This window comes from Pseudophryne corroboree, chromosome 4 (genome assembly GCF_028390025.1).
Source record: "Pseudophryne corroboree isolate aPseCor3 chromosome 4, aPseCor3.hap2, whole genome shotgun sequence".
Lineage (NCBI taxonomy): Eukaryota > Metazoa > Chordata > Amphibia > Anura > Myobatrachidae > Pseudophryne > Pseudophryne corroboree.
In genome coordinates, this window is record NC_086447.1 from 80,476,487 (window position 1) to 80,548,575 (window position 72,089).

The 72,089-nt window shown below is 45.6% G+C and overlaps 2 long non-coding RNA genes across 2 annotated transcripts; both read left to right on the forward strand.

The window, feature by feature from the left end:
- Nucleotides 1-1,708: 1,708 nt before the first annotated feature.
- LOC134911124 (uncharacterized) lies at nucleotides 1,709-15,400 on the forward strand. Its single transcript, XR_010176333.1, has 2 exons — nucleotides 1,709-1,846; nucleotides 15,123-15,400. It is a non-coding gene; the product is annotated as an uncharacterized LOC134911124 (long non-coding RNA).
- Nucleotides 15,401-22,886: 7,486 nt separating this feature from the next.
- On the forward strand, nucleotides 22,887-39,925 carry LOC134911125 (uncharacterized). The gene is made up of 2 exons (XR_010176334.1): nucleotides 22,887-23,024; nucleotides 39,648-39,925. It is a non-coding gene; the product is annotated as an uncharacterized LOC134911125 (long non-coding RNA).
- The last annotated feature ends 32,164 nt before the right edge of the window (nucleotides 39,926-72,089 follow it).

Genomic DNA, 72,089 nt, shown 5'->3' on the forward strand with positions numbered 1-72,089 from the left:
GTTCCAGCTGTTGACTAGTAGTCAGGACTCCTGTGTATTTGTGCAGTTCTACAGCTGCAACCTGTTAATCATTAAGGGGGCTGGTCTGCCTGGCGCTCTGCTATTGGTCTATACTCCTGATATTAGGCAGCCACCCTGCACAGCCTTGCCAGTGATAGTTCCTGAGTGCATGAGTCTAGTCTCTACTTCTCAGAGTCTAGTTTGGAAGTCATGCCAACCAGTTTTTGAACACTACCCTACCCTGCCTTGCCTTGTCATGTACCTAAAATCTCTTTCAACTAACTGACTGTGTGATAATACTTTTTATTTGGTACTTTAGTATTTGCTCTGTATTTGTGCATGTACTTTAACTGTGGCTCTCACATGTGCCTGCTGGCATTCCTGGCTACTACTCACTGCAACCTCATATTGGATTGCTGAGTAAACTCTGCATAAACTCTGTAAATCCACTTTCTGCATGGATTTCAACTCTGAGTTTATGTGTTATACTTAATTATTATACTGCCTGAATCAAGTACTCAGCATATCATCATTACTGTGGTTGTTCTGGTTCAGGTTCTGGTTCAGACCTGCATTCAGGTTCTTGTTCAGATCTGTGTACTCACCCATTAGTTGCTTTCAACCTGGACAAAAGTATTGTGCTCCACTCAAGTCCTCACTTTACTCTCTTATCCACAGTTTATCATGACGCTGAGTGTTCCCTGCCACCCCTTACTCCAGTATCCTGAACACTTCTAGTACTCCACAGTCAATCTCCTGTTAACTGTTTCTGTGCCATTCTGCATTTGCCTGCAGTTACCACTCCATACAATAATCCTGCTGTCTACAGCCAACTGCTTAAACCCCTTACTGCTTGAGGTTTAAGTCCTGGTGGCCACCGAATTACCGGTGTGTACATCAAACACTAAAAAAAGAGAGCCACAGGTGGCTATTATAGACAGAAGACCCTTTCATGGGCTATAGGGGTTCTTACACAATTGAGCTGCTGTTCTATAACACCAGGGTTGAGACTGAGAACAACATTTCCAGACTCTTATATTAATAGGCAATGATAATTCAGATAACATATTTAGCGTCATTTTAGAATAATGTACAGAACAGATTAATGGCATTGCAATTTACGAGTGATTACATTTGAAAACAGAGTACATGCATAATGTAATGTAAGACTGTGAAAAACACCAAGGAATACGTTTTAGTTTGCTTAGGTATTAAGGTATTTTATTCTTCATTGCTAATTTCATCTACGTGTTTGTTTAAACAACCATTCAATAAACATGTTTTCTTTACTACTATTGGGAAATATTGTGTTACTTTGGACAAACATTAACACATATTTGGTACATCTACCAAGGCTAAAAATACAGAAATTTAGTAGAAAGTATTACTATGGGTGGGAGATTATTCAGGATAAAAAAAAAAAAAGTGAAATATATTAATATAAGATGTATATAAGGTCAGGGACATCAGACACTTGCGCTAAAGATAAATCAGTATTTTTTGGTAGTTAAATGGGCAGACTAGGTAGACAAAGGGGGTGTTATCAGAAGTCAAACATTTTGTTTCTATGTAGAATTTTTAAAAGTTTGCACCATGCATTAAAAACATACAATGTTGTTAACAATATAATCACTGAATCCAACACACTTTAATTATTCTGACATAAGTACAGTATACCACATTCAACTGTTATTACTTCTTCAGGGGACACAGGTAATCCCACTGCTGACGTCAGTGCTGTATGACAAGAATCACTTTAAAAAACCAAAAGAGTTTTACCCGGAACATTTTCTGGATGCTGGTGGCAATTTTGTGAAGAATGAAGCGTTCATGCCTTTCTCAGCTGGTGAGTTACATCTGACATTCTGCCTTAATGTAGTTACATAGAAGGAATAATTCCCAAGGTTTGGAGAGAAGATGAGGAGTAAGTAGCAATATCAGTATGGGTTGGGTATGAATTCCCGGCAGTGACAATCCCGATGGTCAGAATGCAGACAGCGGCATCCTGACAGTCAACATCCAGTTCAATCCCAGTAAGTATTTAAACCCTACTTCTATCCCTAACCCACTCCTCCTTCAGACTAACCCTAACCGTTCACTCCAACAACCTAACCCTAACTATTCCCTCCCGTAATACTAACCACCCCCAGCAGCCTAACCTTAACCTACTCAACCCCTGCGGTCTAACCCTAACCCTCCCCCAATGCGTAACTTAACACTAATCCCCCGCACTAACTAGTGGGATTCTGACCGTTGGGATCCCAATGTTAGTATTCCGACAGCATCCCATCAATATAATGTGTTAGGGTAATCTTCAGTTTTTAGATTTCCACAGTAATAAAAGTTAAACTAGACAGAACTAATGGGGGTCATTCTGAGTTGATCGCACGTAGCAACTTTTTGCTGCTCGTGTGATCAACCTGACGCCGCCTATGGGGGAGTGTATTTTAGCGTAGCAGGGCTGCGATCACTTGTGCAGCCCTGCTATGCTAAAAAAGTTTCAAGCAAAACAAGACCAGAGCTGCAGTTACTCACCCAGTGCGATGGATCCAGTGATGAAGGTCCTGGTCCTGACGTCAGACATTCGCCCTCCAAACGCCTGGATCCACTTGCGTTGGACTCACCATGCCTGGAAAACGGTGCGTATCCACCCAGGAACGCCTCCCGCCTGTCCGTCTTCTTGCAATCGCCGCTGCGATCACATTTCTCATTGGTGTCGCGCATTTCCATCCTGTTCGCACTGCAGCGAAGAACCGCTGCGTGCGAATGGGTCGGAATGACCCCCAATGTACAGTACAGGAGATATAGGGGAGTATTCAATTAGTGCCGTTTTTATTCTACCAGTCTAAAAAACTACACTTTTCGCCCATTTTTAGGTTGAATTTCCATTCGACCTTTTCAAAGCCCATTATATTTTTTCGAGTGGTCGAAAAATCCTGCACTGGCGAAAACCACGTGTGTTGTCAAATTCTCCTCTGATACATATATTTTGGTGAATTTGCAGGCATTTTTGGCGCAATTTTCTGCTATTACATACCCTCTGCCAATCAGAAGCCGCCGGTCCGCGAGCTCCGATTGGCTCACGAACCGGCGGCTGGTTTGAAGTCCGCTATACGCCGCCGCGCCAGACACAGCCGCGCTGGCAGGCGCTCTTCTCTCCTGACAGCTGAGACACGCTGCTGCCCGACTGAGCGGCAGCGTGTATCAGTGAGCGCTGGACCGGCCCACGTGGCCATCGTCCCGTCTGGCATTTGCCAGATGGCCAGTCCGGCCCTGTTTGGTGCTATACCATCAAAACCAGTATTCATCTACCACACTCAGGGGGATATGTACTAAGGGTTATATTCAATTGAAGTCGAAAGCTGCCGTCTGTCGAAAAGACGGCAGTTTTCGACTTTTTTAGGTCGGAGGGGGTTCCGACCTATACAATCTAACCTCAAATTATTCGACAGGTCGAGGAATTTGACTTGTCAAAAAACATGCGGATCGGCTGAATAGCTGCCGATCCGCGTGCTTGTGTCGAAAACGGAGCCAAAACTGACAAGTTTGAGCCCCCTTTTCAACCATCTCAATTCGACTTTGAAAAAAGACGAATTGAGATGCGGGAGCAGAGACGGGGGAGAGCAGCGGGCAGACTGGGGAGCGCAGCGCCGGAGGATGTATCACAGCCTCCACTCACAGCAGCGTCCACCCGGCTTCAGCAAGCGAGACCTCGCTTGCTGGAGTCGGGTGGACACTGCCGTAAGCTGTGGCTGTGATGCGGGAGCAGAGACGGGGGAGAGCCGCGGGCAGACGGTGGAGAGCAGCGCTACAGCAGTGGGAGCATAGCCGGAGTATGTGTCACAGCCACCGCCCATAGCAGCGTCCATCTGGCTCCAGCAAGTGATGTTTCGCTTGCTGGAGCTGGGTGGACGCTGCTGTGAGCGGCGGCTGTGATACATCCACTGGCTACGCTGCTGTAGCGCTGCTCTTCCCCGTCTGCCCGCGGCTTTCCCCCGTCTCTGCTCCCGCATCTCAATCTGACTTTTTTTAAAGTCGAATTGAATTGAGATGGCATTGAATTGACTTCGTCAAATGAATGTCGGAATGGATCCGACTTCAATTGAATATACCCCTAAGTCTTGGAGAGTGATGAAGTGGAAAGAGATAAAGTAAACACCAATCAGCTCTTAACCGCCATGTTACAGGATGCGTTTGATAAAAGCAGTTAGGAACTGATTAGTTGGTAGATTATCTCTCTACACTTTACCGCTCTCAAAGGCTTAGTACATCTGCCCCTCAATGGTGGTCATTCCAAGTTGTTCGCTCGTTGACGTTTTTCGCAACGGAGCGATTAGGTGGAAAATGCGCGTGCACATGGTAAGCAGCGCACATGCGTTAAGTAATTTAACACAAAACTTTGGAGATTTACACAAGGTCGAGCGACGTTTTTTCAAAGCTCGAGTGATCGTAGTGTGATTAACAGGAAGTGGGTGTTTCTGGGCGGAAACTGACCCTTTTCATGGAGTGTGCTAAAAAACGCAGGCGTGCCAGGTAAAAACGCAGGAGTGTCTGGAGAAACAGGGGAGTGGCTAGCCGAACGCAGGGCGTGTTTGTGACGTCAAACTAGGAACTAAACGGACCGAGCTGATCGCAATCTAGGAGTAGATCTGGAGCTACTCACAAACTGCAAGGAATTATTTAGTAGCAGTTCTGCTAATCTTTCGTTCGCTATTCTGCTAAACTAAGATACACTCCCAGAGGGCGGCATCCTAGCGTGTGCAATGCTGCTAAAAGCAGCTAGCGAGCAAACAACTACTCGGAATGAGGCCCAATGTGCACACCATTACTTGTTTTATCATTTTCATAATTTAAAAATATTGAGAGATCACTTATTTCCCTCCATGATTAGTCCAGGATCTATAAAGTTCTGTAAAGACTGAAGGGAAGTGTATTAAGCATTGGAGAAAGATAAAGTGGAGAAGCAACCAATTAGCCCGGAACTGTCATTTCATAGACTGTGCTAGATAAATGACAGCTAGAAACCTATTGGTTGCTTTTGGAAATGTAGCCACTTTATCACTCTCTAAGGCCTGATACATCTCCCCCTATAACATATACATTGCAGTTATCGCTGTGACAGTCCTTCTCATACAATGTGGAATGCAATTTACCAGACACACCAGGTTCTGTTTCCTATTTCAAGCAATTCTCATGTTAGTTTATCAATACGGTGATTTTTTTCATTTGGTTTAATGTAAGCTAGCCAGTGGCATCACATATTCTTAAACAGCAGTGCCACCGGGACAATACCACTGGGTGAGACTGGACAGTAACTGCCACTAAAGGCTGGAGACTTTGCATCCCCTAAGAGGCTGATCATTTTCTGGTATGTTGGTGTATTCTCAACTCTGTGTTATTATAGATATTCACTATCAATTGTAGTACTGTAGTGATAGTTAATGGTTTTCCCTCTGCAATAAAGGAAATGTTATAACATACTCTACTTCTTACCTGTATGATCGCCGAGCTCAAGGCATCCGGGAATACCTAGGGACCATGAGTCTAACACCCACCATCCTCACAGTGGGTTTAGTATGATTTCCCGATGGGCAATTAGAATGCCAACAGCAGTATACCATCCATCAGAATCCCAACAGCCCCCTCTAAAGTACCCTGACCCTCCCCTGCCCCCTACCCTAACCCTCCCTTGTAGGTGTCTAAATCTAACCCTCTCCGGTGGTGCCTAAACCTAACCCTCCTGGGTGGTGCCTAACCCTAATCCCCCTTCCTTGCTGCCTAAACCTAACCCTCCCCGCTTGGTGCCTAACCCTAACCTCCCCTTCTATGTGCCTAAACCTAACTCACCCTTCCCGGTCCTTAACCCTAACCTTCCCGAACCCTGCACCCTAACCCTAAACCCCCTTCTCATGCCTAAACCTAAACTCCCCCCCCCCCCTGCGTGGCAGGATGCCAGCGTATTCCGCTGGATGGGCATTCTGGATTTTTGCCATTGGTATTGTGCCTCTAGTATACTAAGCGGCATTGCTATTTAGACGCCGGGATTGTGGCGTCTTTTGGGATCCTGGCGTCGGTATATCTACACAGGTATAGTATCCCATATCCAAAATGCTTGGGACCAGAAGTATTTTGGATATCGGATTTTCCGTATTTTGGAATAATTGCATACCATAATTAGAGATGAGCGCCTGAAATTTTTCGGGTTTTGTGTTTTGGTTTTGGGTTCGGTTCCGCGGCCGTGTTTTGGGTTCGAACGCGTTTTGGCAAAACCTCACCGAATTTTTTTTGTCGGATTCGGGTGTGTTTTGGATTCGGGTGTTTTTTTCAAAAAACACTAAAAAACAGCTTAAATCATAGAATTTGGGGGTCATTTTGATCCCAAAGTATTATTAACCTCAAAAACCATAATTTACACTCATTTTCAGTCTATTCTGAATACCTCACACCTCACAATATTATTTTTAGTCCTAAAATTTGCACCGAGGTCGCTGTGTGAGTAAGATAAGCGACCCTAGTGGCCGACACAAACACCGGGCCCATCTAGGAGTGGCACTGCAGTGTCACGCAGGATGTCCCTTCCAAAAAACCCTCCCCAAACAGCACATGACGCAAAGAAAAAAAGAGGCGCAATGAGGTAGCTGTGTGAGTAAGATTAGCGACCCTAGTGGCCGACACAAACACCGGGCCCATCTAGGAGTGGCACTGCAGTGTCACGCAGGATGGCCCTTCCAAAAAACCCTCCCCAAACAGCACATGACGCAAAGAAAAAAAGAGGCGCAATGAGGTAGCTGTGTGAGTAAGATTAGCGACCCTAGTGGCCGACACAAACACCGGGCCCATCTAGGAGTGGCACTGCAGTGTCACGCAGGGTGTCCCTTCCAAAAAACCCACCCCAATCAGCACATGATGCAAAGAAAAAGAAAAGAAAAAAGAGGTGCAAGATGGAATTATCCTTGGGCCCTCCCACCCACCCTTATGTTGTATAAACAAAACAGGACATGCACACTTTAACCAACCCATCATTTCAGTGACAGGGTCTGCCACACGACTGTGACTGATATGACGGGTTGGTTTGGACCCCCCCCAAAAAAGAAGCAATTAATCTCTCCTTGCACAAACTGGCTCTACAGAGGCAAGATGTCCACCTCATCTTCACCCTCCGATATATCACCGTGTACATCCCCCTCCTCACAGATTATCAATTCGTCCCCACTGGAATCCACCATCTCAGCTCCCTGTGTACTTTGTGGAGGCAATTGCTGCTGGTCAATGTCTCCGCGGAGGAATTGATTATAATTCATTTTAATGAACATCATCTTCTCCACATTTTCTGGATGTAACCTCGTACGCCGATTGCTGACAAGGTGAGCGGCGGCACTAAACACTCTTTCGGAGTACACACTTGTGGGAGGGCAACTTAGGTAGAATAAAGCCAGTTTGTGCAAGGGCCTCCAAATTGCCTCTTTTTCCTGCCAGTATAAGTACGGACTGTGTGACGTGCCTACTTGGATGCGGTCACTCATATAATCCTCCACCATTCTATCAATGTTGAGAGAATCATATGCAGTGACAGTAGACGACATGTCCGTAATCGTTGTCAGGTCCTTCAGTCCGGACCAGATGTCAGCATCAGCAGTCGCTCCAGACTGCCCTGCATCACCGCCAGCGGGTGGGCTCGGAATTCTGAGCCTTTTCCTCGCACCCCCAGTTGCGGGAGAATGTGAAGGAGGAGATGTTGACAGGTCGCGTTCCGCTTGACTTGACAATTTTGTCACCAGCAGGTCTTTCAACCCCAGCAGACCTGTGTCTGCCGGAAAGAGAGATCCAAGGTAGGCTTTAAATCTAGGATCGAGCACGGTGGCCAAAATGTAGTGCTCTGATTTCAACAGATTGACCACCCGTGAATCCTTGTTAAGCGAATTAAGGGCTGCATCCACAAGTCCCACATGCCTAGCGGAATCGCTCCGTGTTAGCTCCTCCTTCAATGCCTCCAGCTTCTTCTGCAAAAGCCTGATGAGGGGAATGACCTGACTCAGGCTGGCAGTGTCTGAACTGACTTCACGTGTGGCAAGTTCAAAGGGCATCAGAACCTTGCACAACGTTGAAATCATTCTCCACTGCACTTGAGACAGGTGCATTCCACCTACTATATCGTGCTCAATTGTATAGGCTTGAATGGCCTTTTGCTGCTCCTCCAACCTCTGAAGCATATAGAGGGTTGAATTCCACCTCGTTACCACTTCTTGCTTCAGATGATGGCAGGGCAGGTTCAGTAGTTTTTGGTGGTGCTCCAGTTTTCTGTACGTGGTGCCTGTACGCCGAAAGTGTCCCGCAATTCTTCTGGCCACCGACAGCATCTCTTGCACGGCCCTGTCGTTTTTTAAAAAATTCTGCACCACCAAATTCAAGGTATGTGCAAAACATGGGACGTGCTGGAATTGGCCCAGATTTAATGCACACACAATATTGCTGGCGTTGTCCGATGCCACAAATCCACAGGAGAGTCCAATTGGGGTAAGCCATTCCGCGATGATCTTCCTCAGTTGCCGTAAGAGGTTTTCAGCTGTGTGCGTATTCTGGAAAGCGGTGATACAAAGCGTAGCCTGCCTAGGAAAGAGTTGGCGTTTGCGAGATGCTGCTACTGGTGCCGCCGCTGCTGTTCTTGCGGCGGGAGTCCATACATCTACCCAGTGGGCTGTCACAGTCATATAGTCCTGACCCTGCCCTGCTCCACTTGTCCACATGTCCGTGGTTAAGTGGACATTGGGTACAGCTGCATTTTTTAGGACACTGGTGACTCTTTTTCTGAGGTCTGTGTACATTTTCGGTATCGCCTGCCTAGAGAAATGGAACCTAGATGGTATTTGGTACCGGGGACACAGTACCTCCAACAAGTCTCTAGTTGGCTCTGCAGTAATGATGGATACCGGAACCACGTTTCTCACCACCCAGGATGCCAAGGCCTCAGTTATCCGCTTTGCAGTAGGATGACTGCTGTGATATTTCATCTTCCTCGCAAAGGACTGTTGAACAGTCAATTGCTTACTGGAAGTAGTACAAGTGGGCTTACGACTTCCCCTCTGGGATGACCATCGACTCCCAGCGGCAACAACAGCAGCGCCAGCAGCAGTAGGCGTTACACGCAAGGATGCATCGGAGGAATCCCAGGCAGGAGAGGACTCGTCAGACTTGCCAGTGACATGGCCTGCAGGACTATTGGCATTCCTGGGGAAGGAGGAAATTGACACTGAGGGAGTTGGTGGGGTGGTTTGCGTGAGCTTGGTTACAAGAGGAAGGGATTTACTGGTCAGTGGACTGCTTCCGCTGTCACCCAAAGTTTTTGAACTTGTCACTGACTTATTATGAATGCGCTGCAGGTGACGTATAAGGGAGGATGTTCCGAGGTGGTTAACGTCCTTACCCCTACTTATTACAGCTTGACAAAGGGAACACACGGCTTGACACCTGTTGTCCGCATTTGTGGTGAAATACCTCCACACCGAAGAGCTGATTTTTTTGGTATTTTCACCTGGCATGTCAACGGCCATATTCCTCCCACGGACAACAGGTGTCTCCCCGGGTGCCTGACTTAAACAAACCACCTCACCATCAGAATCCTCCTGGTCAATTTCCTCCCCAGCGCCAGCAACACCCATATCCTCCTCATCCTGGTGTACTTCAACACTGACATCTTCAATCTGACTATCAGGAACTGGACTGCGGGTGCTCCTTCCAGCACTTGCAGGGGGCATGCAAATAGTGGAAGGCGCATGCTCTTCACGTCCAGTGTTGGGAAGGTCAGGCATCGCAAACGACACAATTGGACTCTCCTTGTGGATTTGGGATTTCAAAGAACGCACAGTTCTTTGCGGTGCTTTTGCCAGCTTGAGTCTTTTCAGTTTTCTAGCGAGAGGCTGAGTGCTTCCATCCTCATGTGAAGCTGAACCACTAGCCATGAACATAGGCCAGGGCCTCAGCCGTTCCTTGCCACTCCGTGTGGTAAATGGCATATTGGCAAGTTTACGCTTCTCCTCCGACAATTTTATTTTAGGTTTTGGAGTCCTTTTTTTTCTGATATTTGGTGTTTTGGATTTGACATGCTCTGTACTATGACATTGGGCATCGGCCTTGGCAGACGACGTTGCTGGCATTTCATCGTCTCGGCCATGACTAGTGGCAGCAGCTTCAGCACGAGGTGGAAGTGGATCTTGATCTTTCCCTAATTTTGGAACCTCAACTTTTTTGTTCTCCATATTTTATAGGCAGAACTAAAAGGCACCTCAGGTAAACAATGGAGATGGATGGATTGGATACTAGTATACAATTATGGACGGACTGCCACGGTTAGGTGGTATAAAAAAACCACGGTTAGGTGGTATATATTATAATAATAATACAATTATGGATGGACGGACTGCCTGCCGACTGCCGACACAGAGGTAGCCACAGCCGTGAACTACCGCACTGTACACTGGTTGATAAAGAGATAGTAGTATACTCGTAACAATTAGGATGACACTATGACGGTATAAAGAATGAAAAAAAAACCACGGTTAGGTGGTAGGTATATAATAATAAATAATACAATTCTGGTCGGACGGACTGCCTGCCGTGTGCCGACACAGAGGTAGCCACAGCCGTGAACTACCGCACTGTACACTGGTTGATAAAGAGATAGTAGTATACTCGTAACAATTAGGATGACACTATGACGGTATAAAGAATGAAAAAAAAAACCACGGTTAGGTGGTAGGTATATAATAATAAATAATACAATTCTGGTCGGACGGACTGCCTGCCGTGTGCCGACACAGAGGTAGCCACAGCCGTGAACTACCGCACTGTACACTGGTTGATAAAGAGATAGTAGTATACTCGTAACAATTAGGATGACACTATGACGGTATAAAGAATGAAAAAAAAAACCACGGTTAGGTGGTAGGTATATAATAATAAATAATACAATTCTGGTCGGACGGACTGCCTGCCGTGTGCCGACACAGAGGTAGCCACAGCCGTGAACTACCGCACTGTACACTGGTTGATAAAGAGATAGTAGTATACTCGTAACAATTAGGATGACACTATGACGGTATAAAGAATGAAAAAAAAACCACGGTTAGGTGGTAGGTATATAATAATAAATAATACAATTCTGGTCGGACGGACTGCCTGCCGTGTGCCGACACAGAGGTAGCCACAGCCGTGAACTACCGCACTGTACACTGGTTGATAAAGAGATAGTAGTATACTCGTAACAATTAGGATGACACTATGACGGTATAAAGAATGAAAAAAAAACCACGGTTAGGTGGTAGGTATATAATAATAAATAATACAATTCTGGTCGGACGGACTGCCTGCCGTGTGCCGACACAGAGGTAGCCACAGCCGTGAACTACCGCACTGTACACTGGTTGATAAAGAGATAGTAGTATACTCGTAACAATTAGGATGACACTATGACGGTATAAAGAATGAAAAAAAAACCACGGTTAGGTGGTAGGTATATAATAATAAATAATACAATTCTGGTCGGACGGACTGCCTGCCGTGTGCCGACACAGAGGTAGCCACAGCCGTGAACTACCGCACTGTACACTGGTTGATAAAGAGATAGTAGTATACTCGTAACAATTAGGATGACACTATGACGGTATAAAGAATGAAAAAAAAAACCACGGTTAGGTGGTAGGTATATAATAATAAATAATACAATTCTGGTCGGACGGACTGCCTGCCGTGTGCCGACACAGAGGTAGCCACAGCCGTGAACTACCGCACTGTACACTGGTTGATAAAGAGATAGTAGTATACTCGTAACAATTAGGATGACACTATGACGGTATAAAGAATGAAAAAAAAAACCACGGTTAGGTGGTAGGTATATAATAATAAATAATACAATTCTGGTCGGACGGACTGCCTGCCGTGTGCCGACACAGAGGTAGCCACAGCCGTGAACTACCGCACTGTACACTGGTTGATAAAGAGATAGTAGTATACTCGTAACAATTAGGATGACACTATGACGGTATAAAGAATGAAAAAAAAAACCACGGTTAGGTGGTAGGTATATAATAATAAATAATACAATTCTGGTCGGACGGACTGCCTGCCGTGTGCCGACACAGAGGTAGCCACAGCCGTGAACTACCGCACTGTACACTGGTTGATAAAGAGATAGTAGTATACTCGTAACAATTAGGATGACACTATGACGGTATAAAGAATGAAAAAAAAACCACGGTTAGGTGGTAGGTATATAATAATAAATAATACAATTCTGGTCGGACGGACTGCCTGCCGTGTGCCGACACAGAGGTAGCCACAGCCGTGAACTACCGCACTGTACACTGGTTGATAAAGAGATAGTAGTATACTCGTAACAATTAGGATGACACTATGACGGTATAAAGAATGAAAAAAAAACCACGGTTAGGTGGTAGGTATATAATAATAAATAATACAATTCTGGTCGGACGGACTGCCTGCCGTGTGCCGACACAGAGGTAGCCACAGCCGTGAACTACCGCACTGTACTGTGTCTGCTGCTAATATAGACTGGTTGATATTTAAAGAGATATTAGTAGTATACAACAATACTATACTGGTGGTCAGGCACTGGTCACCACTCCTGCAGCAAAAGTGTGCACTGTTAATTAATATAATTGTACTCCTGGCTCCTGCTAACAACCTGCAGTGCTCCCCAGTCTCCCCCACAATTAATTATAAGCTTTTAATTTATACATTGATGACTGTGCAGCACACTGGGCTGAGCTGAGTGCACACAGACTGAGTCACACTGTGTGACTGACTGTGCTGTGTATCGTTTTTTTTTTCAGGCAGAGAACGGATATAGCAGAGAGAAGTGAACGGATATATTATATTAAATAAAAGTTAACTAGCAACTGCACTAGTCACTGACTGTGGTAAACTAACTCTGTCTGCGACTCTGCACAATCTCTCTCTCTCTATCTAATCTATCTCTATTCTAATGGAGAGGACGCCAGACACGTCCTCTCCCTATCAATCTCAATGCACGAGTGAAAATGGCGGCGACGCGCGGCTCCTTATATAGAATCCGAGTCTCGCGATAGAATCCGAGCCTCGCGAGAATCCGACAGCGTCATGATGACGTTCGGGCGCGCTCGGGTTAACCGAGCAAGGCGGGAAGATCCGAGTCGCTCGGACCCGTGAAAAAAAACATGAAGTTCGGGCGGGTTCGGATTCCGAGGAACCGAACCCGCTCATCTCTAACCATAATGAGAAATCATTGCGATGGGACCCAAGTCTAAGCACAGAATGCATTTATGTTTCATAAACACCTTATATACACATAGCCTGAAGGTCATTTTTGCCAATGTTTTTAATAACTTTGTGCATTAAACAAAATTTGTGTACATACACGTAATTCATTTATGTTTCATATACACCTTATACACACAGCCTGAAGGTTATTTGATACAATATTTTTAATAACTTTATATATTAGACAAAGTTTGTGTACATTGAGCCATCAGAAAACAAAGGTGTCACTATCTCAATCTCACTCAAAAAATTCTGTATTTCTGAATATTTGGATATGGGATACTCAACCTGTATATCCCGTCGGAAACCTAACCGCATCTCCTCACTGTCACCAAAGAAGATTTCACTCCCTACCATTAGCTAAATAAGCATCCTTGCATGGGGGAAGGTAGTGATCTTAGCGTTTGCTGATTTGTTCAAACACAAGCAGCAAATCTGAGTAAAGTACAGCTCCTCACAGAACCAAATCTATGATATACTATTCCAGATGTTTCAAAGACGCAAAAAGGCATTATAGACAAAGATGGCCAATCTCTTTAAAAGCAATTGTTCCGCGCCTCACCAGTCTTGAACATGCATAATTGAAAGTTAATTCTCTGAAAGCCAGCGTTCCAGGTTGATATATAACCAAGGTAGTCAATCTACATTACATGTCAAAAAACTAATACTTTTAAATGGTCAAGAACTCAAGACGGAAGTGGTCTACTCTAGAAAGAGACTCTCTAGAAAGGAGATATTATGAAGTGCCAAGTATCAGGAAGCAGTAGCCCAATATGTTTGAGACCTCCTTTGCGAATGTAAAGCTCTAGAAACCAACTGGAGGACATAAAAAATGAGAGCAACTACTACATAAGAATAAAAGCATTCAAGAGTCCACAGGGCCTTAAGATTTGTCAATTTCTACCAAAAGTTCTATTAATTATGTTTACAATTTAAAGATCTAAATGTGTACAGGGTTATTCTACCTCTCTGCCCTAAGGCTTCAAATTATCATCCCCAAGAAACACAGAGGGAGATGTATTATAGCATCACCTCTTCCTGATTCTCCGCTTATTGAGGAAAACAGAAAGAAATGATCCTGGGATGTGATCACATCTCGGTTTCTGCTGGAGTGGGGGAGAAAAATTCTTCCCTTTAGTGATCCCTACAAGTCCCACAGCACATCAGACTAGAGTCTTGCCTCTTGGCTCTCATCATATCATAGGTCCATCCCTATGGCTGGCATTGTGGTCTCTGCCATAGGACACACAGCCCAGCCGTCATTTTGGGTTTATCGGTCTTGTGACTGATGCGATATGTAAATTAAAGCTTCCAATATTAGGAGGGCGTAGAGTTTTGTGCTCCACATCTAGTCTCCAGCCTTCCTGTGTATTCATTTTCTTGATCTATGCACATGTCCCAGATTAATTTCTGACTCCTTAGCCTACTTCTGTGTATCTCATTTTGTCCCCAGCTAGTTATCATCCATATATCTCATCCTTTAGTTTTTGGCATGTTACTACTGTAGTCCTGGCTTGCTGACAATGCTAGGATTCAACTCAGAGGGCCACAAGAAGCCACTTCTTAGTAAATATACCCAATTTTTTTTTGATCTTTTTAATTATAGTTTTAAACCTACCCAACTCAGTGTTTCTACAGGTAAGGTGCCTCTAATATATTATTACAATATGCACAAGTTTTGGGAGGTAAAGAGTATTGCATAGAGAATTGATCAATGCAGATAATTAAAAATTACTGTGCTGAATTGTACAGTATATAATAACCGATATATAATAATATTATATTCTCTGACACATGTTTCTGTATTCTAGGTAAGAGAAGTTGTGCCGGTGAGAACTTGGCCAAAATGGAGCTCTTCATGTTCTTTGTGAAGCTGCTGCAGAACTTCACCATCCAGGCTCCTCCGGGGGCCACACTGGACTTGGCCCCTGCAGTTGGTTTTACATGTTGTCCTATGAGCTATATGATGTGTGCTGTTTCTCGTACATAAAATTGGATTGCACCAAGCACTAAAAATAAAGGATTACATTTTTTTCCTAGCTGGGTTTATGTAGACATAATAAAGAATATACCTATTTTTCAAACCTCATTTTGTAAGTACTGTATGTCTGGGCTGTTTGCGCTTTGAGATGGGATTAATTTATTACCCTCTTTCAATCTTCTATAAAATGTCAACATGGTTAAAAGGTTAATCTGGAAATGGTCAAAACAAAAAGGTTTACACAAGTTTGTTTGTTTTTTGGAGAAAATGTTGCCTTTTCACAGTTTGTGTGTGTAGTAGTGCAAACTTAGAACCTTCGGGACTCACTTCACTTGCCATGCACTCACCACAGGTTGTTATTCTCAGTCATAGTCCATGTGGATGGTAATGAAATATTTTTAAAAACTTGTACCAATTTGTACCTGTCAACCATAAGCACAATCGGCCTTTTACCTGCTGACCATTTGACCGTATCAACCTATTTCATGTCGACCATATGGGGTTGACCTATTGACTCTCTTACTTGACATTGTCTATCTGTACATTGGAACCTTTGTAGGTGCTGCTTTCTTCTAAACAAGGGGTTCTCAAATACAGTCGTCAAGTACCACCAACAGCTCATGTTTTATAGATCAGGGTCAGTAATTATGCCACCTGCAGAAATCCTGAAAATGTGACCAGCTGTTATGAACCTCCACTGTGGTCCATCATTGTAGCGGGTCCCGGCCGTTGCTAGGTGACCAGGACAAACCATCACATCGGCCATGGGGGTTTGCTGGCCGCTCTGTTTCCTGGTCCTAGCTGTTGCCTAGCAGCAATGATGCATGTGTGTTTGTGCAGCTCTACAGCTGCAACCTGTTAATCATTAAGGGGACTGATCTGCCTGGCACTCTGCTATTGGTCCCTTTTCCTGATAATAGGCAGACAGCCCTGCACAGCCTTGCTGGTGATAGTTTCTGAGTGACTGATTACAGTGTCTAGTTCGTAGAGTCTAGTTTGGAAGCCTTGTCAGCTAGTCCTTGTACACTACCCTACCCTACCTTGCCTTGTTATGTACCTAAAGACTCTCAGCTAAGTGACTGTGTAATAATACTATATTATTTTCTCTTTGTGCAGTTACTTTAACTGTGGAGCTAACCTGTATTTGCTGGCTATTCCTGGCCATTATTCACTGCAACTTTATATTAGATTTCTGAGTAAACTGCATACCCTGTGTTAGGATTTCAACTGTGATTTCCTGTGTTAAACTTTATTACTCTGCTGCCTGAATAAAGTACTGAACATATCTTCATTACTGTAGATGTTCATTAGTAACAATAGTAGTCTTTGTGCTACATTCTTCTACTGCATTCAAGTTCTGGTTCAGATCTGTGCACTCAACCATCAGCTGCTTTCCACCTGTTCAAATGTATTGTGCTGCACTACAGACCTCACTTTACTCTCTTATGGTAAAGTCCACAGTCCGCTTATCACTATGCTGAGAGTTCCCTGCAACACTTTCCTCCAATATCTCAAACACTTCTAGTACTTCACAGTCAATATCCTGTTAACTGTTTCCATGCCATTCTGCATTTGTCTGCAGTTACCACTACAAACAATAATCCTACGGTCTCTTGCCAAATGAGTAAGAACCTTATGCTAGAGGTTGATCTCCTGGTGACCACCTAAGTACCGGTGTGCACATCAAACACTAAGATAACATTGAGTGGCTGTTATAGGCAGATGACTCTCTCGTGGGCTCTTACACAATTGAGCTGGAGCTCCCTAACATTATTACCCGCTCTACACTACTGGAGTGTATGCTCAACATGGATTCCATCTTGCCAAGTCCTGTCCAAGTCTCATCCATTCTGACTCAAGCCATGAATCCAGTTATGGGTCTTGTGGGCAAGCTGCAGAAGTTTGAGAACATACAAACACTGCTGTTACAGGCCTTACCAGGAATGTAATCATATGTGGGTGTGGTGCAGCAGCAGTTAACTGACACCTCTCAAAAAACTTTGGGCTCAGTTAACCCTTGCTGTAGTCGGTCGAGTTAGAAAAATTTGAATGTCGCCTCCTCTTCCAATGGTTTTAAATCCTCTCAGTCTCACAGTATGGCGAATCCTAAATGACTGAAGGTATTTCACCTGAAGATTGTAGTGTTGCAAAAACTAATAACTGGTATTAAACAATTAATGGCAGAAATTCTTGGAAGTATTGTGGACACTATAAAAGCTTCCTCCCAAGCTCAAGAGACCAAGAACTACAGACTTTGACTGTCCTACAGTTGAGGCCTCTTTGTCTGAGCAAGTCAGGTACCAGAGTTTTCCACAACCCAGGCTCTGCGAAGTGAAGTGAAGTGGCAGAGGCACAAAGAAAAAAGTCTCTGTATTTACTGTGGAAATGCTGATCACTTTATAAAAGACTGTTCTCTATGCAAGTCTAGAAATGGTGACAAGCTTCCATGTCCCAGGGTTCAGGCCAACAAACCACCCTGTGTAACATTTACTGTCCTTGACTCCATCACTCCCAATAGAGTTGCCATGGTTGCCCAAGAAGAGACTTGTATATATGATTGGGATAAGGTGACAAGAGGACCTAACCACGGTTATGGAAACCAGTAAAGAATATTAATATCTCTTATTACCAGGGAGTTATCTGACTCTGCAGCCTCAGGAGGGGCATTTTATTTGCAAACCTCAGGAGGGGTATCTCAGCCAATGGTTTGACCCCAGGAGGTATAGCCAATGCCGTGACCTCAAGTCAGATATCGAAAGTCCTAGCCAATAGCTGGATGACAGTAGTGTTAGCCAATGTCTTGATTCCATAAGAGGCATCTGATGTACTGACTCCAGAAAGGGAGGTTGATGTTTTGATTCAAGAAAGGGTAATCGATGTCCAGACTTCAGAAGGGGTATCCAATGTGCAGGCTCAAGAGGGGGTATTCAATATTCAGACTCCATGAGGAGTGTCTGATGCACCAACCCCAGGAGAAATGTCCAATGTACTGACCCCAGGATGGATGTCCAATGTACCAACTCCAGGAGGGGAGTCTGATGTACTAACCCCAGGTGTGGGGTAGGATAACTGGTCCCCAGAAGGAGCATCCAAGTCTCTGGTTCTAAGACCCAGAAGGAGCATCCAAGTCTCTGGTTCTAGAAGTGATGTCAGATCTGTCAACCCCATATGGGGCAACTGATTCTGAAGCTCTAGAAAGGGCATCTGCCTCTGCAGCCTTTGAGGTGCCCCTGACTCTGCAGCCCTTGATGGGACATCTGATTCTGCAGTACAAGGAGGGGCTTCTGATTCCATAGCCCCAGAACAGGTATCTGACTTCTCAGGTTCAAACATGAAATGTGGTGTCTTACAGTTAATTAACAGTTTAAACACAGCTTTCCCAGCTTTAACCCCAAATTCCTACAAGCACAATCCGATTTATTCTGTCAGTTCCAGTTCCAGTAGAAATCTCCAGTTTGTCCTTCCAGTACCTATTCTCTTTGAAGGAGATCTAGCTCAATTCTGTGCCATGGCTTGGAAGTATCTCACTGACATTGAAACAGATTATCTATCGGTAAACTCCTGCCAATGCAGTTAAATATTTTCTTCATGCCTTCAGAGCCTTGGACTGAGCTAAGCCTTTCCTCAAGTCCAAGGATCCATTACTAAATGATCTCTCTGCCTTCATTAAAGCAGTACAAAAATAATTCACCCCAAAATCAGCCTATTTGACACCGTCTGAAAATGCAGATTCAGTGATGTCAAGTTCTAGTCAAAATCTGCCTGCTTGGTTTCCGAACATAATCTGATTGTTCCTGTCTGTCTGATTAGGGGACTTGTGTCTGTCAAGTCTGTAAAGAAACACAAGTCTGCTATATAGGCAGAATATTATCAATCTGTTGTTTTGGACCAGGACTCTGACTCTGTCGTATTCAGGGTCAGACTGGCACACAGTGGTACCAGGGAAACCACTGGTAGGCCCCACTGCCTGAGGGCCCACTCCTTCTTCTGGGGATCAGGTTCCAGACTGTGCACTTGTATTATACATGGTAGATATGTTGCATTACACTGCACTAAACTATTGTCTATTTCAAGCCTCTGTGGATGCTGGCCACACCCCCTTTGTAGGCTGGCCACACCCCTAAGTATGGGCCCCTATAACTGCATTCCCCCGATGGACCCTTCATGTCCCAGTCCGACACTGGTTGTATTCTATGGAAAACTAGACCAGTTTTGTGATCTGATGCTTCAGTGTCAAGATGTAGCACCACGTCTCTCCTTTCCATTCGAAATAATATTATACTTGCTCATTTCCTTGAAAGGGGAGGCTTTTGGATGGTCTAATCCACTCATTCAACCCAACAATCATATTATTCAAGATTTAGAAGCCTTCAGTAATTTTTTATGAAAATATGTGTTGGTCCTCTGATAGTTCTTTTGGGGTCTCCTGGAAATCCTGCCATGTTTTCCAAAGAACCGCCTATTACTGAGGTCAGAAAACATTTGATAAACCAATGCAGCAACAATTCTAAATCTTCACAAAAGCCACCAACCTGGTGCATAACTGGTCACTGTGTTTCATTATCTTCTCCATATTATGTCTTTCATGAAAATTCTGGTACTTTAAATCCATTGTCCACCCAGCTTGTCAAGAATGCTGTGATTCTTCTATTGGACATAGACTCAAATTCAGATTATGACTCTGCAACTCGATAAGCCTATTGCTTGAAGCTCTTGTAAACTCTAACAATATCTTTTCACTTCCGTTGGTTAGTCCCAGACAGTCTCAGAGAAAAAAGGAGCATCACTGAAGGCCTTGAACTTGCTTGTTTTCAGTAATTTTATATCAAGTCTTTAAGTTCCCCTCAGTTCTGTTTGGATGTCTATGTCCACTCTTAAGGGGAGGAAACTGTTATGAGCTGCCACTGCAGCTCAACATTGTAGCATGTTCCGGTCTGTTATGCACACCAGTGCCAGCAGGAATGTACTGGTGTCTGAACGGAGAGGGATGCAAAACAAATGAACTGACAGACAGACTGGGGAATATGACATTACATACACAGAAGGTGAAAGGGTAACAAAATAAACACAAAGTGAACAGAGAAGCCCAAAGGCTAAGAACCTGGGTGTCTCCCTAGTATTAGGAATGCTCAGATGGAAAGAAGCGAGATGTTGTGATTTAATACGTAGAGAACCCGAAATGCTGTTGCTAAGGGCAACAGCAAAACCCTAAAGGGTTACCAATGGGTGTGGCAGTAAACTCCTTGGTCAGAGATGGAATAATAGACACAAGGAGAGTCTCCACAATCCTAGTCCTCACTTGCAGTGCACCGGTTCAGCTTACTGCCACTAAACTGACACCTGGACACCTTGCACAGTGAGAAAGGATTTTGGCAGGCAAGTCTGAGAATACAGCCGCAAACTTGCTAGGTTCACAGAGTAGCTAAAGAACCCCAGCAGGTTAAATGACTGACTCCAGTCTTACTGCTAGGTCTGGATTGGCAGACTGTAGTACCAAATCCCAAGGCCTATTTGCAGTAAGCAACAAGCAAATACAAAGTTACACAGTACTAGCTAACTCTCAGGAACTGACTAACCAACAAAGATTCAGCAGCATCTGCCTAACCTGAGAAGAGGGTTTATATAGCAGGTGCTGTCCACGCCCCACTCAGACCTCACAGACTGTGAGCACAAAAACCAGCACCGGATCCCCTGCCGTGCACAGAGCCTGTAAGCACTGCACAGCAAAAGACCCGAACCGGAGTGTCAGCTACGCTCAGGTTACTCGGCTAGAACTTGCCTCCCGGTTGCCATGACGACGTGGCAGCACAGGGCAGGAGACCCTAACACGGTCATTGGTAGGTGATCGGGAAAGCACCTCACATCAGAGTGGGGGTTGCTGGTTCCAGCTGTTGACTAGTAGTCAGGACTCCTGTGTATTTGTGCAGTTCTACAGCTGCAACCTGTTAATCATTAAGGGGGCTGGTCTGCCTGGCGCTCTGCTATTGGTCTATACTCCTGATATTAGGCAGCCACCCTGCACAGCCTTGCCAGTGATAGTTCCTGAGTGCATGAGTCTAGTCTCTACTTCTCAGAGTCTAGTTTGGAAGTCATGCCAACCAGTTTTTGAACACTACCCTACCCTGCCTTGCCTTGTCATGTACCTAAAGTCTCTTTCAACTAACTGACTGTGTGATAATACTTTTTATTTGGTACTTTAGTATTTGCTCTGTATTTGTGCATGTACTTTAACTGTGGCTCTCACATGTGCCTGCTGGCATTCCTTGCTACTACTCACTGCAACCTCATATTGGATTGCTGAGTAAACTCTGCATAAACTCTGTAAATCCACTTTCTGCATGGATTTCAACTCTGAGTTTATGTGTTATACTTTATTATTATACTGCCTGAATCAAGTACTCAGCATATCATCATTACTGTGGTTGTTCTGGTTCAGGTTCTGGTTCAGACCTGCATTCAGGTTCTGGTTCAGATCTGTGTACTCACCCATTAGTTGCTTTCAACCTGGACAAAAGTATTGTGCTCCACTCAAGTCCTCACTTTACTCTCTTATCCACAGTTTATCATGACGCTGAGAGTTCCCTGCCACCCCTTACTCCAGTATCCTGAACACTTCTAGTACTCCACAGTCAATCTCCTGTTAACTGTTTCTGTGCCATTCTGCATTTGCCTGCAGTTACCTCTCCATACAATACTCCTGCGGTCTACAGCCAACTGCTTAAACCCCTTACTGCTTGAGGTTTAAGTCCTGGTGGCCACCTAATTACCGGTGTGTGCATCAAACACTAAAAAAAAGAGAGCCACAGGTGGCTATTATAGACAGAAGACCCTTTCATGGGCTATAGGGGTTCTTACACAATTGAGCTGCTGTTCTATAACACCAGGGTTGAGACTGAGAACAACATTTCCAAACTCTTATATTAATAGGCAATGATAATTCAGATAACATATTTAGCGTCATTTTAGAATAATTTACACAACAGATTAATGGCATTGCAATTTAAGAGCGATTACATTTGAAAACAGAGTACATGCATAATGTAATGTTAGACACTGTGAAAAACACCAAGGAATACGTTTTAGTTTGCTTAGGTATTAAGGTATTTTATTCTTCATTGCCAATTTCATCTACGTGTTTGTTTAAACAACCATTCAATAAACATGTTTTCTTTACTACTATTGGGAAATATTGTGTTACTTTGGACAAACATTAACACATATTTGGTACATCTACCAAGGCTAAAAATACAGAAATTTAGTAGAAAGTATTACTATGGGTGGGAGATTATTCAGGATAAAAAAAAAAAAAAGTGAAATATATTAATATAAGATGTATACAAGGTCAGGGACATCAGACACTTGCGCTAAAGATCAATCAGTATTTTTTGGTAGTTAAATGGGCAGACTAGGTAGACAAAGGGGGTGTTATCAGACGTCAAACATTTTGTTTCTATGTAGAATTTTTAAAAGTTTGCACCATGCATTAAAAACATACAATGTTGTTAACAATATAATCACTGAATCCAACACACTTTAATTATTCTGACCATAAGTACAGTATACCACATTCAACTGTTATTACTTCTTCAGGGGACACAGGTAATCCCACTGCTGACGTCAGTGCTGTATGACAAGAATCACTTTAAAAAACCAAAAGAGTTTTACCCGGAACAATTTCTGGATGCTGGTGGCAATTTTGTGAAGAATGAAGCGTTCATGCCTTTCTCAGCTGGTGAGTTACATATGACATTCTGCCTTAGTGTAGTTACATAGAAGGAATAATTCCCAAGGTTTGGAGAGAAGATGAGGAGTAAGTAGCAATATCAGTATGGGTTGGGTATGAATTCCCGGCAGTGACAATCCCGATGGTCAGAATGCAGACAGCGGCATCCTGACAGTCAACATCCAGTTCAATCCCAGTAAGTATTTAAACCCTACTTCTATCCCTAACCCACTCCTCCTTCAGACTAACCCTAACCGTTCACTCCAACAACCTAACCCTAACTATTCCCTCCTGTAAAACTAACCACCCCCAGCAGCCTAACCTTAACCTACTCAACCCCTGCGGTCTAACCCTAACCCTCCCCCAATGCGTAACTTAACACATCCCCCGCACTAACTAGTGGGATTCTGACCGTTGGGATCCCAATGTTAGTATTCCGACAGCATCCCATCAATATAATGTGTTAGGGTAATCTTCAGTTTTTAGATTTCCACAGTAATAAAAGTTAAACTAGACAGAACAATGGGGGTCATTCTGAGTTAATCGCACGTAGCAACTTTTTGCTGCTCGTGTGATCAACCTGACGCCGCCTATGGGGGAGTGTATTTTAGCATAGCAGGGCTGCGATCACTTGTGCAGCCCTGCTATGCTAAAAAAGTTTCAAGCAAAACAAGACCAGAGCTGCAGTTACTCACCCAGTGCGATGGATCCAGTGATGAAGGTCCTGGTCCTGACGTCAGACATCCGCCCTCCAAATGCCTGGATCCACTTGCGTTGGACTCACCATGCCTGGAAAACGGTGCGTATCCACCCAGGAACGCCTCCCGCCTGTCCGTCTTCTTGCGATCGCCGCTGCGATCACATTTCTCATTGGCGTCGCGCATTTCCATCCTGTTCGCACCGCAGCGAAGAACCGCTGCGTGCGAACGGGTCAGAATGACCCCCAATGTACAGTACAGGAGATATAGGGGAGTATTCAATTAGTGCCGTTTTTATTCTACCAGTCTAAAAAACTACACTTTTCGCCCATTTTTAGGTTGAATTTCCATTCGACCTTTTCAAAGCCCATTATATTTTTTCGAGTGGTCGAAAAATCCTGCACTGGCGAAAACCACGTGTGTTGTCAAATTCTCCTCTGATACATATATTTTGGTGAATTTGCAGGCATTTTTGGCGCAATTTTCTGCCATTACATACCCTCTGCCAATCAGAAGCCGCCGGTCCGCGAGCTCTGATTGGCTCACGAACCGGCGGCTGGTTTGAAGTCCGCTATACGCCGCCACGCCAAACACAGCCGCGCTGGCGGGCGCTCTTCTCTCCTGACAGCTGATACACGCTGCTGCCCGACTGAGCGGCAGCGTGTATCAGTGAGCGCTGGACCGGCCCACGTGGCCATTGTCCCGTCTGGCATTTGCCAGATGGCCAGTCCGGCCCTGTTTGGTGCTATACCATCAAAACCAGTATTCATCTACCACACTCAGGGGGATATGTACTAAGGGTTATATTCAATTGAAGTCGAAAGCTGCCGTCTGTCGAAAAGACGGCAGTTTTCGACTTTTTTAGGTCGGAGGGGGTTCCGACCTATACAATCTAGCCTCAAATTATTCGACAGGTCGAGGAATTTGACTTGTCAAAAAACACGCGGATCGGCGGAATAGCTGCCGATCCGCGTGCTTGTGTCGAAAACGGAGCCAAAACTGACAAGTTTGAGCCCCCTTTTCAACCATCTCAATTCGACTTTGAAAAAAGACGAATTGAGATGCGGGAGCAGAGACGGGGGAGAGCAGCGGGCAGACTGGGGAGAGCAGCGCCGGAGGATGTATTACAGCCTCCACTCACAGCAGCGTCCACCCGGCTTCAGCAAGCGAGACCTCGCTTGCTGGAGTCGGGTGGACGCTGCCGTAAGCTGTGGCTGTGATGCGGGAGCAGAGACGGGGGAGAGCCGCGGGTAGACGGTGGAGAGCAGCGCTACAGCAGCGGGAGCATAGCCGGAGGATGTGTCACAGCCACCGCCCATAGCAGCGTCCATCTGGCTCCAGCAAGTGATGTTTCGCTTGCTGGAGCTGGGTGGACGCTGCTGTGAGCGGCGGCTGTGATACATCCACTGGCTACGCTGCTGTAGCGCTGCTCTTCCCCGTCTGCCCGCGTCTCTCCCCCGTCTCTGCTCCCGCATCTCAATCTGACTTTTTTTAAAGTCGAATTGAATTGAGATGGCATTGAATTGACTTCGTCAAATGAATGTCGGAATGGATCCGACTTCAATTGAATATACCCCTAAGTCTTGGAGAGTGATGAAGTGGAAAGAGATAAAGTAAACACCAATCAGCTCTTAACCGCCATGTTACAGGATGCGTTTGATAAAAGCAGTTAGGAACTGATTAGTTGGTAGATTATCTCTCTACACTTTACCGCTCTCAAAGGCTTAGTACATCTGCCCCTCAATGGTGGTCATTCCAAGTTGTTCGCTCGTTGACGTTTTTCGCAACGGAGCGATTAGGTGGAAAATGCGCATGCACATGGTAAGCAGCGCACATGCGTTAAGTAATTTAACACAAAACTTTGGAGATTTACACAAGGTCGAGCGACGTTTTTTCAAAGCTCGAGTGATCGTAGTGTGATTAACAGGAAGTGGGTGTTTCTGGGCGGAAACTGACCCTTTTCATGGAGTGTGCTAAAAAACGCAGGCATGCCAGGTAAAAACGCAGGAGTGTCTGGAGAAACAGGGGAGTGGCTGGCCGAACGCAGGGCGTGTTTGTGACGTCAAACTAGGAACTAAACGGACCGAGCTGATCGCAATCTAGGAGTAGATCTGGAGCTACTCACAAACTGCAAGGAATTATTTAGTAGCAGTTCTGCTAATCTTTCGTTCGCTATTCTGCTAAACTAAGATACACTCCCAGAGGGCGGCATCCTAGCGTGTGCAATGCTGCTAAAAGCAGCTAGCGAGCAAACAACTACTCGGAATGAGGGCCAATGTGCACACAATTACTTGTTTTATCATTTTCATAATTTAAAAATATTGAGAGATCACTTATTTCCCTCCATGATTAGTCCAGGATCTATAAAGTTCTGTAAAGACTGAAGGGAAGTGTATTAAGCATTGGAGAAAGATAAAGTGGAGAAGCAACCAATTAGCCCGGAACTGTCATTTCATAGACTGTGCTAGATAAATGACAGCTAGAAACCTATTGGTTGCTTTTGGAAATGTAGCCACTTTATCACTCTCTAAGGCCTGATACATCTCCCCCTATAACATATACATTGCAGTTATCGCTGTGACAGTCCTTCTCATACAATGTGGAATGCAATTTACCAGACACACCAGGTTCTGTTTCCTATTTCAAGCAATTCTCATGTTAGTTTATCAATACGGTGATTTTTTTCATTTGGTTTAATGTAAGCTAGCCAGTGGCATCACATATTCTTAAACGGCAGTGCCACCGGGACAATACCACTGGGTGAGACTGGACAGTAACTGCCACTAAAGGCTGGAGACTTTGCATCCCCTAAGAGGCTGATCATTTTCTGGTATGTTGGTGTATTCTCAACTCTGTGTTATTATAGATATTCACTATCAATTGTAGTACTGTAGTGATATTTAATGGTTTTCCCTCTGCAATAAAGGAAATGTTATAACATACTCTACTTCTTACCTGTATGATCGCCGAGCTCAAGGCATCCGGGAATACCTAGGGACCATGAGTCTAACACCCACCATCCTCACAGTGGGTTTAGTATGATTTCCCGATGGGCAATTAGAATGCCAACAGCAGTATACCATCCATCAGAATCCCAACAGCCCCCTCTAAAGTACCCTGACCCTCCCCTGCCCCCTACCCTAACCCTCCCTTGTAGGTGTCTAAATCTAACCCTCTCCGGTGGTGCCTAAACCTAACCCTCCTGGGTGGTGCCTAACCCTAATCCCCCTTCCTTGCTGCCTAAACCTAACCCTCCCCGCTTGGTGCCTAACCCTAACCTCCCCTTCTATGTGCCTAAACCTAACTCACCCTTCCCGGTCCTTAACCCTAACCTTCCCGAACCCTGCACCCTAACCCTAAACCCCCTTCTCCTGCCTAAACCTAAACTCCCCCCCACCCCCTGCGTGGCAGGATGCCAGCGTATTCCGCTGGATGGGCATTCTGGATTTTTGCCATTGGTATTGTGCCTCTAGTATACTAAGCGGCATTGCTATTTAGACGCCGGGATTGTGGCGTCTTTTGGGATCCTGGCGTCGGTATATCTACACAGGTATAGTATCCCATATCCAAAATGCTTGGGACCAGAAGTATTTTGGATATCGGATTTTCCGTATTTTGGAATAATTGCATACCATAATGAGAAATCATTGCGATGGGACCCAAGTCTAAGCACAGAATGCATTTATGTTTCATAAACACCTTATATACACATAGCCTGAAGGTCATTTTTGCCAATGTTTTTAATAACTTTGTGCATTAAACAAAATTTGTGTACATACACGTAATTCATTTATGTTTCATATACACCTTATACACACAGCCTGAAGGTTATTTGATACAATATTTTTAATAACTTTATATATTAGACAAAGTTTGTGTACATTGAGCCATCAGAAAACAAAGGTGTCACTATCTCAATCTCACTCAAAAAATTCTGTATTTCTGAATATTTGGATATGGGATACTCAACCTGTATACCCCGTCGGAAACCTAACCGCATCTCCTCACAGTCACCAAAGAAGATTTCACTCCCTACCATTAGCTAAATAAGCATCCTTGCATGGGGGAAGGTAGTGATCTTAGCGTTTGCTGATTTGTTCAAACACAAGCAGCAAATCTGAGTAAAGTACAGCTCCTCACAGAACCAAATCTATGATATACTATTCCAGATGTTTCAAAGACGCAAAAAGGCATTATAGACAAAGATGGCCAATCTCTTTAAAAGCAATTGTTCCGTGCCTCACCAGTCTTGAACATGCATAATTGAAAGTTAATTCTCTGAAAGCCAGCGTTCCAGGTTGATATATAACCAAGGTAGTCAATCTACATTACATGTCAAAAAACTAATACTTTTAAATGGTCAAGAACTCAAGACGGAAGTGGTCTACTCTAGAAAGAGACTCTCTAGAAAGGAGATATTATGAAGTGCCAAGTATCTGGAAGCAGTAGCCCAATATGTTTGAGACCTCCTTTGCGAATGTAAAGCTCTAGAAACCAACTGGAGGACATAAAAAATGAGAGCAACTACTACATAAGAATAAAAGCATTCAAGAGTCCACAGGGCCTTAAGATTTGTCAATTTCTACCAAAAGTTCTATTAATTATGTTTACAATTTAAAGATCTAAGGGGTATATGCAATTGTGGTCGAATTCCCGAAATTGGCGAATTTCGGGTCATTTTCGACCAAAAAAAAAAATTCGCCTATGCAATGCAGTGCTTTCCGACCAAAAAACGGACTTTCAAAATTCGACTTTTTGAAATTCGACTTTTTGCAAATTCGACTTTTCTGCAATGATACAAGTGCTGCAATTCGACCAAAGCATATTCAATTCAAGTTTGGAAATTCGACAGCAGTGCTTTTAGACAGCAAATTCGTCATTTTCAATCCGCCACACTTTGGAGGGTGAAAACAAATAAAAAAAATTTAAACATGTTTTTTTTGGTGTTTTTTTTTTGGGGAATAGCAGATCTATTTATATTAGAATGGATTAGGTACTTTTTTTTTTGGGGGGGGGAGGCACAAATATTATTTATATATTTTTTAAAATATTATTTTTTTTTTTTTTTTTTTTTTTATTGCTGGAACGGTAAAATCAGAAAAAAAAAATGGCGTGGGGTCCCCCCTCCAAAGCATAACCAGCCTCGGGCTCATTGAGCTGGTCCTGGTTCTAAAAATGCGGGGGAAAAATTGACAGGGGATCCCCCGTATTTTTAAAACCAGCACCGGGCTCTGCGCCTGGTGCTGGTGCCAAAAATACGGGGGACAAAAAGAGTAGGGGTCCCCCGTATTTTTAACACCAGCATCGGGCTCCACTAGCTGGACAGATAATGCCACAGCCGGGGGTCACTTTTATGCCGTGCCCTGCGGCCGTGGCATCAAATATCCAACTAGTCACCCCTGGCCGGGGTACCCTGGGGGAGTGGGGACCCCTTCAATCAAGGGGTCCCCCCCCCCAGCCACCCAAGGGCCAGGGGTGAAGCCCGAGGCTGTCCCCCCCCATCCAATGGGCTGCGGATGGGGGGGCTGATAGCCTTTGTGATAAAAAAAAGATATTGCTTTTTCCATTAGTACTACAAGTCCCAGCAAGCCTCCCCCGCAAGCTGGTACTTGGAGAACCACAAGTACCAGCATGCGGGAGAAAAGCGGGCCCGCTGGTACCTGTAGTACTACTGGGAAAAAAATACCCAAATAAAAACAGGACACACACACCGTCGACAGTAAAACTTTATTTCACACTACCGACACACACATACTTACCTATGTTCACACGCCGACATCGGTCCTCTTCTCCATGTAGAATCCACGGATACCTGAAAAGCAAAGTTCAATATACTCACCTCAGGGTCCAGAGATAAATCCACGTACTTGGCAAAAAAAGAAAACGCAAATACCCGCTCCAGAACGGACTGAAAGGGGTCCCATGCTGACACATGGGACACCTTTCCACGATTGAGACCTGTCAGTGACAGCTGTCACTGACAGGTCTCTAAGCCAATCAGGAAGCGCAACTTCGTTGCGCTCACCTGATTGGCTGATCGCTGTGACAGCGCATCGCACAGCTCCCTCCATTATATTCAATGGTGGGAACTTAGCGGCTAGCGGTGAGGTCACCCGCCGGTCAGCGGCTGACCGGCGGGTGACCCCACCGCTAGCCGCAAAGTTCCCACCATTGAAAGTAATGGAGCGGCTTTGCGAGGCGCTGTCAGAGTACAGACGGCGTCCAGCCAATCAGGTGAGCGCCACGGCAGTAGCGCTTCCTGATTGGCTGAAGGGACATCAGTGACAGGAGTCACGTGATGTCCCGGCATTCGGGGAAAGGAGTCTAATGTGAAAACATTGGACCCCTTTCATTAGTCCGGTGGATCGTGTTCGGTTTGTTTTTTTACAAAGTACGTGGATTTACCTCTGGACCTGGACCTCTGGACGCTGGAAGGTGAGTATAATTTTTTGACAGGTACCCTCGGATCGTCGGAGATCGTTGCAGTCGGCGTGTCAACACAGGTAAGTATGTGTGTGTCGGCGTATGAAATAAAGTTTTACTATCAAGGTGTGTGTGTCCTGTTTTTATTTGGGTATTTTTTTCCCAGTAGTACTACAGGTACCAGCGGGCCCGTTTTTCTCCCGCATGCTGGTACTTGTGGTTCTCCAAGTACCAGCTTGCGGGCAGGGCCGGATTAACAATGGGGCGGATGGAGCTTCAGCTCCAGGCCCCCCATCAGAATAGGCCCAAAGCATATCCTGTGCTGCTGCTGTAGGCAGAAATAAATGCTTTCCTGCTACAGCAGCCTGCAATGGCCAGCCGAGGTCTCCCCGCCCTTCGGCAGTAGCCGTAAGCCTGTAGCAAACCCCCCCCCCCCCCCTTCCCCTGTGACATCGGCGGTACAAAGTCTACAAACCCCACCGCAGCGCAGACAGGATCTTTATACAAATGACGGCGCAGTAGAAGGCTTCACTAGCCTGATATGCGCCGCACACGCGATGACGCGGCACCTCCTCCAAGCCGCGTGATGTCACAAAGTACCGCCCCACCACCACCGCGACAGGAGGGAAGCATTGGCAGCGAGCACAGTAGGCGCTCCGTGAAGGCGGCCCGGGTCTCAGGCTGACTGATCATCCTGAGGTGAGCTGTCAGCCCTGCTGGCTGCTGCATGCCTTATATAATAATTATAAATAAGGCACTGACATGCGATATAGATATATATATATATATATAAATATATATATATATATAATATGTGTCCAAAGCGACACTGCGCAAAATGTGATAAGCTAAATCTTAAAAAATGCGCTAGCACGATGCCCTCCAAAATGCTTCATGTACTGTTCAGCGTAATTCACCATGTTCTAACGGCAGCACTTGAAATGACAACACCAGGCAGTTATATGACATCAGGGTTATATACCCTGACGAAAATGCATATAATGGAGCATTGAAACATTGGTAACCATACTGCCTGGTGTTGTCATTTCGAGTGCCACTGTTAGATTATATATATATATATTTTTTTTTTGTGTGAAAATACAGTACTACTTGTGCATAAAAGTTGGACTCACAGAGGCCTCTAAAAATATTCAACACATAAAAGCAAAAGACGCACACGTACTAATTATATATTGGAAATGTATATATGTGCAATATATACTATAGATATCTATGTGTATATATTAAAAATACATAGAGCATGTATGACTTTTATTATATATATGCTGCTTTTATATATATATATATATATATATATAAGCAGCAGACGGTGCAGCACTCCAGTGATTTACACTTGAGACTGAGATAAGTTACAACGTTTCAATGCCCGTTTTAATAATGTGGCATTTTCGTCAGGTAATGATTACCTGACGAAAATGCCACATTATTAAAACGGGCATTGAAACGTTGTAACTTATCTCAGTCTCAAGTGTAAATCATTGGAGTGTCGCACTGTCTTTGCTGCTTCTGTATCCATTTGTGAGGGCACCCAATATAATCTTGCTATAAGTGGCTATACATACATACATACATATCTTTTGTGCTGCCTGACGACGGGCGTTAAACTCCCAAAACATTGCATACCTCCGGTTTGTAGATGTGATTTATTGACATTACCAAGATCACAGAGTGCCAAATTTCGTCTCATTATGTGTGTGTGTATATATATATATATATATATATATATATATATATATGGGTGGTATTCATGTGACCGGCGGTCAGCAGACCGACAGTCACATGACCTCCTCCACCTTCCCGACCGCTCACTATCCCGATGGTCGGCATGCCCATCCACGACATCCATAGAGTGGGAATAGAACCCGTGGTGACCGCAGCGAGCCCGCAAGGGGCTTGCTGCACTCACCCCTCCCCGCTGCTGGGATCCCGGCGTCGGTAAGCTGACTGGCGGTCTCCTGACCGCTGGTCAGCCGTACTACACCCATATATATATATATATATATATTACACACACACAAGCTGTTCTACCCGTTCTTCGCACGGGTGTTTCTAATTTTCTCGATTGTGAATATAGACGAGTGTTAAAAATCTGGAAAATATGTAGAGCTGTAAATTTGAAACGTCGTAATGTAAGTTAATATTAATCCATGGTTCTTGCCATTTCCCAAGGAGCACCCGTAGCAGATACGGTAAAAAGTGACAGGACCATTTCTATGAAATTCTACACACTGTAAGTGCAATCCAAATTTTTATCCAATTGTCCGTTTGGGCGTTATTGTTCACACAACACAAGTCACGCATCGGTAATTACGTCATTACCCCTTTTCATTCCCTTAGGGGAGGTTTATAAAAAATCTAATTGCATAGTTTTCCAATTTCCCACCTGAAGAACTAAGAGAATTAGTGATGAGTGAGTGAGTGAGTGAGTGAGTGAGTGAGTGAGTGAGTGAGTGAGTGAGTGAGTGAGTGAGGGCTTTTTCATATTAGATTAGATAGATATACATATACACACAGGGGCGTATCTACAGGGGAGGGGACCCGTGTGCAGTCTCTGGGTGTGGACCCCTCCACTCCCATCCCATAGCCGGCAGCAGCGCTGTTAGCGCTCTGTGTGAGCACTAGAGACTCTGGCACAGTGCTAGAGTCTACAGCGTATGCACAAGTCTCAGAAAAAATGGTGCTGCGGCCATGTTTTCAAAGACCTGCGCATGCACTGTAGACTCTAGCACTGTGCCAGAGTCTCTAGTGCTCACACAGAGCGCTTACAGTGCTGCTGCCGGCTACGGGACTCGGGAGAGGAGGGGACCCACACCCAGACACCAGAAAGATAAGTATATAGAAGAAATGGGTGTAGTGTGTGCACCCATTATAGATACGCCACTGTATGCACACACTTACACATACATACATACATACATACATACATACATACATACATACATACTTACATATATATTTTGGATAAGATTTACTGTGTCATTGGACATAGGAAGGGGAATCCAATTGTTTCTTGCATGCCCATAAGTAATGGCAGCCCGACAGCTATTCAATTGTAATGCAAATGGAAGTGGCACATATTGCTTATCACGGCCAAAAGCACTGGGTTTAACTGCGTAAAGTGCCTAAATCTGTCTAAAACTATTGGGCATGCTGCCAAAACAACAGTTTGGGTGTTCCAACAGCCAATTTTTCACAGATTTCTGCTCACCACCTCAAGTGGCTGTGAGCAGAAATCATGCAGTCATTGCAATACAACTGAATAGTTCCGTCAGGTGCCTGTGGGAAAAAATTCCCCCCAGTGACTCTTTCCATTTTATCTCCTTCTCTCTCTCTCTCAATTGCTAGATAGATAGATAGATAGATAGATAGATAGATAGATAGATAGATAGATAGATAGATAGATAGATAGATGTAGAGAGATATAGATTTATAGATAGATTTTTCTATTTTCCAAACACGCATACACACAAGTATATATATATATATATATATATATACTGGTCACGCACCCATATTAGTAGCCCCCGTCACACCGCCATACCCCCTGCGGAAGCACACAATAGGCCCTTTGAAAATTTCAGCTCCAGGCCCATGAGGACTTTAATCTGGCACTGCTTGCGGGGGAGGCTTGCTGGGACTTGTAGTACTAATGGAAAAAACAATATCTTTTTTTTTATCACAAAGGCTATCAGCCCCCCCATCCGCAGCCCATTGGATGGGGGGGGACAGCCTCGGGCTTCACCCCTGGCCCTTGGGTGGCTGGGGGGGGGGACCCCTTGATTGAAGGGGTCCCCACTCCCCCAGGGTACCCCGGCCAGGGGTGACTAGTTGGATATTTGATGCCACGGCCGCAGGGCACGGCATAAAAGTGACCCCCGGCTGTGGCATTATCTGTCCAGCTAGTGGAGCCCGATGCTGGTGTTAAAAATACGGGGGACCCCTACTCTTTTTGTCCCCCGTATTTTTGGCACCAGCATCAGGCGCAGAGCCCGGTGCTGGTTTTAAAAATACGGGGGATCCCTGGCCGATTTTTCCCCTGCATTTTTAGAACCAGGACCAGCTCGATGAGCCCGAGGCTGGTTATGCTTTGGAGGGGGGACCCCACGCCATTTTTTTTTCGGGTTTTTCCCCGTTTTTTCCCGTTTTTTAAAATCGCGGCAAAATCCGCCAAATCGGCCGATTTTCGCCCGCGACTCTGGCGAATCCGTTTTTCATTGCATATGGTGAATTCCGGAAGCCACCTTCCGGAATTCACCTGGCGAATTTGGTCGAATTGAAAAAACGGCGATAATTGCCGCGAATTCGCCCGCTATTGCATATACCCCTAAATGTGTACAGGGTTATTCTACCTCTCTGCCCTAAGGCTTCAAATTATCATCCCCAAGAAACACAGAGGGAGATGTATTATAGCATCACCTCTTCCTGATTCTCCGCTTATTGAGGAAAACAGAAAGAAATGATCCTGGGATGTGATCACATCTCGGTTTCTGCTGGAGTGGGGGAGAAAAATTCTTCCCTTTAGTGATCCCTACAAGTCCCACAGCACATCAGACTAGAGTCTTGCCTCTTGGCTCTCATCATATCATAGGTCCATCCCTATGGCTGGCATTGTGGTCTCTGCCATAGGACACACAGCCCAGCCGTCATTTTGGGTTTATCGGTCTTGTGACTGATGCGATATGTAAATTAAAGCTTCCAATATTAGGAGGGCGTAGAGTTTTGTGCTCCACATCTAGTCTCCAGCCTTCCTGTGTATTCATTTTCTTGATCTATGCACATCAGTGGCGTAAGTTCGTCCTAGACGCCCGGAGGCAATATAAATACAGGTGCCCCCCTATATAGAGGCAAAAAAATTTTTTTTATATATATATATATATATATATATATATATATATATATATATATATATACATACACACCACACCAATATTGATCCTGCAGGCTATATATATATTTATATATATATATATATCCTGCCATTCTTTGCAAGCATAATGGCGTATGCATGAAGAAATTTCCAAAGGACAGCTCTTGCGGTGAGAGCTATTCTTTGCCATGATACAGTAGAACTTCCCGGTGTATGATCCGGAGTCCTATCTGTGCATGCGTGGGCTGATGCGCCCCACTAGGGGGTGCTGGGAGGGGTCCAATGGGTAATGTGATAGAAGCCCATCTAAAGATGGTGTTGCCCACCGCATCCAAGCCCTGGGGTCTAGGCTTGGTGGATAAGTAGTAAGCCGCCAAACCTCTGAAAACTGCATTTTTGGAGGTTTGGCTGCATTTTTAACCTTGTGCCAATGATACATCCCTGCAGACCAGTGCCAGTTTGGGGTCCACATGGGCCTGGAGCTGAAAGTGAGTCTATTATGTGACCGATACTGCGGGAGGGGAGGCAATCATTTTGCTGGCTGTCGGGATTCCTAGCGGTCAGGATACCGACACCAGAATACCGTCTCACAGGTCTTATTCCCATTCGTGGGTGTCCACAACACCAATAGAGTGGGATGGGAACCACCGAGACCACTGCGTTGCGAGCGCAACAAGCAAGGGCCTTCATTGCGCACGCCCCCTGCCAGAATTCTGACGGACGGGATGCTGCTGTCAGGATGCTGACAGACGGCATCCCGTCTGTCGGTAAAACATATGTATTCCCTGCGGGAGGACAATTAATTATGGGAGGAAGATGGGGAGGGATGGTCGCGGGCGGGCAGAAGGACTTGGCAAATGGGGGGGGGGGGGGGGGGGGCCGATGGAGTAACAGAGGTCTGGAGGACGGGATGAGGCAGAATGGGGGTCATTGTATATATGACAAAAATGCAGATTCATTAAACGGGCATTGAAACGTTGCACTACTTCAATTGGTGTCAGTGTGCAAATCATTGGAGTGCCGCACCACCTCTATTTTGCTAAACTACTTTGCTGTGAGGGCACCCAATGTATTAGTCTATTATGTGGCTGTGCCAGACCCCTACCTCAATCTATATATACAAACATACATACAGTATACTGGCAGTGCACTTATGCAGGGAGAAAGGGAGCATAGATGGATACCTTGTGTAGTGAAAGAAGGCTCTTCTCTCCTCCCCAATTACCAGAGGCAGAGCGCAATAAGAAGTGTAATCCAAGGCAAGCGTGGTACCAGCTCTTAAACACCGCCTCGCACGTGTGTCCATCCATCCCGTCCCCCCCTTCCCCACAGCAGCGGGGCAACGGTAGCAGCAGCTCCTCTCCTACCTCCCACAGCAGGCGCGCACCAGCGTACTCTCCTGGGGTTTGCGCTGTAGTGGCGGCTTACAGGAATGAGTCAGTTCAGTGACGTAACTAGAAATTTTTCTCCCCCAAGCCAAAAAATTATTCGCCCCCCCCCCCCCCCCCTCCATAATTGGCAGTATAGAGTGTGTGGCTTCATTGGGATGGGCATGGCTTACCATAAAGGGGTGTAACATTGCAGGAAAAGACTGCGTTATACCCCAGTTTTCCAACCTGCACGCCCAGGCGGGAAAGAAAATTAATCCTGATTCATGCCCCTTACATTATTTGTAATTTTTCCTCCTTATAGTAATGCCCAGTATACATTATGCCACATACTGCAGTGGCCCTTAGACATTATGCCACACACAATAATGCACATGACACAATATGAACACACCATAATGCCCCCGACACATTATGCCACACACCGTAATGCCCCCGACACATTATGACAGGAATCGTAATGCCCGTTATACATTATGCTACACACTGCAATGCCCCTGATACATTATACCACACACCGTAATGCCTGTGACACATTATGACAGGAATCACAATGCCCGTTATACATTATGCTACACACTGCAATGCCCTTGATACATTATAGCACATACAATGTCTTTGACACAGTATAACACACACCACAATGAGCCTGAGACATTATACCACATATCACAATGCCCGCGATATAGTATACCATACACCGTAATGCCCGACACATTATGACACACACCGCAATGTCCGTGATACATTATGCCACACACCGTAATGCCCATTATACATTAAGTTCTACAGTAAGGCTTCTAATTACTTTTAAATTACCTGCTCGTTGCCAGGGGTTTCATGCTCTTGGTTCCATGCACGGTGCCAGGGGTTTTCATGCTCAGGTTGTCATGCTCGTTGCCAGGGGTTTCATGCACTGGGTGTCATGTTCGTTGCCAGCGGTTTCATGCTCTTGGTTCCATGCACGGTGCCAGGGGTTTTCATGCTCAGGGTGTCATGCTCGTTGCCAGGGGTTTCATGCACTGGGTGTCATGCTCGTTGCCAGCGGTTCCATGCACGGTGCCAGGGGTTTCATGCTCAGGGTGTCATGCTCGTTGCCAGGGGGTTCATGCACTGGGTGTCATGCTCATTGCTAGGGGGTAGTGCGTGTTGCTAGGGCCGTGCTCCCAGTGCCACATATGCCCTCAGTGCCAGATATTCCCCCACAGTGCCAGGTATATGCACCCAGTGCCAGATATTCCCCCACAGTGTCAGGTATATGCCTCCAGTGCCAGGTACATGCCCCCAGTGCCAAATATACCCCCCCAGTGCCACATATGCCCCCTCAGTGCCTGCTCCCCCACAGTGCCAAATATTCCACCACAGTGCCACCTATGCCCCCTCAGTGCCAGCTATATGCCCCCAGTGCCAGATATTTCTCCACAGTGCCAGGCATATGCCCCCAATGCCAGATATTCCCCCACAGGGCCAGGTATATGCCCCCAGTGCCAGATATTCCCCCACAGTGCCAGGTGTATGCCCCCAGTGCCAGATATTCCCCCCACAGTGCCGGGTATATGCCCCCAGTGCCAGATATTCCCCCACAGGGCCAGGTATATGCGCCCAGTGCCAGGTATATGCCCCCAGTGCCAGATATTCCCCCACAGGGCCAGGTATATGCCCCCAGTGCCAGATATTCCCCCACAGGGCCAGGTATATGCGCCCAGTGCCAGGTATATGCCCCCAGTGCCAGATCTTCCCCCATATGCCCCCAGTGCCAGATCTTCCCCCACTGTGCCAGGTATATGCCCCCAGTGCCAAATATACCCCCCTCCCCAGTGCCACATATGCCCCCCGCCCCAGTGCCAGGTCTCCCCCCCCAGTGCCAGGTATATGCCCCCCAGTGCCAGGTCTTCCCCCACAGTGCCAGGTATATGCCCCCAGTGCCAAATATACCCCCCTCCCCAGTGCCACATATGCCCCCCGTCCCAGTGCCAGGTCTTCCCCCCCAGTGCCAGGTATATGCCCCCCAGTGCCAGGTATATGCCCCACAGTGCCAGGTATATGCCCCCCAGTGCCAGGTCTTCCCCCCCAGTGCCAGGTATATGCCCCCCAGTGCCAGGTCTTCCCCCACAGTGCCATGTATATGCCCCCCAGTGCCAGGTCTCCCCCCCCCCAGTGCCAGGTATATGCCCCCCAGTGCCAGGTATATGCCCCCCAATGCCAGGTATATGCCCCCCAGTGCCAGGTCTTCCCCCCCCAGTGCCAGGTATATGCCCCACAGTGCCAGGTATATACCCCACAGTGCCAGGTATATACCCCACAGTGCCAGGTATATGCCCCCCAGTGCCAGGTCTTCCCCCCCAGTGCCAGGTATATGCCCCCCAGTGCCATGTATATGCCCCCCAGTGCCAGGTCTCCTCCCCCCCCCCCAGTGCCAGGTATATGCCCCCCAGTACCAGGTATATGCCCCCAGTGCCTGCTCCCCCCTTGTGTTGGAGGGACATGGAGCGCATCGCGCGTCTCCTGTGTCCCTCCCTGGCTCTCTCCCCCGGCCGGTCTAATACAGGAAGTGCCGGTTCGTGAGCCAATCAGAGCTCACGAATGGCACTTCCTTAGACCGGCCGGGAGAGAGCCAGGGAGGGACACAGGAGACGCGCGATGCGCTCCATGTCCCTCCAACACAGCAGGGAGGGAGACATCAGATTGACATGCGGGTGCTCGTCCGCATGTCAATCTGTGTAATGTCAGAGGCGCCACTGCGAGGCGCCCTCTGCGGGTCAGGAGCCCGGCGGCAGCCGACTCCGCTGCCTCCCGGACTTCCGCCCCTGATGCACATGTCCCAGATTAATTTCTGACTCCTTAGCCTACTTCTGTGTATCTCATTTTGTCCCCAGCTAGTTATCATCCATATATCTCATCCTTTAGTCTTTGGCATGTTACTACTGTAGTCCTGGCTTGCTGACAATGCTAGGATTCAACTCAGAGGGCCACAAGAAGCCACTTCTTAGTAAATATACCCAATTTTTTTAATGATCTTTTTAATTATAGTTTTAAACCTACCCAACTCAGTGTTTCTACAGGTAAGGTGCCTCTAATATATTATTACAATATGCACAAGTTTTGGGAGGTAAAGAGTATTGCATAGAGAATTGATCAATGCAGATAATCAAAAATTACTGTGCTGAATTGTACAGTATATAATAACCGATATATAATAATATTATATTCTCTGACACATGTTTCTGTATTCTAGGTAAGAGAAGTTGTGCCGGTGAGAACTTGGCCAAAATGGAGCTCTTCATGTTCTTTGTGAAGCTGCTGCAGAACTTCACCATCCAGGCTCCTCCAGGGGCCACACTGGACTTGGCCCCTGCAGTTGGTTTTACATGTTGTCCTATGAGCTATATGATGTGTGCTGTTTCTCGTACATAAAATAGGATTGCACCAAGCACTAAAAATAAAGGATTACATTTTTTTCCTAGCTGGGTTTATGTAGACATAATAAAGAATATACCTATTTTTCAAACCTCATTTTGTAAGTACTGTATGTCTGGGCTGTTTGCGCTTTGAGATGGGATTCATTTATTACCCTCTTTCAATCTTCTATAAAATGTCAACATGGTTAAAAGGTTAATCTGGAAATGGTCAAAACAAAAAGGTTTACACAAGTTTGTTTGTTTTTTGGAGAAAATGTTGCCTTTTCACAGTTTGTGTGTGTAGTAGTGCAAACTTAGAACCTCCGGGACTCACTTCACTTGCCATGCACTCACCACAGGTTGTTATTCTCAGTCATAGTCCATGTGGATGGTAATGAAATATTTTTAAAAACTTGTACCAATTTGTACCTGTCAACCATAAGCACAATCGGCCTTTTACCTGCTGACCATTTGACCGTATCAACCTATTTCATGTCGACCATATGGGGTTGACCTATTGACTCTCTTACTTGACATTGTCTATCTGTACATTGGAACCTTTGTAGGTGCTGCTTTCTTCTAAACAAGGGGTTCTCAAATACAGTCGTCAAGTACCACCAACAGCTCATGTTTTATAGATCAGGGTCAGTAATTATGCCACCTGCAGAAATCCTGAAAATGTGACCAGCTGTTATGAACCTCCACTGTGGTCCATCATTGTAGCGGGTCCCGGCCGTTGCTAGGTGACCAGGACAAACCATCACATCGGCCATGGGGGTTTGCTGGCCGCTCTGTTTTCTGGTCCTAGCTGTTGCCTAGCAGCAATGATGCATGTGTGTTTGTGCAGCTCTACAACTGCAACCTGTTAATCATTAAGGGGACTGATCTGCCTGGCACTCTGCTATTGGTCCCTTTTCCTGATAATAGGCAGACAGCCCTGCACAGCCTTGCTGGTGATAGTTTCTGAGTGACTGATTACAGTGTCTAATTCGTAGAGTCTAGTTTGGAAGCCTTGTCAGCTAGTCCTTGTACACTACCCTACCCTACCTTGCCTTGTTATGTACCTAAAGACACTCAGCTAAGTGACTGTGTAATAATACTATATTATTTTCTCTTTGTGCAGTTACTTTAACTGTGGAGCTAACCTGTATTTGCTGGCTATTCCTGGCCATTATTCACTGCAACTTTATATTAGATTTCTGAGTAAACTGCATACCCTGTGTTAGGATTTCAACTGTGATTTCCTGTGTTAAACTTTATTACTCTGCTGCCTGAATAAAGTACTGAACATATCTTCATTACTGTAGATGTTCATTAGTAACAATAGTAGTCTTTGTGCTACATTCTTCTACTGCATTCAAGTTCTGGTTCAGATCTGTGCACTCAACCATCAGCTGCTTTCCACCTGTTCAAAAGTATTGTGCTGCACTACAGACCTCACTTTACTCTCTTATGGTAAAGTCCACAGTCCGCTTATCACTATGCTGAGAGTTCCCTGCAACACTTTCCTCCAATATCTCAAACACTTCTAGTACTTCACAGTCAATCTCCTGTTAACTGTTTCCATGCCATTCTGCATTTGTCTGCAGTTACCACTACAAACAATAATCCTACGGTCTCTTGCCAAATGAGTAAGCACCTTATGCTAGAGGTTGATCTCCTGGTGACCACCTAAGTACTGGTGTGTACATCAAACACTAAGATAACATTGAGTGGCTGTTATAGGCAGATGACTCTCTCGTGGGCTCTTACACAATTGAGCTGGAGCTCCCTAACATTATTACCCGCTCTACACTACTGGAGTGTATGCTCAACATGGATTCCATCTTGCCAAGTCCTGTCCAAGTCTCATCCATTCTGACTCAAGCCATGAATCCAGTTCTGGGTCTTGTGGGCAAGCTGCAGAAGTTTGAGAACATACAAACACTGCTGTTACAGGCCTTACCAGGAATGTAATCATATGTGGGTGTGCTGCAGCAGCAGTTAACTGACACCTCTCAAAAAACTTTGGGCTCAGTTAACCCTTGCTGTAGTCGGTCGAGTTAGAAAAATTTGAATGTCGCCTCCTCTTCCAATGGTTTTAAATCCTCTCAGTCTCACAGTATGGCGAATCCTAAATGACTGAAGGTATTTCACCTGAAGATTGTAGTGTTGCAAAAACTAATAACTGGTATTAAACAATTAATGGCAGAAATTCTTGGAAGTATTGTGAACACTATAAAAGCTTCCTCCCAAGCTCAAGAGACCAAGAACTACAGACTTTGACTGTCCTACAGTTGAGGCCTCTTTGTCTGAGCAAGTCAGGTACCAGAGTTTTCCACAACCCAGGCTCTGCGAAGTGAAGTGAAGTGGCAGAGGCACAAAGAAAAAAGTCTCTGTATTTACTGTGGAAATGCTGATCACTTTATAAAAGACTGTTCTCTATGCAAGTCTAGAAATGGTGACAAGCTTCCATGTCCCAGGGTTCAGGCCAACAAACCACCCTGTGTAACATTTACTGTCCTTGACTCCATCACTCCCAATAGAGTTGCCATGGTTGCCCAAGAAGAGACTTGTATATATGATTGGGATAAGGTGACAAGAGGACCTAACCACGGTTATGGAAACCAGTAAAGAATATTAATATCTCTCATTACCAGGGAGTTATCTGACTCTGCAGCCTCAGGAGGGGCATTTTATTTGCAAACCTCAGGAGGGGTATCTGATGTCTCAGCCAATGGTTTGACCCCAGGAGGTATAGCCAATGCCGTGACCTCAAGTCAGATATCGAAAGTCCTAGCCAATAGCTGGATGACAGTAGTGTTGGCCAATGTCTTGATTCCATAAGAGACAGCTGATGTACTGACTCCAGAAAGGGAGGTTGATGTTTTGATTCAAGAAAGGGTAATCGATGTCCAGACTTCAGAAGGGGTATCCAATGTGCAGGCTCAAGAGGGGGTATTCAATATTTAGACTCCATGAGGAGTGTCTGATGCACCAACCCCAGGAGAAATGTCCAATGTACTGACCCCAGGATGGATGTCCAATGTACCAACTCCAGGAGGGGAGTCTGATGTACTAACCCCAGGTGTGGGGTAGGATAACTGGTCCCCAGAAGGAGCATCCAAGTCTCTGGTTCTAAGACCCAGAAGGAGCATCCAAGTCTCTGGTTCTAGAAGTGATGTCAGATCTGTCAACCCCATATGGGGCAACTGATTCTGAAGCTCTAGAAAGGGCATCTGCCTCTGCAGCCTTTGAGGTGCCCCTGACTCTGCAGCCCTTGATGGGACATCTGATTCTGCAGTACAAGGAGGGGCTTCTGATTCCATAGCCCCAGAACAGGTATCTGACTTCTCAGGTTCAAACATGAAATGTGGTGTCTTACAGTTAATCAACAGTTTAAACACAGCTTTCCCAGCTTTTACCCCAAATTCCTACAAGCACAATCCGATTTCTTCTGTCAGTTCCAGTTCCAGTAGAAATCTCCAGTTTGTCCTTCCAGTACCTATTCTATTTGAAGGAGATCTAGCTCAATTCTGTGCCATGGCTTGGAAGTATCTCACTGACATTGAAACAGATTATCTATTGGTAAACTCCTGCCAATGCAGTTAAATATTTTCTTCATGCCTTCAGAGCCTTGGACTGAGCTAAGCCTTTCCTCAAGTCCAAGGATCCATTACTAAATGATCTCTCTGCCTTCATTAAAGCAGTACAAAAATAATTCACCCCAAAATCAGCCTATTTGACACCGTCTGAAAATTCAGATTCAGTGATGTCAAGTTCTAGTCAAAATCTGCCTGCTTGGTTTCCGAACATAATCTGATTGTTCCTGTCTGTCTGATTAGGGGACTTGTGTCTGTCAAGTCTGTAAAGAAACCCCAGTCTGCTATATAGGCAGAATATTATCAATCAGTTGTTTTGGACCAGGACTCTGACTCTGTCGTATTCAGGGTCAGACAGGCCCACAGTGGTACCAGGGAAACCACTGGTAGGCCCCACTGCCTGAGGGCCCACTCCTTCTTCTGGGGATCAGGTTCCAGACTGTGCACTTGTATTATACATGGTAGATATGTTGCATTACACTGCACTAAACTATTGTCTATTTCAAGCCTCTGTGGAGGCTGGCCACACCCCCTTTGTAGGCTGGCCACACCCCTAAGTATGGGCCCCTATAACTGCATTCCCCCGATGGACCCTTCATGTCCCAGTCCGACACTGGTTGTATTCTATGGAAAACTAGACCAGTTTTGTGATCTGATGCTTCAGTGTCAAGATGTAGCACCACGTCTCTCCTTTCCATTCGAAATAATATTATACTTGCTCATTTCCTTGAAAGGGGAGGCTTTTGGATGGTCTAATCCACTCATTCAATCCAACAATCATATTATTCAAGATTTAGAAGCCTTCAGTAATTTTTTTATGAAAATATTTGTTGGTCCTCAGATAGTTCTTTTGGGGTCTCCTGGAAATCCTGCCATGTTTTCCAAAGAACCGCCTATTACTGAGGTCAGAAAACCTTTGATAAACCAATGCAGCAACAATTCTAAATCTTCACAAAAGCCACCAACCTGGTGCATAACTGGTCACTGTGTTTCATTATCTTCTCCATATTATGTCTTTCATGAAAATTCTGGTACTTTAAATCCATTGTCCACCCAGCTTGTCAAGAATGCTGTGATTCTTCTATTGGACATAGACTCAAATTCAGATTATGACTCTGCAACTCGATAAGCCTATTGCTTGAAGCTCTTGTAAACTCTAACAATATCTTTTCACTTCCGTTGGTTAGTCCCAGACAGTCTCAGAGAAAAAAGAAGCATCACTGAAGGCCTTGAACTTGCTTGTTTTCAGTAATTTTATATCAAGTCTTTAAGTTCCCCTCAGTTCTGTTTGGATGTCCATGTCCACTCTTAAGGGGAGGAAACTGTTATGAGCTGCCACTGCAGCTCAACATTGTAGTAAGTTCCGGTCTGTTATGCACACCAGTGCCAGCAGGAATGTACTGGTGTCTGAACGGAGAGGGATGCAAAACAAATGAACTCACAGACAGACTGGGGAATATGACATTACATACACAGAAGGTGATAGGGTAACAAAATAAACACAAAGTGAACAGAGAAGCCCAAAGGCTAAGAACCTGGGTGTCTCCCTAGTATTAGGAATGCTCAGATGGAAAGAAGCGAGATGTTGTGATTTAATACGTAGAGAACCCGAAATGCTGTTGCTAAGGGCAACAGCAAAACCCTAAAGGGTTACCAACGGGTGTGGCAGTAAACTCCTTGGTCAGAGATGGAATAATAGACACAAGGAGAGTCTCCACAATCCTAGTCCTCACTTGCAGTGCACCGGTTCAGCTTACTGCCACTAAACTGACACCTGGACACCTTGCACAGTGAGAAAGGATTTTGGCAGGCAAGTCTGAGAATACAGCCGCAAACTTGCTAGGTTCACAGAGTAGCAAAAGAACCCCAGCAGGTTAAATGACTGACTCCAGTCTTACTGCTAGGTCTGGATTGGCAGAGTGTAGTACCAAATCCCAAGGCCTATTTGCAGTAAGCAACAAGCAAATACAAAGTTACACAGTACTAGCTAACTTTCAGGAACTGACTAACCAACAAAGATTCAGCAGCATCTGCCTAACCTGAGAACAGGGTTTATATAGCAGGTGCTGTCCACGCCCCACTCAGACCTCACAGACTGTGAGCACAAAAACCAGCACCGGATCCCCTGCCGTGCACAGAGCCTGTAACCACTGCACAGCAAAAGACCCGAACCGGAGTATCAGCTACGCTCAGGTTACTCCGCTAGCACTTGCCTCCCGGTTGCCATGACGACGTGGCAGCACAGGGCAGGAGACCCTAACACGGTCATTGGTAGGTGATCGGGAAAGCACCTCACATCAGAGTGGGGGTTGCTGGTTCCAGCTGTTGACTAGTAGTCAGGACTCCTGTGTATTTGTGCAGTTCTACAGCTGCAACCTGTTAATCATTAAGGGGGCTGGTCTGCCTGGCGCTCTGCTATTGGTCTATACTCCTGATATTAGGCAGCCACCCTACACAGCCTTGCCAGTGATAGTTCCTGAGTGCATGAGTCTAGTCTCTACTTCTCAGAGTCTAGTTTGGAAGTCATGCCAACCAGTTTTTGAACACTACCCTACCCTGCCTTGCCTTGTCATGTACCTAAAGTCTCTTTCAACTAACTGACTGTGTGATAATACTTTTTATTTGGTACTTTAGTATTTGCTCTGTATTTGTGCATGTACTTTAACTGTGGCTCTCACATGTGCCTGCTGGCATTCCTGGCTACTACTCACTGCAACCTCATATTGGATTGCTGAGTAAACTCTGCATAAACTCTGTAAATCCACTTTCTGCATGGATTTCAACTCTGAGTTTATGTGTTATACTTTATTATTATACTGCCTGAATCAAGTACTCAGCATATCATCCTTACTGTGGTTGTTCTGGTTCAGGTTCTGGTTCAGACCTGCATTCAGGTTCTGGTTCAGATCTGTGTACTCACCCATTAGTTGCTTTCAACCTGGACAAAAGTATTGTGCTCCACTCAAGTCCTCACTTTACTCTCTTATCCACAGTTTATCATGACGCTGAGAGTTCCCTGCCACCCCTTACTCCAGTATCCTGAACACTTCTAGTACTCCACAGTCAATCTCCTGTTAACTGTTTCTGTGCCATTCTGCATTTGCCTGCAGTTACCACTCCATACAATAATCCTGCGGTCTACAGCCAACTGCTTAAACCCCTTACTGCTTGAGGTTTAAGTCCTGGTGGCAACCTAATTACCGGTGTGTACATCAAACACTAAAAAAAAGAGAGCCACAGGTGGCTATTATAGACAGAAGACCCTTTCATGGGCTATAGGGGTTCTTACACAATTGAGCTGCTGTTCTATAACACCAGGGTTGAGACTGAGAACAACATTTCCAGACTCTTATATTAATAGGCTATGATAATTCAGATAACCTATTTAGCGTCATTTTAGGATAATTTACACAACAGATTAATGGCATTGCAATTTAAGAGTGATTACATTTGAAAACAGAGTACATGCATAATGTAATGTTAGACACTGTGAAAAACACCAAGGAATACGTTTTAGTTTGCTTAGGTATTAAGGTATTTTATTCTTCATTGCCAATTTCATCTACGTGTTTGTTTAAACAACCATTCAATAAACATGTTTTCTTTACTACTATTGGGAAATATTGTGTTACTTTGGACAAACATTAACACATATTTGGTACATCTACCAAGGCTAAAAATACAGAAATTTAGTAGAAAGTATTACTATGGGTGGGAGATTATTCAGGATAAAAAAAAAAAAAAAGTGAAATATATTAATATAAGATGTATACAAGGTCAGGGACATCAGACACTTGCGCTAAAGATCAATCAGTACTTTTTGGTAGTTAAATGGGCAGACTAGGTAGACAAAGGGGGTGTTATCAGACGTCAAACATTTTGTTTCTATGTAGAATTTTTAAAAGTTTGCACCATGCATTAAAAACATACAATGTTGTTAACAATATAATCACTGAATCCAACACACTTTAATTATTCTGACCATAAGTACAGTATACCACATTCAACTGTTATTACTTCTTCAGGGGACACAGGTAATCCCACTGCTGACGTCAGTGCTGTATGACAAGAATCACTTTAAAAAACCAAAAGAGTTTTACCCGGAACATTTTCTGGATGCTGGTGGCAATTTTGTGAAGAATGAAGCGTTCATGCCTTTCTCAGCTAGTGAGTTACATCTGACATTCTGCCTTAGTGTAGTTACATAGAAGGAATAATTCCCAAGGTTTGGAGAGAAGATGAGGAGTAAGTAGCAATATCAGTATGGGTTGGGTATGAATTCCCGGCAGTGACAATCCCGATGGTCAGAATGCAGACAGCGGCATCCTGACAGTCAACATCCAGTTCAATCCCAGTAAGTATTTAAACCCTACTTCTATCCCTAACCCACTCCTCCTTCAGACTAACCCTAACCGTTCACTCCAACAACCTAACCCTAACTATTCCCTCCCGTAATACTAACCACCCCCAGCAGCCTAACCTTAACCTACTCAACCCCTGCGGTCTAACCCTAACCCTCCCCCAATGCGTAACTTAACACTAATCCCCCGCACTAACTAGTGGGATTCTGGCCGTTGGGATCCCAATGTTAGTATTCCGACAGCATCCCATCAATATAATGTGTTAGGGTAATCTTCAGTTTTTAGATTTCCACAGTAATAAAAGTTAAACTAGACAGAACAATGGGGGTCATTCTGAGTTGATCGCACGTAGCAATTTTTTGCTGCTCGTGTGATCAACCTGACTCCGCCTATGGGGGAGTGTATTTTAGCATAGCAGGGCTGCGATCACTTGTGCAGCCCTGCTATGCTAAAAAAGTTTCAAGCAAAACAAGACCAGAGCTGCAGTTACTCACCCAGTGCGATGGATCCAGTGAGGAAGGTCCTGGTCCTGACGTCAGACATCCGCCCTCCAAACGCCTGGATCCACTTGCGTTGGACTCACCATGCCTGGAAAACGGTGCGTATCCACCCAGGAACGCCTCCCGCCTGTCCGTCTTCTTGTGATCGCCGCTGCGATCACATTTCTCATTGGCGTCGCGCATTTCCATCCTGTTCGCACCGCAGCGAAGAACCGCTGCGTGCGAACGGGTCGGAATGACCCCCAATGTACAGTACAGGAGATATAGGGGAGTATTCAATTAGTGCCGTTTTTAGTCTACCAGTCTAAAAAACTACACTTTTCGCCCATTTTTAGGTTGAATTTCCATTCGACCTTTTCAAAGCCCATTATATTTTTTCGAGTGGTCGAAAAATCCTGCACTGGCGAAAACCACGTGTGTTGTCAAATTCTCCTCTGATACATATATTTTGGTGAATTTGCAGGCATTTTTGGCGCAATTTTCTGCCATTACATACCCTCTGCCAATCAGAAGCCGCCGGTCCGCGAGCTCTGATTGGCTCACGAACCGGCGGCTGGTTTGAAGTCCGCTATACGCCGCCGCGCCAGACACAGCCGCGCTGGCGGGCGCTCTTCTCTCCTGACAGCTGAGACACGCTGCTGCCCGACTGAGCGGCAGCGTGTATCAGTGAGCGCTGGACCGGCCCACGTGGCCATCGGCCCGTCTGGCATTTGCCAGATGGCCAGTCCGGCCCTGTTTGGTGCTATACCATCAAAACCAGTATTCATCTACCACACTCAGGGGGATATGTACTAAGGGTTATATTCAATTGAAGTCGAAAGCTACCGTCTGTCGAAAAGACGGCAGTTTTCGACTTTTTTAGGTCGGAGGGGGTTCCGACCTATACAATCTAACCTCAAATTATTCGACAGGTCGAGGAATTTGACTTGTCAAAAAACACGCGGATCGGCGGAATAGCTGCCGATCCGCGTGCTTGTGTCGAAAACGGAGCCAAAACTGACAAGTTTGAGCCCCCTTTTCAACCATCTCAATTCGACTTTGAAAAAAGACGAATTGAGATGCGGGAGCAGAGACGGGGGAGAGCAGCGGGCAGACTGGGGAGAGCAGCGCCGGAGGATGTATCACAGCCTCCACTCACAGCAGCGTCCACCCGGCTTCAGCAAGCGAGACCTCGCTTGCTGGAGTCGGGTGGACGCTGCCGTAAGCTGTGGCTGTGATGCGGGAGCAGAGACGGGGGAGAGCCGCGGGCAGACGGTGGAGAGCAGCGCTACAGCAGTGGGAGCATAGCCGGAGGATGTGTCACAGCCACCGCCCATAGCAGCGTCCATCTGGCTCCAGCAAGTGATGTTTCGCTTGCTGGAGCTGGGTGGACGCTGCTGTGAGCGGCGGCTGTGATACATCCACTGGCTACGCTGCTGTAGCGCTGCTCTTCCCCGTCTGCCCGCGGCTCTCCCCCGTCTCTGCTCCCGCATCTCAATCTGACTTTTTTTAAAGTCGAATTGAATTGAGATGGCATTGAATTGACTTCGTCAAATGAATGTCGGAATGGATCCGACTTCAATTGAATATACCCCTAAGTCTTGGAGAGTGATGAAGTGGAAAGAGATAAATTAAACACCAATCAGCTCTTAACCGCCATGTTACAGGATGCGTTTGATAAAAGCAGTTAGGAACTGATTAGTTGGTAGATTATCTCTCTACACTTTACCGCTCTCAAAGGCTTAGTACATCTGCCCCTCAATGGTGGTCATTCCAAGTTGTTCGCTCGTTGACGTTTTTCGCAACGGAGCGATTAGGTGGAAAATGCGCATGCACATGGTAAGCAGCGCACATGCGTTAAGTAATTTAACACAAAACTTTGGAGATTTACACAAGGTCGAGCGACGTTTTTTCAAAGCTCGAGTGATCGTAGTGTGATTAACAGGAAGTGGGTGTTTCTGGGCGGAAACTGACCCTTTTCATGGAGTGTGCTAAAAAACGCAGGCGTGCCAGGTAAAAACGCAGGAGTGTCTGGAGAAACAGGGGAGTGGCTGGCCGAACGCAGGGCGTGTTTGTGACGTCAAACTAGGAACTAAACGGACCGAGCTGATCGCAATCTAGGAGTAGATCTGGAGCTACTCACAAACTGCAAGGAATTATTTAGTAGCAGTTCTGCTAATCTTTCGTTCGCTATTCTGCTAAACTAAGATACACTCCCAGAGGGCGGCATCCTAGCGTGTGCAATGCTGCTAAAAGCAGCTAGCGAGCAAACAACTACTCGGAATGAGGCCCAATGTGCACACCATTACTTGTTTTATCATTTTCATAATTTAAAAATATTGAGAGATCAATTATTTCCCTCCATGATTAGTCCAGGATCTATAAAGTTCTGTAAAGACTGAAGGGAAGTGTATTAAGCATTGGAGAAAGATAAAGTGGAGAAGCAACCAAGTAGCCCGGAACTGTCATTTCATAGACTGTGCTAGATAAATGACAGCTAGAAACCTATTGGTTGCTTTTGGAAATGTAGCCACTTTATCACTCTCTAAGGCCTGATACATCTCCCCCTATAACATATACATTGCAGTTATCGCTGTGACAGTCCTTCTCATACAATGTGGAATGCAATTTACCAGACACACCAGGTTCTGTTTCCTATTTCAAGCAATTCTCATGTTAGTTTATCAATACGGTGATTTTTTTCATTTGGTTTAATGTAAGCTAGCCAGTGGCATCACATATTCTTAAACAGCAGTGCCACCGGGACAATACCACTGGGTGAGACTGGACAGTAACTGCCACTAAAGGCTGGAGACTTTGCATCCCCTAAGAGGCTGATCATTTTCTGGTATGTTGGTGTATTCTCAACTCTGTGTTATTATAGATATTCACTATCAATTGTAGTACTGTAGTGATAGTTAATGGTTTTCACTCTGCAATAAATGAAATGTTATAACATACTCTCCTTCCTACCTGTGTGATCGCCGAGCCCAAGGCATCCGGGAAAACCTAGGGACCATGAGTCTATCACCCACCATCCTCACAGTGGGTTTTAGTATGATTTCCCGATGGGCGATTAGAATGCCGACAGCGGTATACCATCCATCAGTATCCCAACAGCCCCCTCTAAAGTACCCTGACCCTCCCCTGCCCCCTACCCTAACCCTCCCTTGTAGGTGTCTAAACTTAACCCTCCCTGGGTGATGCCTAACCCTAACCCCGCCTTGTTTGCTGCCTAACCCTAACCTCCCATTCTGTGTGCCTAAACCTAACCCACCCTTCCCGGTCCCTAACCCTAAACCCCCTTCTCCAGCCTAAACCTAAACTCCCCCCCCCCCCCCCCCCGCGCGGATGCCAGAGTGTCCCACTGGATGGGCATTCGGGATTTTTGCCATCGGTATTGTGACTCTAGTATACCAAGCAGCATTGCTATTTAGAAGCCGGGTTTGTGGCGTACTCCGTGATCCCGGCGTCGGTATATCTGCACAGGTAGAGTATCCCATATCCAAAATGCTTGGGACCAGAAGTATTTTGGATATCGGATTTTTCCGTACTTTGGATTAATTGCATACCATAATGAAATGTCATGGTGATGGGACCTAAATCTAAGCACAGAATGTATTTATGTTTCATATACACATTATACACACAGCCTGAAGGTCACTTTTGCCAATATTTTTAATAACTTTGTGCATTAAACAAAATTTGTGTACATACACGCAATTCATTTGTTTCATATTGACCTTATACACACAGCCTGAAGGTCATTTAATACAATATTTTTATAACTTTATGTATTAGACAAAGTTTGTGTACATTGAGCCATCAGAAAACAAAGGTGCCACTATCTCAATCTCACTCAAAAAATTCCGTATTTCGGAATATTTGGATATGGGATACTCAGCCTGTATATCCCGTCGGGAACCTAACCGCATTCCCTCACAGTCACCAAAGAAGATTTCACTCCCTACCCTTAGGTAAAGAAGCATCCTTGCATGGGGGAAAGTAGTGATCTTAGTGTTTTCTGATTTGTTCAAACACAAGCAGCAAATCTGAGTAAAGTACAGCTCTTCACAGAATCAAATCTATGATATACTATTCCAGATGTTTCAGAGACGCAAAAAGGCTGGCCAAGTGTTCCGCGCCTCACCAGTCTTGAACATGCATAAGTGAAAGTTCATTCTCTGAAAGCCAGCATTCCAGGTTGTTATATAATCAAGGTAGTCAATCTACATTACATGTCAAAAAGCTAATACTTTTAAATGGTCAAGAACTCAAGACGGAAGTGGTCTACTCTAGAAAGAGACTCTCTAGTAAGGAGATATTATGAAGTGCCAAGTATCAGGAAGCAGTAGCCCAATATGTTTCAGACCTCCTTTGCGAATGTAAAGCTCTAGAAACCAAATGGAGGACATAAAAAATGAGAGCAACTACTACATAAGAATAAAAGCATTCAAGGGTCTACAGGGCCCTGAGGTTTGCCAATTTCTACCAAAAGCTCTATTAATTATGTTCACAATTTAAAGATCTAAATGTGCACAGGGTTACTCCACCTCTATGCCCTAAGGCTTCAAATTATCATCCCCAAGAAACACAGAGGGAGATGTATTATAGCATCACCTCTTCCTGATTCTCCGCTTATTGAGGAAAAATAGAAAGAAATGATCCTGGGATATGATCAAATCTCAGGTTCTGCTGGAGTGGGGGAGAAAAAAATCCTTACTTTAGTGATCCCTACAAGTCCATAGTCTTGCCTTTTGGCTCTCATCATATCATAAGTCCATCTCTATGGCTGGCATTGTGGTCTCTGCCATAGGACACACAGCCCAGCCACCATTTTGGGTTTGCGGTTGTCACAACTGAGGGCTGATGACCGTGACTGGGAGCCTCAGTTGTAGGGGTTGACGGGTACCTGAATGTTGGAGGAGCAATGGGACTCCTGGACATGCGTAAAGACAGTAGCAAGGATGCCAGAAGGCGTGACCACGACAACTGGAAATATCTTTCAGTGATTTTATTAAATGAAAAGTCATAAAACGTGCAAAACCAATAGAAAGTCACAAGTGGAAATTTAGGTGTGCAACTGGTATTCCAGTAACCTGGAATGTAGAGAAAAGTTCTGTAAACTGTAAATGAAGCTAGGGTTCGCTGGAAAACTGTAGTTGTTGAAGAGTGGCTGCTGGAAAGCCGGAATACAGACATAGGTGAGTAAGGTGATGTTGTAGAGGGTTAATCACAGAGGTGTCGTGTTACACCACAGAGTGTAACACAGAGGAGTCAGGCTTGAATGCAGGAGAGTTCACTGGAGAATCTGTAGAAGACTGCACACAGGAACCACTGGAGACAAATGAAGCACTGACATCTATCTGGCCCAGACACAGGATACTTATACCTGCAGCTATGCAGGCATTGGCTGGGCAATTATGCAGATTTCAGAGCCAGTAGATTGGAGGAGCTGGAACATGTGATTGCATCCAACATGGCTGCGCCCATGCTGGAAGTAAGATGGAAAACCTGGTTTGGAACACAATGTAGAAACATAGTAGTAATGGCGGCTCCGGCCGCAGAGGACAGGAGACGCCAAACAACAAGTGCATGCTGAGACACGTGGAAGGCAGCGGAGGCCGCGGAGGGCGTACAACCAGAAGGGAGATAGTGTCTTAGTACTCGGATCGTGACAGTACCCCCCTCTTTTAGGAGTGGCCCCAGGACACTTCTTAAGTTTTCCTGGCCATCTGGAATGGAACTTCTGGAAGAAGACTTGTGCCAACTTGGAAGTGGGGAATCCATGACAGAATCCATCGAGGAATGAACCCACGGACGATGAGGAACAGACAAGGAAACCAGTTGCCTAGTGGGTGACTGGCGGGATACTTTGTGCTGGGCAGATTTTGGGCAGGAGGCCCCAAATTCAGCAATGTCCTTTTTTAGGGTCGGCCACAAATTTGACCTGGAAACGAATTTTAAGGTCTTGCGTAGGCCCGCGTGTCCTGCAAAGTGAGAGGAATGTGCCCGATGCAAGAGCTTCCTCCTGAAAGCCGGCTTCACTAAATTTTTCCCTGGCGGGGGCATAGAGTCCATCCTCACTGCGGAGAACACCACTGGATCAACAATATAATGCTTGACAGTAGACTCAGACTCATTTTCTTGCTCCCGGGAGCGGGAAAGGGCATCTGCCTTGTGATTCGGTGACCCTGGACAAAACTGTAGTTTGGAGTCTTGGCACGGAGGAGACAGGACATCAGAAAACTTGTAGGAGGATAGACGAACTGGAAGCTCTTTTTGGAGACAGGTCTCAGAGCAGGAAGGACCCCATGCCAGGATACGGGTCGACTTCCAATCAACTTGAGGGTTATGCAGACGTAGCCATGGAAGGCCTAGGACCACAGGATGGGTGGCCCTGGGGATAACCTGGAAAGAAATCAACTCAGTATGCTGATCCCCTACCTTCAGACGGATAGGTAGGGTCTTGGAGGTAATCACCGCATCAGGAATCCTACTGCCATCCACGGCAGTTAGAGACATCGGTGATGACAGTCTCTCAGTGGGTAGAGACCACTGCTTAATGAAACTCTCTGTAATAAAGTTTCCGGCTGCTCCGGAATCCAATAAGGCAGTGAGATTCTTAGTACGCAGAGCCACCTGCAGAGAAACGGAGAGATTGCAGTTACTTGGAAATGGAGAGAAATTCGTCACTCCTAGCTGGTCTTCTCCTTGGTGGGCTAGGACTTGAGGTTGTCCCGGACGCTTGGGACAGGACTTGATAACGTGAGAAAATTCGGCACAATACAAACAGAGACGCTCAGCAAGACGTCTACTACGCTCTGCCTGAGATAAACGAGAGCGACCTATCTGCATAGGTTCCTCCCGAGACGGAGATGGCTGACGAGGAATGGAAACAGTAGGAATCCTGGGAAATGTGGATCTTCCTCGTTCAACAGCCCTTTCACGGAACTGTAAATCGACCTTAGTGCAGAGGGAAATGAGCTCGTTTAAAGTTAAAGGCAAGTCTCTAGCAGCGAGCTCATCTTTGATACGCTCGGATAGCCCTCCCCAGAAGGCTGCATAAAGAGCGTCATCATTCCAGGAGACCTCAGATGCCAAGGTCTGGAATTGCACCAAATACTGACCGACAGTTCGCGTCCCCTGACGCAGTCGAAGGATCTCTGAAGAGGCTGATGTCACTCGACCTGGCTCATCGAAAATTCATCTGAACGTTGCCACGAAGTTAGCATAGGATGACAACAGAGCATCAGATCTTTCCCATATAGGTGAGGCCCAGTCTAGAGCGGCACCAGTGAGTAGAGAAATAAGGTATGCCACCTTAATGCGGTCAGTAGGGAAACTGCTGGGTTGCAATTCAAATTGGATCTCGCACTGGTTTAGGAAACCCCTGCAGGCTTTAGGGGATCCATCATATTTAACAGGAGTCGGCAAGTGAAGATAGGGAGCAGGAACAGGTATGGTGGGTGGGGACACCACCGGAGGTGCTGGAGTCGACACACTGGACGCCCCTAATCCACGGAGGGCCGCTTGAATTTCATCCAGCCGGGAGGAGAGGTCCTGGAGACAGCGAACAACATGACTTTGAGCCGCCTCCTGACGTTCAAGGCGGATTGCCAATTCTTGTATCAGCCCATTCGCTTGGGCCTGATCTCCGGCTGGATCCATTTGGTCAGTGCTTACTGTCACAACTGAGGGCTGATGACCGTGACTGGGAGCCTCAGTTGTAGGGGTTGACGGGTACCTGAATGTTGGAGGAGCGATCGGACTCCTGGACATGCGTAAAGACAGTAGCAAGGATGCCCGAAGGCGTGACCACGACAACTGAAAATATCTTTCAGTGATTTTATTAAATGAAAAGTCATAAAACGTGCAAAACCAATAGAAAGTCACAAGTGGAAATTTAGGTGTGCAACTGGTTAATACCAGTAACCTGGAATGTAGAGAAAAGTTCTGTAAACTGTAAATGAAGCTAGGGTTCGCTGGAAAACTGTAGTTGTTGAAGAGTGGCTGCTGGAAAGCCGGAATACAGACACAGGTGAGTAAGGTGATGTTGTAGAGGGTTAATACAGAGGCAGAGGCGTATCTAGCACGGGGCGAGCAGGGCACGTGCCCTGGGCGCTGTGGAAGCCCCAACAGAGGGGGCGCCACCGGCACGGCCCGCTCACCCCATGCAACAGGGATTCCGCCGACGCTACCTGCGGCGCTCTCCCTGTCTTCCCGGCTGCTGTGCCTGTCACACTGGACAGGCAGCGGCAGCCAGGAGCCTCCGCTCATCTCCCCAGGCCCTCCCCCTCTCTCCGTCTCCCTACACATTGTACTGTGCGCGATCGCGCGACCGCGACGGTACGCGCGCGCGCGCCTGCGCGGCTTCAGTGAGCGGGTTTAACAGCCAGGTGAGCGGAGTGGACTTTAGTTTTTTTTCTGTCGGGAGAGGGGGTTGCGGGACAGTGTGTGTGTGTGAGTGTGTGTTAATTGTGTGAGTGTGTTAATTGTGTGTGTGTGGGACAGTGTGAGTGTGTTAATTGTGTGAGTGTGTTAATTGTGCGTGTGTGGGACAGTGTGAGTGTGTTAATTGTGTGTGTGTTAATTGTGCGTGTGTGGGACAGTGTGTGTGTGTTAATTGTGTGTGTGTGTGTGTGGGACAGTGTGCGTGTGTGTGTGTTAATTGTATGTGTGTGTGTGACAGTGTGCGTGTGTGTTAATTGTGTGTGTGACAGTGTGTGTGTGTGTTAATTGTGTGTGTGTGACAGTGTGCGTGTGTGTTAATTGTGTGTGTGGGACAGTGTGCGTGTGTGTGTGTGTGAGACAGTGTGCGTGTGTGTGGGACAGTGCGTGTGTGCGTGTTAATTGTGTGTGTGCGTGTGTGGGACAGTGTGCGTGTGTTAATTGTCCCGGCGGTGATTGGTGTCTGCAGTGTGCGCCCCCATCCTCCTCCGCTGCTGCTGACAGGAGCGGTGTTGTGCGGCTCTCCCCCTGCTCCGCCGGCTCCGTCCTCCCGTCGTGGCCCTGCAGTGTGTGCCGGTCTCCCCAGCAGCAGCAGCTCTCTCTCTCTCTCTCCTCCTGTGGATTGAAGTTTGTAAGTATCATTTTCATTTTTACAGGTGCCCCTATTGGATTCTACTGGACAAGTGGACGTGACCGGCGTGGGATGTAGGTAAGTAATGTGTCTCTCATTTTTACAGGTGCCCCTATTGGATTCTACTGGACAAGTGGACATGACCGGCGTGGGATGTAGGTAAGTAATCTGTCTCTCATTTTTACAGATTCCCCTATTGGATTCTACTGGACAAGTGGACGTGACCGGCGTGGGATGTAGGTAAGTAATCTGTCTCTCATTTTTACAGGTGCCCCTATTGGATTCTACTGGACAAGTGGACGTGACCGGCGTGGGATGTAGGTAAGTAATGTGTCTCTCATTTTTATAGGTACCCCTATTGGATTCTACTGGACAAGTGGACGTGACCGGCGTGGGATGTAGGTAAGTAATCTGTCTCTCATTTTTACAGGTACCCCTATTGGATTCTACTGGACAAGTGGACGTGACCGGCGTGGGATGTAGGTAAGTAATCTGTCTCTCATTTTTACAGGTACCCCTATTGGATTCTACTGACAAGTGGACGTGACCGGCGTGGGATGTAGGTAAGTAATCTCTCTCTCATTTTTACAGCTACCCCTATTGGATTCTACTGACAAGTGGACGTGACCGGCGTGGGATGTAGGTAAGTAATCTGTCTCTCATTTTTACAGGTACCCCTATTGTATTCTACTGACAAGTGGACGTGACCGGCGTGGGATGTAGGTAAGTAATCTGTCTCTCATTTTTACAGGTACCCCTATTGGATTCTACTGACAAGTGGACGTGACCGGCGTGGGATGTAGGTAAGTAATCTGTCTCTCATTTTTACAGGTACCCCTATTGGATTCTACTGACAAGTGGACGTGACCGGCGTGGGATGTAGGTAAGTAATCTGTCTCTCATTTTTACAGGTGCCCCTATTGGATTCTACTGACAAGTGGACGTGACCGGCGTGGGATGTAGGTAAGTAATCTCTCTCTCATTTTTACAGGTACCCCTATTGGATTCTACTGACAAGTGGACGTGACCGGCGTGGGATGTAGGTAAGTAATCTGTCTCTCATTTTTACAGGTGCCCCTATTGGATTCTACTGACAAGTGGACGTGACCGGTGTGGGATGTAGGTAAGTAATCTGTCTCTCATTTTTACAGGTACCCCTATTGGATTCTACTGGACAAGTGGACATGACCGGCGTGGGATGTAGGTAAGTAATCTGTCTCTCATTTTTACAGATTCCCCTATTGGATTCTACTGACAAGTGGACGTGACCGGCGTGGGATGTAGGTAAGTAATCTCTCTCTCATTTTTACAGGTACCCCTATTGGATTCTACTGACAAGTGGACGTGACCGGCGTGGGATGCAGGTAAGTAATCTCTCTCTCATTTTTACAGGTACCCCTATTGGATTCTACTGGACAAGTGGACGTGACCGGCGTGGGATGTAGGTAAGTAATGTGTCTCTCATTTTTACAGCTACCCCTATTGGATTCTACTGGACAAGTGGACGTGACCGGCGTGAGATATAGGTAAGTATGTGTGAGCGTGTCAGTGTGTTTTAATAAATTTTTACTGTCACGGTGTGTGAGTTGTGTTTTTATTTGGGTATTTTTTCTGTTGTAGAACTACAGGTACCGGCGGGCCCGTTATTTCCCTGCATGTTGGTACTTGAGGTTCTCCAAGTACCAGCAAGCGGGGGAGGCTTTCTGGGCCTTGTAGTTCCACAACAAAAAACAATATTCTTTTTTACTTACATGGCTATCAGCCTCCCATCCACAGCCCACGGATGGGGGGGACAGCCTCGGGCTTCACCCCTGGCCCTTGGGTGCCTGGAGGGGGGGTGACCCCTTGATTTAAGGGGTCCCCACTCCTCCAGGGAACCCCGGCCAGTGGTGACTAGTTGGGGGGGTAATGCCATGGCCGCAGGGACCTACATAAATGTGTCCCCCGGCTGTGGCATTATGTCCCTGGCTAGTGGAGCCCGGTGCTGGTTTTAAAAATACGGGGGGACCCCTACATCTTTTGTCCCCCGTATTTTTGGGACCAGGACCGGACTAAGAGCCCAATGCTGGTTGTCTAAATACGGGGAACCCCTGTCCGATTTTTTCCCAGTATTTAAACAACCAGGACCGGCTCAAAGAGCCCGAGGCTGGTTATACTTAGGAGGGGGGACCTCACGCAGTTTTTTTTGGACATTTTTAACCCATTCAGACCCTTCTCCATTAAGTTAATGGAAGCCCTGGACAACAAAATTGCATTCATGTCCTCCTCCCACTCCCTTCCCAGTCCCAAACACTAATTATTATTTTTTTTCTATAAAATTGTACAATATATCACAAGTATGATGAGCAGGCATGCAGCGGGCATTGGCGGCTTTGGACTGAGTTGCAAATTAGTGGCGGAGGGCTGGGTCAGTTGATGGTGGGCCAGTTTGTAAGCCATTGGTGGTGGCAGTGGGCATCGGCTCAGAGGCAGTGGCGGGCATTGGCTCGGTGGCGGTAGGGCTCATTGGCAGGATTCGGCAGACATTATGCTGTAGTGCCTCACCGCACGCCACTGACCTCACCGCACGCCACTGGTGTGTGGGACAGTGTGCGTGTGTGTTAATTGTGTGTGTGGGACAGTGTGCGTGTGTGTTAATTGTGTGTGTGGGACAGTGTGAGTGTGTGTGTGTGGAACAGTGTCAGTGTGTGTAAATTTTTGCAGTCCAGTGTGTGTGTGTGGGGGAGAGGAAAGTATGAGAATGTGTGTGTGTGTGTGTGTGTGTGTGTGTGTGTGTGTGTGTGTGTGTAGTCTGAGTGGGTGTGTGTAGGATTTGGGGGTGGCCAGTCTGTGTGTGTGTGTAATCAGTGTGTGTGGGATGTACTAATGGCCATTTACCGAAGAGAGATATGTATTAAACCACGGGCACTGAGATGCCCTTCTCACTCACCATCCAGCTGGGTGGGCGAGCCGGGCGGGTGGAAAGCCAGCAGCAGGGGCAGTATGCCGGATATCAGCAGCCGAGGGTGGGGGCTGTAATGCACGTGTGGAGCCCAAAGCCGGAGATCAGCAGCACGTTGACCGGCAATAAGCAGCTTCTGCTTCCGCGTTCAACATGCTGCTGATGTCCGGCTTTGGGCTACGCAGGGTTCGGGGGATGGGTGTCCTCTGCCGGTGTACTGCAGCTCCGGGGGTGCGGGCTCCGGAGGCTTTCAGCACTGTTGAATATCCAGCTACCTCAAGTATGTACAGCCCGCACCCTCTGCTGCTGATATCCGGCATGCTGCTGCTGGTTGTCCCCCCGCCCGGCTCGGCCACACAGCTGTATGGTGAGAAGGGCATCTCAGTTCCTGAGGATTAACACATATGCCTCAGAAAATGGCCTCTGCGGTAATCGATACTAATGCTTACCGTGACAGTAACAGCGGGGAGGAAGGTGCACATCGGAATCCTGCAGCATGAAACAAGAACCCCTTCAGAGCGCAGCAGACCACACTGAAAAGGGTGCATACCCGGTGCGGTGCTCTGCATCCCGGGTCGTGCCGAAGATGTGGAGTGTCGGAAGTGGCAGAAGCGCCGCAGCTTGGGGTGAGAAACCGCTGCAGCCCTTCCGCTGCTAAACTCTGCAATTAGTCTATTAAGGGGGTGGGCTCCCTCATCATAGTGCCCCACAGGCCATGTTAATTCTGGGGGTAGGATCCCCTAACTCTATAATGGGAATTTTGGCTCATATCATGTGCTGTAACGTGAATTTTGGCTCATACCGTGTGCTATAATGTGAATTTCGGCTCATACTATGTGGGGTAATGTGAATTTTGGCTCATTCCGTGTGCTGTAATGTGAATTTCGGCTCATACCATGTGGGGTAATGTGAATTTTGGCTCATACCATGTGGAGTAATGTGAATTTTGGCTCATACCATGTGGGGTAATGTGAATTTCGGCTCATACTGTGTGCCATAATGTGAATTTCAGCTCATGCCGTGTGGGGCAATGTGAATTTCGGCTCATACTGTGTGCTATAATGTGAATTTCGGCTCATACCGTGTGCTATAATGTGAAAGGGGCACCAGTACTAGATAGTACAAGGGGTCCTAATACACTGAAGGACACGCCCCTTTTGAGTGACCGTGCCCCTTTTCCGGAGCGCGCGCGCCTTCGGCGCGCGCATAATTGCTATCTAAACTCTTTCATTCCACCTTCAAAATTCTACTTCGACTACTGCACCTACATACACATACATACACACCCTGACATCTTTATATGCAGTGACACCGGTGGCGTCTGCACATACTTTCCTTTTGTATTTTTTTTTTTTTATTATTAGCATTTTATTAATTTATTCTTTTTATTAGAAAATTATTTTTTTTTTGGGGGGGGGGGGCGCCATTATTGATCTTGCCCTGGGCTCCAAAAACCTTAGTTACGCCTCGGTACAGAGGTGTCGTGTTACACCACAGAGTGTAACACAGAGGAGTCAGGCTTGAATGCAGGAGAGTTCACTGGAGAATCTGTAGAAGACTGCACACAGGAACCACTGGAGACAAATGAAGCACTGACATCTATCTGGCCCAGACACAGGATACTTATACCTGCAGCTATGCAGGCATTGGCTGGGCAATTATGCAGATTTCAGAGCCAGTAGATTGGAGGAGCTGGAACATGTGATTGCATCCAACATGGCTGCGCCCATGCTGGAAGTAAGATGGAAAACCTGGTTTGGAACACAATGTAGAAACATAGTAGTAATGGCGGCTCCGGCCGCAGAGGACAGGAGACGCCAAACAACAAGTGCATGCTGAGACACGTGGAAGGCAGCGGAGGCCGCGGAGGGCGTACAACCAGAAGGGAGATAGTGTCTTAGTACTCGGATCGTGACAGCGGTCTTGTGACTGATGCGGTATATGAATTCAAGCTTCTGGTATTAGGAGGGCATAGAGTTTTGTGCTCCACATCTAGTCTCCAGCCTTCCTGTGTATTCATTTTCTTGATCTATGCACATGCCCCAGATTAATTTCTGACTCCTTAGCTTACTTCTGTGTATCTCATTTTGACCCCAGCTAGTTATCATCCATATATCTCATCCTTTAGTCTTTGGCATGTTACTACTGTAGTCCTGGCTTGCTGACAATGCTAGGATCCAACTCAGAGGGCCACGAGAAGCCACTTCTTAGTAAATATACCCCCCAATTTTTTAATGATCTTTTTAATTATAGTTTTAAATCTACCCAACTCAGTGTTTCTACAGGTAAGGTGCCTCTAATACATTATTACAATATGCACAAGTTTTGGGAGGTAAAGAGTATTGCATAGAGAATTGATCAATGCAGATAATCAAAAATTACTGTGCTGAATTGTACAGTATATAATCACCGATATATAATAATATTATAGGCTCTGACACATGTTTCTTTATTCTAGGTAAGAGAAGTTGTGCCGGTGAGAACTTGGCCAAAATGGAGCTCTTCATGTTCTTTGTGAAGTTGCTGCAGAACTTCACCATCCAGGCTCCTTCGGGGGCCACACTGGATTTGGCCCCTGCAGTTGGTTTTACATGTTGTCCTATGAGCTATATGATGTGTGCTGTGTCTCGTACATAAAATAGGATTGCACCAAGCACTAAAAATAATGGATTACATTTTTTTCCTAGCTGGGTTTATGTAGACATAATAAAGAATATACCTCATTTTCAAACCTCATTTTCTAAGTACTGTATGTCTGGGCTGTTTGCGCTTTGAGATGGGATTCATTTATTACCCTCTTTCAATCTTCTGATGTAAAGGAGCCCATCCCCGTGTATGGGGGATATCCAATTAGACCCGGTAATTTACCGGGGCTAATTGTCCCGCCGAGAGCTAACTAATTAACCCCGATAAGCCAGCACGTGCTGCGACTTATCAGGGATTTTGTTTCACCTGCCTCCGGCAGGCGATGCGGAATCCCCAGAAACAGTCCCGTTTTTATCCGTAAACGAGGCTATTTCACATGAAAACACACAGGTTTCACTGAATCTGTGTGTTTTCGGGGAGAAGGGTTATTTGTTTTTTTACAGGCGATCAATCTGGAAAGCCTGTAAAAAGAAATTGGTGAAACATTGGAAAAAAGTCAGAAAAAAAGCCGTTTTTGGACCAGATGATTTACCGGGGATAATTGGATATCCCCCTATACCTGTATTCATTCAATCCAGCACTAATTATAATGTCCAACAAATGCACCACCTACAGCACCTGAAGCCATACTGTACCCACATATAAAGGTATGTGAGGAAGTGGTACTGATGTAAAACTACCTTTTTCCCCAACCAATCACACCGAGCATAGACTTTTAACTGGGTTTCAATCCAGATACAGACGGAGAGATACTGTATGTGTGCTAAAACAAGGTCACAACTTTTTTTTACAATAGTCTGGAACAGACAGTATTGCAAATTGTTAGGGTGGCCATCTGTGTTGGGCCCTGGGCTTTCCAGCAGTGTGCCCCATTAAAAGTGACAGACAGTGTCATGCTGGTACAGCAGGGGTTAATGTCGGACCAGAGTCCGGTCACATGTTCTAGCTGGGGAGCACTGACAACAGAGTCTGGAAGCAAAAGAGCCTTGTTGGGAGAAGAAGATGGAGTCGTGAAGAGGCCATTGTAGTGCTTGACATGCTGAGAGGAGTGGAGAAGGTCTAACGAGTCGGAGCAAACCAGGTGGTCACGCAGGGTGGTGGAGAGCAGCACTGCAGAGCTGAAGCAGCGGGGTGCTACCAGAGTTCAGAGAACACCGCCAGGCCTATTGAAAGGTGTAGATGCCGCAGTCATCTTGTAATGCTGGGAACCGCTGAGACAGGTTCAGCCAGTGGAAGTAACTACAGCAGAAGATTGGAGTGAGTACAGAGACTGTTGGTGTGGTGGGCTGCAAGCAGGCAAGTGCCAGGCCCAATTGTAATTTGGTTACACACACTGCGCATTATTGCATGGACAAAAGGGTTGTCACCAAGCCCTAAAACAACAGCTTACAAACTAGCCCATTATTTGAATAAAGTTATCAGGACAGATGCACATTTTCTAAGAAGAGTTTGAGAGACATTTATTCATTTTAAAGAGTAAAAGGACTAAGCTATTTATCCAAGGAATATTGAGTTAAAGAAAGACTGAATTAATTTATTCAAGGAACCCTAACTACAGAGTAAGCTGCTTTTGTAAGAGACACTAGGATACCTTCGCTATCTACATACCTTTTGCATTACTGACTCACAGTGACATTTCTATTAAAACCCAGGACTAATCTGCTTTACAAGTGCTGTTACAGCTCCATTGGCACATAAGGATCAAAAGAGAGCTCCAATGTAATTTCCCCGTGAAGATTAAAACATCATTATTAGGGAAAGTTAGGAATATAGAAATGTTGAGAATCGTATTTTTCATCACTCTCCTTATCATCCTCATTATTGTGTTGTTGGAATATGCATATATCTGTTATTAGATTGATTGTCCTATGGAATTACTAAATGTTTCAAGGTGTCATGAGCTATGGTCAACTGTGATTTATTAATCTTCTTTAATGCCATCTTATTTTTGTGATTGTTTAATTTTTGCCAATAGCTAATCATCCTCTTTAATCCAGAGTAATTTGCTGCTCTAATTAAAATACATCTGTTGGAATGGCGGTCTATACATTCCTGTTGCGTATCTATCTATCTATCCTAACTCTCTGTGCAAGGTACTACAGACAAGGTTCGAGGGACGAACGCTTTAGGGAAAAGGTCTGTCACATAGCCACTGAACATCTGTATTACCTCTTCCAACCACTAAGACATTCCTGCCAACCCTCTGGTGTTGCACAGCTACTGTACCCTGGCTTTGCACAAAGGATCCTCCCAAGAGTCAAATAATACACTTCAACTCTAACTTAAAGTAGGTGTCCCCATGGTGGTAATGCTTGGATATTAAAAAGTGCTAACATGGTACAATAATGTCACATTAAATAATATACAGTGCATCTGGAAAGTATTCACAGCGCTTCACTTTTTCCACATTTTGTTATGTTACAGCCTTATTCCAAAATGGAATAAATTCCTTTTTTCCCTCAAAATTCTAAACACAACACCCCATAATGACAATGTGAAAAAAGTATTTTTTTGTGAGTTTTGCAATTTATTATAAATAAAAAACTAAGAAATCACATGTACATAAGTATACACAGCCTTTGCCATGAAGCTCAAAATTGAGCTCAGGTGCATCCTGTTTCCACTGATCATCCTTGAGATGTTCCTACAGCTTAATTGGAGTCAACCTGTGGTAAATTCAGTTGATTGGACATGATTTGGAAAGGCACACACCTGTCTACATAAGGTCCCACACTTGACAGTGCATGTCACAAACCAAGCATGAAGTCAAAGGAATTGTCTGGTGACCTTCGAGACAGGATTGCCTTGAGGCACAAATCTGGGGAGAGTACAGAAAAATATCTGCTGCCTTGAAGGTCCCAATGAGTACAGTGGCCTCCATCATCTGTAAATGAAAGACATTCGGAACCACCAGGAATCTTCCTAGAGCTGGTCAGCTGTCTAAACTGAGTGATCGGGAGAGGGGCCCTAGTCAGGGAGGCGACCAAGAACCCGACGGTCATTCTGTCAGAGATACAGCATTCCTCTGTAGAATGAGGAGAACCTTCCAGAAGGACAACCATCTCTGCAGCAATCCACCGATCAGGCCTGTATGGTAGAGTGGCCAGATGAAAGCCACTCCTTAGTAAAAGGCACATGGCAGTCCACCTGGAGTTTGCCAAAATGCACCTGAAGGACCCTCAGACCATGAGAAACAAAATTCTCTGGTCTGATGAGACAAAGATTGAATTCTTTGGCATGAATGCCAATACCATCCCTACAGTGAAGCATGGTGATGGCAGCATCATGCTGTGGGGTTGTGTTTTTCACCGGCAGGAACTGGGAGACTAGTCAGGATATAGGGAAAGATGAATGAAGCAATGTACATAGACATCCTGGATGAAAACCTGCTCCAGAGCGCTCTTGACCTCAGACTGGGGCAACGGTTTATCTTTCAGCAGGACAACGACCCTAAGCACATAGTCAAGATATCAAAGGAATGGCTTCAGGACAACTCTGTGAAAGTCCTTGAGTGGCCCAGCCAGAGCCCAGACTTGAATCCGATTGAACATCTCTGGAGAGATCTGAAAATGGCTGCACACCGATGCTTCCCATCCAACCTGATGGAGCTTGAGAGGTGCTGCAAAGAGGATTGGGCAAAACTGCCTAAAGATAGGTGTGCCAAGCTTGTGGCATCATATTCAAAAATACTTGAGGCTGTAATTGCTGCCAAAAGTGCATCAACAAATTATTAAACAAAGGATGTGAATACTTATGTACATGTGATTTCTTAGTTGTTGTATTTGTAATACATTTGTAAAAATCACAAAAATGTGGAAAAAGTGAAGCAATGTGAATACTTTCCAGATGTACTGCAAGATAAAATATATATGAAAAAGAGTATCTATTTATTTGATAATACTGGCATCAACACCAGTTCCACATGGCAGTGTATGGGTCCAATTAGCGATGATGACAAAGCATGGGAAGGTCTGATCTCAAAGTACATGTATGAGCGGCTGGCAAACGGTTCCATAAGGTGGTGCATGGGTCCAGTTTACTGATGATGACAACGCACATAGGAGTCCGGCTGATAGATGAGTCACCTGCGTTTCCTTGTAATAAACAGCTTTTTCAGAGCTGTTCTATCTCAGTCCAGGTTAAGGTTTAAATACCCCTTCAAAAATGGCTGCTAATTGGCAGCTGTATTCAATAAGCTAGTTCATCTACGTAATTTTTTTAAAAACAATACATACTATATATAAATAGAAAGCAGGAGGCAAACCTTTCTTTGTGATCTAGAGTTTAATTTATTATTAATGAGTGTGTAATATGGTGGTATAATGGGTGAGGTGCGTTGGTACCTTAGATAAAGTAATGGTCAAAGAGTTGTTTACCAGTTGCCTCAACTTCTTTGCGATGTTGGTGTCAGAGGTCACTCCGGGAGTCACCTGTATAACTGTTGGGCAAAAGGACAAAAGACACCCCAGGAAGGCAAAACCCCAAACAAGAAATACACAATACTCACCACTCAGGTGGACGGTGATTAAGAATTTATTTAAAGAAAGGACTGATTACCGCTGAAAAATAACTTTGGTTAAAGTCAACAAAATATATACCAGTAAGGATCACAGATGGCACTACAGTTCCTTGCAACAATCTCATACCATATTTCATCACAATGAATAATTATCAAATAAAAACAAAATGGTATTAAACGATTTGAGCAGACAGTAAATTATGATCTGTTCAGTGTAGTGTAGTAACATCTAACAGAGGGAGCTGTTGAATAAGCTTTTACTGTGCACAGGGTTAACATCCAATAGAGGGTCTTGTACAATAAACTGTGTTGTATTCAGTATGGTCATTCAACAGAGGGCGCTGTGGAGTATGCAGTTTAATGTACTTTATTAACTTCCAACAGATGGTGGTGTGGAGTATGCAGTTCAACGCACATTATGAACTTTCAACAGAGGGTGCTGTGGAGCATGCAGTTTAATGTACTTTATTAACTTCCAACAGATGGTGGTGTGGAGCATGCAGTTTACTGTACTGTATTAACTTCCAATAATAATAATAATAATAATAATAATAATAATAATAATTTTATTTATATAGCGCTCTTTCTCCAACAGGACTCAAGGTGCTTTACAGACATCAAAAACAATACACATGATACAGAGGATTTGAGTAATACAACAATGGACAAGCAACACAGACATAAAAGAACAACCTTAAGCACACAGAAAGCATAATGCAGGATTGGTGTAGGTATTTTGGGTAATAACTTCCAAGGGTTGTGTATTCCACCCTCACAGGTACCAAGTGCAGCAGCCATCTTGGGCGCTCCGCGTAGGATTACCCAGGGTGGAATAGTCTACCCCTAGAAGAGATGACACAAAATGGGGGTGATTTCAGAGTCCTACAGTTTAGAGTAGGGTTCCAACAAAACCACAAGGTCCATGTATTTTTCATCCCATCCACAAGTGTACCATATGGGGCAGCCATGTTGGGCGCACTTTGAAGGTTACAGTATGGGAGGTGAGCCATACAAGGCCAAGTTCATATATTGGAAAACTGATGCTTATGTAGTAGTATGATGTATCCTGCATGTAGGGCACAATGGAAAGGTGTGCAATCAGTGGAGGTTAACATTACAGGAAAACACATGGTGGGGTGGAAGCGAGCAATCAAGAGGAAAGAAAAAAAAACACAATAGCAGGTAACTAGTGGCAGAAGTAGGAGTGGGATAACATTTTGATCAGATCTTAGTACGGGTGGGAAGGAGAATGTGGTGGGCATACTCAGACGCAATGGTGATGTCCCTGCTGGTCCTGGTGCTCTTCCCCCACAGTTCCCTGTTCATCTTGATGGTTAGGCCCAGGGGCAGACTTGATGTTCTCAGCCAGAGAGGTGGTAAGCCTGGTCTTGGTGTTCTCATGTTTGAGGCGAGGAGAGGCCACATAAAGTTCCAGAGTATTTAGGTTGTAATGCAGTCGTTTGTTATCTTATTAGTTTGTTTGCCTTCTGTTTTCCTTCGGTTTAACACAGGTATAACACTGCTATTGATATTAGCTGCCACTTCATATACTAGCCACTGCAGCGTCCTAATAGGCCTGGCGTCCTATGCTGTACTGGTTAAGTCTACAAACACAAGCTCCTTGTGATTACAACCCCCTCCCCCACACAGCAACCCTCCTCCAAACGGTGTTAATCACTACCAAATGTGAGATCACTAAACACAGTCAATCACAAAGTTTTTGCTGACTACAGATATTAATCCACTTAACAATTTACCAAATATATCCTTTAGCTACAAACAGTGGTCAGCCCTCTGCATTAGTTACCAAATATATCCTTTAGCTACAAACAGTGGTCTGCCCTCTGCATTAGTTACCAAATATATCCTTTAGCTACAAACAGTGGTCAGCCCTCTGCATTAGTTACCAAATATATCCTTTAGCTACAAACAGTGGTCAGCCCTCTGCATTAGTTACCAAATATATCCTTTAGCTACAAACAGTGGTCAGCCCTCTGCATTAGTTACCAAATATATCCTTTAGCTACAAACAGTGGTCAGCCCTCTGCATTAGTTACCAAATATATCCTTTAGCTACAAACAGTGGTCAGCCCTCTGCATTAGTTACCAAATATATCCTTTAGCTAGAGGGTGCTGTGGAGCATGCAGTTCAATGTACTGTATTAACTTCCAATAGAGGGTGCTGTGGAGCATGCAGTGCAATGTACTGTATTAACTTCCAATAGAGGGTGCTGTGGAGCATGTGGTTCAATGTATTGTATTAATGCTCAGCAACAGCCTACACTCACAAGTCAGTAATAATAGGCTGACTCTGCGGGGAAAGGCCACATGACTGGGTTTCAGTATGCAACAGAGGCGTGGCTTCACATGTGTCAGGGGGCGGGGCTAAGCTCAGTGCCCTGACACTTTGAGGGGAAAGAAAAAAAAATATTTGGTAGCACTGAACCATTAATGGGTGGAAACCATCTGGTTCTCCCCCATCGAAGGTGAAAGTATTTGACATCGGTCACAGACCATCGATTATTTCGAATCATCGATGGTCGATGGCCATCCCTACAATATCCACTTTTCACTGAGAGGATAAACAAACGCTTTCTGTATCTAGGGAAACTAGCTCGGGTAGCTTCCTAAGCACTGCTTTAGTTGGGTGCTGGTTGATGGGGCGGGTTGAGGCAGTCTAACAGGGCTGTATTGCTGGGACACCCTACTGGCCGTGACTGGGCAGGGTCAGTGTTGTCGGTTGATAGGGGTTTGAGTGGGTCTGTGTACCTGTTGTAGCTGCCGGCTCCTGCAGGTCACCTCTGCATTCACAGCCCCTGATGCAGACTTCTCTCATGTCTCCACTCTCTCTCTGCTCCTCTGTAGGGTAGATGCTAGAATCAAGTGGCCTAAAGAACCTATGATGCCAGGGGGAGGAGCCACATTATCAGGGGGAGGAGGTAGGACAGCGGGATAGTTCTTCTACTATCCACGCCACCAACTACTACCTATAGTTACTCGGTGGCGAACAAAGCGGAGTGAGCCACCAAGCACGAAGCTTAGCGAGCTAAACGAGCCCGCAAGGGTACATTTTGGGTACCCTGTTCATGCATGGCTCCTCCCCCTGGTGACGTGGCTCCTCCCCCTGGTGACGCAAGAGGTCCCTTACCCAACTTGGATTTAGAACTAACCTCCTCTGTAGCTCTGCCGGCCGGACCAGGATGCCCCTGGTTTTCCCGACCTTCAAGGGACCTGCTGATTGCCCTGGGTCCTAGTGCTATAATAAGTTCTGGTCTCCTGGTGGGGCTGTTACCTAGCGACCAAGTAAGGGGTTAACCCTGTCAGTGCCTGGTCAATAAAGGCTCCACAGGCAGCACTGGCTGCAGTTGAAGTTTGGATATTCAAAAAGGAGTTTACAGTGGATGTGCCACAAGTGTATTCACAAAATTGTGTCTTATATTCACAAACTGATTCATAGTTTAAAATCATGTGAAACATAGCCATCTAGATTACAAAAACACAATTCTAATTGGTCCAGCCTATAACATGATTCCTATTGATGTCACAGGCTAACCCAGAAGACTCCAGCCGGGAAAACAACACAGAGCTACATTCCTTGTGGTGGTTCCACCTGTCAAGTATATAACGTGTCATGTGACTGGAATACTCGGGCCATTTTTAAGATACAAAAACTGTACTTTGGAACTGGACCTTCCCATGTGTTGTCATCATCGCTAATTGGACCTGTACACAACTGGTGATCATCTGCCAAGTGTTGGATGTACTATATTTTAATGCGACACCTAAATGTGATTCACACTGTGGAAAATGTATGGAATTAATTGTACCCTGAGCCGGCACTATGCACTCATCAAGAGTATGCAAATCAGGGAGGTGCCAAGCTGCAGAGGCGCTCTCCCTGCTCCGCTACCCTGCTGATGCTGCCGCTGCACCTGTCAAAGTGAATGACAGTCAGGCAGCGGCGTCGGCAGCATGTAGCTCCTTCCCCCTCCAGAGAGACTGCGCGGCCTCAGCACCACCGATATCCTCCAGAGCCGCTGCTGCTGGAGCAATGTCAGTGGCAAACGCAGGATTTGCATGGGGGGGTTTCCAGAACTCGGCGGAGCCAATCACAGGGGTGGGGACTGAGGTGACCCAGTATATGCTGGGTCCGTAAAACTAGCGTGTCTGTGTGTATATATATATATATATATATACTGTACATATATCTACATATATATATATATATATACATGCATGTGTATATATATATATATATATACATACACACACACATACATATACACATATACATAGCATATTAAACATGCTTACATATATATATATATATATATATTTATATACAGTACACATATATATATATACACATGTATATATATATCATATATATGTGTGTGTGTGTGTGTGTGTGTGTGTGTGTGTGTGTGTGTGTGTGTGTGTGTGTGTGTGCATGTATGTATATGCATGTGTATACATGTATGCACATGGATATATATGTACTATAATTAAAATAAAGTAAACTTTTATTGCACTTACAAGTGCCACCAGGAAGACAGCAGGCTGCAGAGGACGCTAGACAGCCATTAATAATACTCATGCAGCTAAAAAAAAAAAAAAAATTAGTGGAGGGGGGTTTCTGGGTGCTCGGAAACCCCCCCTGGGTGCGCCAC